The sequence below is a fragment of the Metopolophium dirhodum genome, chromosome 1 (genome assembly GCF_019925205.1).
Source record: "Metopolophium dirhodum isolate CAU chromosome 1, ASM1992520v1, whole genome shotgun sequence".
Taxonomy (NCBI): domain Eukaryota; kingdom Metazoa; phylum Arthropoda; class Insecta; order Hemiptera; family Aphididae; genus Metopolophium; species Metopolophium dirhodum.
This window is the reverse complement of record NC_083560.1, coordinates 15,642,432-15,703,379: the sequence shown is the minus strand read 5'-3', so window position 1 is coordinate 15,703,379 and position 60,948 is coordinate 15,642,432. Positions and strand designations below refer to the sequence as shown.

The window sequence follows — 60,948 nt, the reverse complement described above, 5'->3', positions numbered from 1 at the left end:
CGCAGCCGATGGCTGGTCGTTATTAAGATGTAGCAAGGAGTGATGACTCTTACTACTGCAGTAACGACAGCCCCCTGTTGATGAACACGCGTTGAGTATGTGAGATGGACATAATCTTCGTGCCACTACGATTTCTAGGCACTTATCGACGGACACCTCGTTGAACTTTGGACAATGATAAATATTGTGGTCAGCCTTATCACATGACAAACAACCTCTCGACTTCGACTTCACCGGTGTAGACGTGGTGACGGCAAACACAGATTTATTACGTTTATTCATGCGTTTTTCCCTACTGTTTGGTTTACTGGAGTTTTTTATATTTTCCAGAATTAGCACTGGATTTGAACAAATTCCAAAAGTTGGAATGTCTGATTGAGAAATGCTGGACTCAAATAGTTGTAACGTCGTCGGGTCAAAAACACGAGAGCACAATATATGGAAAAACAAACATCTCGACAGGACGTTGACGCCGAGAAATTTAATTACAGCTACATTTGTTTTGAATGTGTTGACAAACGTTACTAACGCGGGTAACAGTTCTTGTGTCAACGGTTTGAATGCGAACAGTTTGTCTAGGGGGGTGGATGCAAACAGTCGTTTATTATCAAATCGCTCAGACAGTGAGTCCCAAGCAAGTGTATAATTATCTGCGGACAACGGTATAGGTGCAACGATAGCCAACGCATCGCCCGATAAACTAGATATCAAATGGTGAAACCGTCCCACGTCGCTTATAAAATGATTTTTGTGCACAAGAAATAGGTAAATGTCGTGGTATGATCGCCACTCTAATATACTACCGTCGAAACTGGACAGCTGAATATTATCGACAGTTGTCTGCATTTTTCATAAATTTATACACATTTAGAATCGTTGATACATTGGGTCATATTCATATAAAAATACCAATTATTAGGTGGTATGTAATAACTTGTAAGTGGCAAGTAATACATTTTCCTTGTCTTAAATCATCAGAGTGTACAACTTGATAATCTGAAAAGTTAGTGGTATTGGAAAAGCAAAGTAATTTAATTATATATTTTAAACGAAACACACAACAAATTAGTTCTGGCTTAAAAATGTCAATAAATTCCATTCATATATAGTAACCAGCACATTATTTTATAAAAAATAAATGTTATTTTGAATGCAGATAAAATAACATAATAATATAGAATAGTCTAACCCGCGTTCAACGATTTTGGTATTTAGTGGAAAAACCAGTACTTCTCTAACCAAAAAAATAGGAGTGCTGAGGATTGCATGATATTCAATAAAATGAACAATATCGCCGATGGCCGGTGGACAAATACAAGTACCTACATATCGACATATAATACAACAAGTCCTTCACCAATAGTGAAAATTGTATAGTGCACAGAGGGATGAACACGGTTGACAGACCGTTCTTGTGTGACGTATGCGACAAGGCTTTCACCACAAATGGAACCCTTACAAGACACCAGCGGACACACATGGGTGAGAGACCGTACCTGTGTAACGTATGTGAAATGTCCTTCGCTAATAAAGGATCTCTGAAAACACACTATCGGACGCATACTGGGGAGAGACCGTATCCGTGTGACATATGTGACAAGACTTTTGCCACAAACGGAACTCTGACAATTCACCAACGGACGCATACTGGGGAGAGACCGTATCCGTGTGACATATGTGACAAGGCTTTCGCCACAAACGGAACTCTGACAATTCACCAGCGGACGCACACGGGTGAGAGACCATACCTGTGTGACATATGTGACATGTCCTTCGCCACAAAAGGAACTCTCATAATTCACCAGCGGATACACTCGGGTGAGAGACCGTACCTGTGTGATATATGTGACATGTCGTTTGCGAATAGATCCAATCTGAAGTCACACCAGAGGACGCACATGGGTGACAGGCCATACTTATGTGACGTATGCAACAAGTCGTTCGTTCAAAGTGATGATCCGATTTATCACCATCGGACACACCCACACCAGGAGCCACTATTTTCCACGGACGCACCAATAAAGGACATAATGCTGTCCATTTGTATTGTCTTATGAGTAATAAATTGAAAATATCGTCAGTCATATCAACTATACATGTACCACTGTAGTTAGAGATGATATTATTATCCGAATGTAATACTCAAATATAATCCGTTCATGTTGGAATAAACCGCTTTCGCACACGGAGACTGAGCAACCGATAACTGCCTGACCACCCAGACGACCACTTTACGTTCTGTAATTAGCTGACAGTTATTAGCAACCAACGTTAATTAACGGCTCCGGTTTCGCCACAGTACATACAGAGAATCATAAAAATATCACGGTTTTGTGCAGTTATTAAACAATAACAAAATGTACAAACAAAGGTAATATATCTGATAATTTATTCGCAAAGAATTATTATTATTTGTAGATGAAAATTATATTTAATATAATATGTGGAATAAACGCAAGAGTAAACATATATGCGTGAGTGGAATCAAACAAGTGATAGTGTGATAGTAAAACTCACTACATATACAGCTGCAGTTTCCGTAAGACGAGTCTTATTGGCCGAATGATATATTTTTAACGTGAACAGAGTATAGTCAAATTTATGACATCTGTATATGCTATATACTGCAAACTTATGAACATTTTTATAAGTTAGTAGTTTTTAAATAATTAATGGCCACAACTTTGCAATTTAATAAGTTTGAAATTGAAAATTATGGGCAATTTCCCTGCAGATAATCGGAGGTGTCGAGACTTCCATAATCCTCAACGATTTCTTTCATTCACAATGCTGTTTCCCGATACCGTCATTCTTGTGCTGGTGTAATCCAGCAGTGTACTGGTTTATTTGGAATTCATTTAGGCTCTGCTGATTTTGTAGACCTCAATGGATTTCCAAATAGAAGGATGGTTTGCTCCCAAAAGAGAACTGAATCCTCGAATCCAGCCTTCAACGGCGTTACTCGTTTTTGGCAGGCCATTCAGTGATGCTTCATAGCAGTTCCAGAGACTCAGTTTGTATTTTGGAAGCATTCGTTCAAGGCTGGTTTGTCGGGGCTTACCTATCCACGTAGACTCAAAATAGTCCACTAAATCAGACAACAGATCTTCGTTATCTGTGTAAAATGTAAGACTATTTGGGAATTTAAAATGTTGACCTCCCGAAGGCACCAACTAGATTTACTTACACATGGAACAGGATACTGTTGAAGAAAATCGAAGCAGTTTTACCGCCCCAAACGGTGGTGACAGACACAAAAATAAGAAACACCCATCATTGTAAAATCAATACATTTATCGCTCCGCTCAGAATCTAAAAATAATTTAAATTAGTTACCGACCTATTAGTCTGATATTTTCAAAGTTGAAAAACCTTTTGACAATCTGACAGAAGGTATGTGTTTATAAATATCAGCTTATCATTTAATTGCCTACGGAATTTCTACTTATTTGTACACAAATAGTAACGATGGTAGTATATAATGATGTGTACAATTTTTAATATTATACTAAAACTAATTTATAGAATTTAGTATAGGTACTATCAATCTAGAATTAATCAATATAATATGCATTTGAATTCTCAAAAATGTCAAATATATTGTAAAAATATGCAAAATTAGTTTACATATTTGTAATATATATTTACTTCGTGAATCGAATTTATAACACCGTTATACAGTTATACTTCTCGTTGTGCGAAAAAAATATCCACTCATAAACATTTGAACCCTAGTGGTTAATGATTACACACTTGTGTTAAACACTTGTTTTGGTTTCGTCCACGTCACACGTTGGTGATACCTACTTAGCGTTAGCTCATCGGTCATAACCTTTTGTTTTACTGACCAACGACATTGCATCGATTATGTCCAGACGTTTGCTTGTGTCCTATTTTACATTACAACAACTTTAATCTATTGCAGCTGATAGAAGTTATTGTCAGCAACTCATTCCACTCAAATTTATCTTATGTTGTCTATATGATTGGGCGGTTAACCTTATGAGTTATGACCAGGGCTCGTAAGTTCATGCCCTAAAAATGCCTAAATAAGCATGCATTTATGCACTTAAAATTGGCAAAATATGCTTTGAAATATGCCTTAAAAGGTTAAAAAATATGCACTTATATGCACTAAATATCTCAAATTATGCACTTAAAAATGCTTACTTAAAATTTTTTTATTTATATTTAATAACTATTTATTTTTGAAATAACATGAATTATTCATTCATTTTTTTTATAGCTATATTTTATTATTTTTATGTTACAATTCAAAAAAAATAGATTTTAAATACTATTTAATACTATTCCTGAGCCTTCATGAACTGTGTATAATGTACGTCTTTGTCAGTTATTCATTTTAAATCTGAAACTTTTAATACAAATTTATTCATTAATACTGAAATAACATTAATAACTTAATTACAAAATTTATATTTACCTTAGAAATTACATTGTACTATCAGTGATTTTATAATGTTGTCAAGCTTTAATGAACGACGGTTATCTGTGACTAAATTTTTGTATTTTGAAAATGACCTTTCAACGTCAGTATAGGTGATTGGTGCATATTTAAAATACGAAAAATCATCAAGGGTCATGTCTTCGGGTAGTCCTAGATTTGTCATACTTTCCTCTTCACCAGATAATATTTTGGAAATTTTTCAAATCATTTTGTAGCCGGCATTACTATTTAGAACTGAATCTAATTTAGTTTTAATACTGTCATTATGTTGCCCTTGAAGTTTCTTAACTATGCCACTATGCATCAATATATCCAATCCGGAATGTAGATTCGACAGGAATATTTTGTCCAGTATACTTTGCGAGAAAACTTTTAAACTGTGGATTGGCCAGCTTGTTTAACGGGATATTTGCTGCCAACATAGCTCTGCATAAATCTAGATTAAAGTCTGACTTTTTTGAAGTTGTAGGCATAAGTTGTTGCAAATTTTTCCGCTCATTATTTTTTTGAAATCGAATAAGTGATGCTTTGTGTTTTTCAGTATTAATATGCTCCACAATACTAAAGCGTTTTTCACTCCCTACTTTTATTTCACAAACCTTACAAAAGAATATTTTACTGTCGGTTGAGAATATATTTTCACCAAAATCAGTAACTAATTGCTTTAGTTTAAAGGCCGAAGACGGTTTTTCTTTCGGCATGTTGGATAATATAAAATATTATTGTTGGATTTAACGAAACGAACATACACGCACACACGTCAAAATAACGACTGAAACAGTCTCCAGTTAGAATAAAAGGACGGTTCGAAGAATCGGTCTAGTCTGGCCCTGATAACGTGGTTTAATGTTAATTATGGATGTCGTGGTCGTTTACCGATGGGTTGCGTATTATCGGCAATCGACAAAACGCATAGTGTAATCCGGATTAATTCACTCTCCAAATTCCAAGAAACTATTGTTAAATGTACGAGTATCAAGAAGATAAGAAAAGAAAAGATAGTACAATTTCTATTTTTAATTTTATACATATTTTTCATTTGCATTTTTGATAGATGCTAATAGAATATTGTATAATATGCCCGATAAAGTAGAAGTATGCATAAATATGCCAAATAGGCAAAAAACCTCTAAATCTGCAAAAACATGCAAAATAAGATTTCACATATTATTTAGCATTAAATACAACTTAGCAAGATTGATATGCAAATGCATGAACTTACGAGCCCTGGTTATGACATATGATGTTGTGTATGTACATGGTTTTGTTACGTGGTATGGTAACTATAAAAACGTTGTCTACGATGTACCTTTCAGTGACAGATTAATGGCAAACGGAGATATACAAGGGGATTTTGATGTTCATAATTGTTGGTGTCATAATTATCAACGGGAAACAACTTTACGATAATAATATGCTAATTAAGACGACCACGACAGCTTGCGTTCTTATCAGTCCTTCCACTCCTCTCCGATCACCAACCATATTATGGTTGCAGTATTATCTGTTTGTATTGAATTCTATTGTCTTTGGTTTACGGTTGTAAATTATTATTTTGTATATTTGCTCTCATTGTTTTTTATTTGTGCGGCCAACGCCTATATTATTGTTATTATAATTTTTAGTATTCGTGGTCGTCTTCACTGAGCACTTGAGTGAAAAATCTCTTTTAAATAGTACATTTTTTCATGTATGGTACACACACCAAAAAAATACGTTTATTATTATTAATATCGAATTGTATCGTATGGTAATTGTGACCACATGTTAAATTGAATTAGAACAATTGTATAGGAAAGCTGTCATTGCGACAAGAATTGACACTGCGACAAGAAATCGTAATTGTAACGGGAGTATCATTATTGTCATACCAATAAAATACTAATCTTTATCCAGAAGTACACGTGAGTTTTTTTTATATTATGCCATTCCGTGGGGATTATCTTTGGCGTGTGTGCGTGTACTGTGCAAACGAACCTCACCGAGTAAGACTACCCTCGGTCGAAAGTTCCTCCGTACTCCTCGCGTAAGACCACCAGCCCCCGAAGTGATGTGTGAGAGGCCTCCCAGGCCGTCCAGTTCAGCTGTCCTGTCTATTTCTGCCTGCTGCCCGTCAGACTTCAGTAATCTAAGTTACCTTTCGGTTTGGTCTACTTCATGTGAGCTCTGTGGTCATTATACTATACCAATTCGACCACAGAAACCCACTACTCCGTAACTAAACTGCTTCCCGTCGTCGTAGCAATCGTTGTGCACATAAATTTGCCTACCCACTTAGTATAAGGCGTAGAAAGTTTGGGTTACCAAGTCAGTCCACAAGGCGTCAACAAATTATTATTATTGTTCAGAGACATACTCAAGTGGTCCTTCAGGATATAGTGGCCCAGTTATACCTGGTCACTGTAACAATAATATTAGACTACACACTTATAGTTATAGATAATTTAACGTAAATTTAGACATAATATATTTTATTTTATCGATCACCTGGTAGTAATACACGGATCAAGCTATGAAACGACACTAGTTTAGAACGTCATGAATATGGAACAGACTAAAAAACTATTTATTTATTAGATATTTATTTTGTATACATTTTGTCGAGGTAATAAACTAGACGACCTCCGATCAAGGATAATTAATGACAACAATTAAAAAGGTAAGTATTTTTTATTCTTGTATTACCTACATAATTTTTATTTAAATATGATATTAAAAATTTTCTAAAAATGCATAAATCAAAGTAAATATTAAACATTTTGGTTTGGCTGAAAAGAAAAGGGTACAATTTTGGTCAAAAAGGGTAAGACCCGTTTCTCAGAAGGTCTGACTTTCATAAGTGCTCTAGAAATTTCAGAGAATTTGACACAAATTTCGACCACAAATACTAACCTAACCTTGGTATTCACGAATCACGAAAAGTGTAGCTAAAACTTTATTCTTCGTTTAAACAATATATTTATTTTTGCCCAATTTTAACTTAAAATGTCTATTAAATAAACTGGTTATATATGTTTGAAATTGTTTGGCGACAGTATGAATTATTTATGGAAAACCATTGTTTTAAATTTTCAATGATAAGCTGTTATGTTTTTATGAATTTCTAACTCAAAAAAATTTACAAATGTTCGTGATTTTTACTTAATTTGTCGAAATTTGATCTTTAAATGAAAAAAAAAAAATTGTAATGTTTATAGAAAAAAAACTAATAAAATTGAAAACTGAAAATGTCCATAACCAGCTCAAAACAAGAAAAAATCAATTGAAAATTTTATCAAACATAGGAACTGACAAAATAAAGATACCATGTACCTTTCAAGTTATAGTACAATATTTTAGCTAAGTACAATATTTTTCATTCTTCTTGTTTTAGCGAGGTTGTATTCTGGTTAAGGAAAATTCACTGAACTCTGGAAATTTAATTACTGTGCAGTGGCGTTGGTGTACGAGGGCATGGGGTATGCCCTCCATGTAATTTTCTACTGGTGATGTTTTAATCATGGTTATAGCCTAAACACTATACAGATAATAAAATATTACAGTAATTGTACCAGTGATATTTATTTGGTACTATTTTGGTATTATATATTTTCATCAGCGTTACCAAAAAGCATTGGCCGATATAATTGTCTAAAATCATGGACCTTAGTTGTAGTAATACACACTGATATCTCACTATCACGGAACACTATCTACGTCTGTCATTTTATTAATATTATCTATGTATTATTATCACGGACTAAGTCACTAAAATTATTGATTTTCAAGAGAAAAAAAGGTAGGCAAGTGGGTGTCACTCTGCTGTACAGCAGGATACAAGTAGGTCACTGTAATGGATGGTATTACATTTAAATTCAATGATATAATATCATTGTATAAGAAAAACGATTTTGAGCGAAGACGGTATAATTAAGTATATTTGTCGTTTGGTGATATTATTGTGAATAAAGTAATTTATATTTAACCTATTTACGCGAAACCTTGTTTTCAAATTACAATCCTTAGGTATAAAATTTGAATATTTCATAAATTTTGAACTACAAAATAAATATTTAACTTTAAATTTGATACATTTTGTCAAAATTCGAACTTTAAAAGCTTATAAAAAATTGTTCTTAAATAATATATCAGGAGTTTCGCATTAAATTTTATATATAATAGATATTTATAGAAAAAAAAACTAATAAAATTTAAATCTGACAATGCCCATAAACAGGTTGTAAGAATTTGGTAGTTTTAAGGCTACCAAAAACTACCCACGACAAAAGGGGAGCACCTTTGTCGTGACCTATGAGCCACACCGCGTGATGACCCGAGGGCCAAGTCGGTGGAGCTCATAGGCTTTGTACACGCATCCGCAAGTGAATGCGGAAGATTTATTAGTTAAAGAAAAAAATATTGATAACAGTAAAATAAGGTTTTTTAGGTGATCAGGTGACTGTATTTTTTCAAGTGTGGAAAAAATAATAATAAATTTGCACATGCAAATGTGTCACAAATAATAATGGCTTGGTCCGTAATCAAATCACCCCAAAACGCTCGGCCCACGGGGATCGACACACCACATTACTCGGGATAGTCTCCATAGGGTTACCGGGTGTTTTTTGTGTGATTTGAATAGGAGAAAAGCCCCGCGTCTTGTGACGCCTATCATAAGTTTAGCGGATTTGAACAGGGGGGACAGGGGGAGAAATATATTTACGACAACAAAAAAAAATGAAGCTGACGACGATGCTGAGTTTGAGTAGTGGCCACGTGGTTGCAGCCTTGCCCGACCTCGGGCCCGTCGTCGATGTTTAGCCCATCGTGGCGTGTTGATGATGCGCCGCAAAACCGTGTAGATTACCAACAAGTTGTGTGAGCACGAGGTATGATACTGTTCACGGCGGGTATAAGTTGATGTGAGTGTGGGCAAGTGAGTACACAAGAGTTTTGGTCTTCAACCGCGTTCAACGACGGGAAGAAAAAAAGTGGACTGCGTCGGCGGAGTTTGCTTGATGGTGAAAAAAAACCAAAGTGCGAGAATTGTCACGGCAGCTGATTGGCGGTGGTGCTGGAGCAGTGTCGTTGCGTTGCGGAATTGTTTTACAATTGTCTTGGGGGTCAGAAAGCACTGTGTGCGATACCGGTTTCGACAACGACGACGGTGACAGCAACTACAGCCGCCAGCGGTTGCGGGTCGAGTGTGCAAACATTGCTGAGTGCGGGGTCGGGGGGGGAGAACATATTATATAATATTGCTGTTGTTATTGATAATTCTTTTTGCGCGGTAACTGGTAATAATTGTATACTTATAATTTATAAATGATTTATAAGGGGCCCAAAATTCCATGACGTTACAAGCTCAAAAAGAGTCAAAATATTTTCAGAATATTATGGTGTATATAAATTGAAAATATAAATATCCAGTGGAATTTTCATGTATCTACAGTAATTCGTTTTTGAATTACAACTAAATAACAAAATCACTACATGAGAAATTGAGTGAATATCCAATATTGTAAAAATATGAAGTTCAAACGCTCATAAAAATGTAATTTGACATGCTTGGAGACATTTCTTTTTGATAAATGTAAACAAACTTATGATAAATTTTGTATAACTTTTTTAAATCTTAGATTTAAATAGAAAACATTTTTATGAATTTCTAACTCAAAATAATTTGCAAATTTCGTGATTTTTATGTATTTTCTCTAGATATGAACTTTAAATGCTTATAAAAAAATAATTTTGACTATGGATGTTTAATATATTTCATTTGTCTTTGAAAAAATGAATTATAAACCTCCTATTTATTTTTCAAGCTTTTTTACCCATCATCTAAAATTGTATTGATAATTATAGTATAAAAAATTAAAAATAATATTGTAAACTGAAAATTTTCGTAAATATCTCAAAATGTTATGGTGTATAGAAAATTCAAAGGCTGGGCAAGTTAATGATATTTCTTAACTCAGTTTAGTTGAGCTATTAACTATTTTTTTTCAATTAAATTAAAAGTTATAAGATAATACACATTTTTAATACATACATTAAGTTAACAAATACTATTAACTTAACTCATCTTCAACTAATAAGTTAAGTTAATAATGAAAAAAAAATGCATTTATGAGGTATTATTTAATAAAATAAGTGCTAATCACTTGAATAGTTATCATCATTCATAGTCATATAAATATTACTATTCAAACAATGTATGATAATCCTCATTGAACTAATAAAAAGTAATCAATTACTAATGAATAATGAATAGGTATTATGATTTATGATTTTAATTCGTGGCATCGATGTTTTCACACGGTTGACTAATGTTACCCCTATATTAATATTTATAAGTAACTTATTAATACAATATATGAGTTTTTATAATCAAACATAAATTACGAAGTATTATTAAAAGTTATTTCTTTGTAAATATATCTTGTTTTTTTCTGATAATATTTTCTATATTCTGCGAACTTATAATAAATTATTATAAACCGAAAATCCGTAATAAACAAAATTTTTTCTGGATAATAGGAATACTCAACATTAACTTAATCAAAGAAACAGCTTGTTATCTTTCAGTTAGTGTGGTAGATATTTAACATAATATAATCACGAATAGTTTAAATATTATCTAAATGTTTACATCAAGTGTTTCGTTATTAAGGTGATTGGAGCATAGTATATTATAAGGAGTAATATTTAGGCAGCATATATTACATGTATATTTGAACGTTGTCATTGTGTGAGTAGTGAATGAACATTAGTGTGTGTAATGCTTTATCTGGGCCATTATCTCGTTGTCGTACCACCGCGCGCCGCCTACCTATCAGCTGTAATATGCGAGTATTCTCTGAACTTATTTATTGGTACGATGATAATAACCAAAATAAACTATGTTTAATATTTCTTCATATTTTATCTCCGTGTATGTAAATGGTTATAATGATGTTTCAATATAATACTAATTGCATATTAAACAATTAAAACACAACAGAAAAAAATTTGAAACAATAGATCTATGTCATATTAGTACGCACAAAGCGGAAGCGTTATTTTATATTATAATACTCACCATTATCGGCTCTCTCAAATCGCAAAAATGCACAGTACTAAATAGTACAGTAACTTTATTGTTTCATAATCAATAATTATTATTATATTACATTATATTTTTACACAAATAGTTTAAAAATTAATATTACAAACCATTTCTGATGGACAACCCACGGTCAAATCTCGAAGCAATCAATTCAAAAATCGTGCTATTCATATAGAATGATGACAATTGGGGCTCCATAGATTTGAACCAAAAATGATTGTCTCTCAATATTTTTTCCATAACCATAGAAACACAGCATAGCACGCATTTCTGAACAACTATATAAAAAAGCCGACAGTAGAAATATGAAAAATATCAGTCATGTGAATATAATATATAATTATTATTTATAATATATATATATATCAATAACGCATAGTATCTGAATATTAACGGATGGCATATAACATAATATATAGTAAAGATAATAATGGGACATGATTCTTGGAATAGCCAGGCATAGGAATGAATAGATAATATTTTGAATCATGTCCTGTGAGGTCCACAGATATATCAATAGACTAGGGGGAAGTAGGAGGGCAGGAGGCCCTATAAAACCAGACCCGAAACGGCCTGTAAATTAGACGTGATTTACCATCGTACATGCGAGCACCTTCGCGAGAGACAGTTTAACGATTTTGTCAATTTGGACTAAGAGTGTTTTATGAAGAACAATTTTAAACATACAACTTAAACTTTTCAACAAAGTCTAATTATTTATCAACCTACCTCAGAAATCCTCTACCAACATTCTTGCTACCTGCAACTTATTCGCTCAGAATCGTTTTTCTTATACATAGATATTATATCATTGAATTCAAATTTAACACCATATATTACAGTGAACCTTTTGTAACCTACTGTACAGCAGAGCGACATCCACTTACCCACATTTTGTATGTTATACGTGTAGCGCAACTGACTATACACATATTATAAAATGAGTTTAAAAACATTGATTAGAACAAAAGTAGTTTAATCTGTCAGGTATTCCTGTTACATTCCGTACACTATGAGCTATACATTATGTAAGATAAACTGCTGACTGATACAATATCTAATATTAACACATACATATAACAGTAAGGTCTATGACCAACACATTACACACACCATGTGTAAGTACCTAATTATAAGTTCGCTGTGCGCCTTAGAGCTCAACACGCTACAAATAACACTTATACGCAAAATCGGTTTTCGACAAAATTTTGTTTCAACTCTAAAACAAAATATAACTATAGATACATGCTATTTTGACTGAATGTTTTTTCTTTTTAGATTCTGAGCGGAACGAGGAAGCTAGTGGTTTTACAATAGTGTTTTTTTTTTCTTATCCTGTATACAAAATTGCTACCAGAAGGCGTGCTTCGATTTCAACGTATACTACCTTATCTTTTAGCAAATTGGAACAATATGATACTTTTAACGGGTAATTTTTGACTTTCTTAATAGTTATTTAATGCCACTGGAAAAACCACTGACAAATTACGAAAAACAGTTAAAAATGGGATTTTAATATTTCTAACGCTTTATTTATCACCATAGAAATGGCGAACAAAAAAAAATAATATTATAATATTAATTCAACTTACAGACTATAATGAATAATAATAATAGTAAATATCCAGACTGACAATAACCGTCTCAGCCCAAAATCGTTTTTCTTATACATGATATTATTTCATTGAAGTCAATTTTAATACAATCTATTATACATTGATCTACTTGTAACCTACTATACAGCAGAGCGACATCCACTTACCCGCTTTTTTTTGTGCTATTAATGATCGTTTGTATTTTATAATTTTACAAAATTGGATATTCACTCGATTTCTCGATTACGTACTGATTTTATTATTTTTTTTAATTAAAAAACGAATAACTGTTGGCACTTGAAATGTTCACGATATGTTTATGGTATAAACCCCTATACTAGACACAATTTTTACGCAAACTTGGTTTCTGACAAAGTAGATTTTGGTTTTGGGTTAGAAAAAATAAGCGAAGATACACGAATTGTTGACGTGGGCCATAAGCACTTACAAGGAGATAGTGGACGAGGACCGTATACGCGAGAGTATTGATACGGTATCTATAAGCAAGGGAAGAGTGGTCAGGACTATAAAGTAGCCTTCGAAACTGCCTGTACTTGAGCTGGGACACGCACCTCCGCGACAATCTGGTCAATAACGTAATAAGTTTTGTACTTAGAATATTTTCACTAAGAAAACAGCAATTAAAAATACGATTTCAAACTTTAAGTAAGTAGTTGACGCTCTTCTGTATAGTAGGATATAAGTGGCCAGTAAGTCACTGTAATGGATAGTTCTTAAATTTGAATTTAATGATATAATAATATTATATACGAACAACGGTTCTGAGTGAAGACTGGTTTTCAGCCTAGGATATTTGACATTATATAATATAATATATTGTTATTATTAATGCGGAAGTAGGTAGGTTAAATTAATATTCAAATTTGTATATAATAATATACTTTAGAAGTTTCAAGTTTCACGCACAACATTTTTAAATTAGCACACGAAACTAAAATCCTAAAACAGATATAATATAGATTTTGTTCTTATCTGATTTTTTTATCAAACAAACGTTTTGACATCTTGCAGTAGAAATATAAAATATATTCACGAACAGTTTAAATACTATCTTTAATTAATGTTCATATCAAGTGCTTCGTTATTAAGTTGGCGCTGTTATACGGCCGTCACATCCTGAAGCGTTAGATATACATGCCAATCTGGTTGCCTATCCTAACGCCATCAATCTTTACGCTAGCTAAACTTATTACAAGTTCACTGTATCGTCTGTATCGAATGTTCCTTCGAAATTATCATTTATTGTACAATGAACAACGCTTTGTTATTCAGGATGCCACAGGTGGATACTAGATACTAGATAGGTGCTTCGATTTCGAGTATCACAATACTAGATGAGTACTCGTTACTGGTACTCGAATTTGTACTTCGAACAATATCAAAATAACAATATGTAAAATAATATCAATCTATTATAAAAGGTATGTTTTCCATTTGATTTTCGAATAATAACTTATTTAATTTTTCCTTAAAAACTGGGCCAGGGAATACAATGCATATACCTTGCGTCTCCTATTGTTGCGGCACTGTAGATTCGTTTATTCGTGTTTTTCCGACCGTTTTCTGTATATAAGGTAATCATTATATAAGGTGGACTTTTTTTTTATTTTTTTATTTTTTTTTTTTTTGTGTCTGTCATCACCTTTTAGGACAGTAAAAGTGCTTGGATTTTCTTCAATAGTAACTTTTCTGATAGGAAAGTGAATCTAGTTGGTACTTTGGGGGGTCAAAAGTAAAAATTTCCCTGTAGTTTTCAAAAGCGACATGAAAAACAAAAGAAAAATTAAGGAAAAACGGGAATTTTTACGCAAAATCTGTTTTCGAGAAAATCGATTTTGGTTTTTGGTGTAACTCTAAAACAAATGACCGTAGGGACATGAAATTTTGACTGAATGTTTATATTAGCATTTTCTATACACCATAAAATTTACAAAATATTTTGACACTTTTTGAGCTGTTTACGGCCATTGTCAGTTTTCAAGTTTTTTAGTTTTTTTTTCTATAAATATCAATAAAATTTTATCTGTTGAGTAAAAAAGCTTGAAAATTTAATAGAAGGCTCCTAGGTTATTGTTTCAAAGGCAGATGAAAAAAATTAAAAATCCATAGTCACAGTTTTTATTTATAAGCATTCGAAGTTCAAATTTTGACAAAATACAGAAAAATCACGAAAATTAGCAAACTATTTTGAGTTGAGAATTCATAAAAATTTTTCTTTTTAAATCTAAGATTTGAAAATTTAATATAAGATTACTCATAAGTTTGTCTACCTTTATCAAAAAAAAAATGTCTACAAGAAACTTAAATTAAATTTTTATGAGTGTCTGAAATTTATATTTTTACAACATTTGATATTCACTCGATTTCTCATGTAACAAATTTCTTATTTTATTGTAATTAAAAAACGAATGACTGTAGATACTTGAAAATCACTGAATGCTTATATTAGCATTTTCTATACACGATACAATTTTGAAAATATTTTGACTCTTTTTGAGCTATTTACGGACGTTGTCAGTTTTCAATTTTTTTAGTTTTTTTTTTCTATAAATATCAATAAAAAAATTTTTGTTGGGTAAAAAAGCGTGAATACAAGCGTTATAAAACAACTAGATAGCCATCTCTTTACCATACTACAACTGTGACCAATGTTGAAGTCGTCCACCGTTTATAAAGCAGGCAATATTTACATTAATTTAAATTTATCCATATACATATTATGCAATTATATAATATGTATACATATACATATAATGTGATAATAATATTTTCTAAACATTTCCTTCTTTTTAAATCACGGCCGACTTCGATGATATCAAGTTGTATATTAAATCTATGGCGGCGACTTACCAAAGAATGGTAGGTACGGATACGGGCATGGGCATATGGTAATTGGGCCACTACAAATTCACACTTATAACAGGTAGATTGGTAGATCAGTGATTGGACCACTATTAAATTTTAAATTTTAATAAAACAATATGCAATATTATAATACTAAATTACAATACCTAACACTGCTGCGCGCATGACACTTTACCCAAAGCGACCACGTGCCTTATCAAAAGGTAATGAATTATCCAATATTCAATAATATTGTAATAGGAGGGATTGCTATAAAAAAAAAATAGATAAAATAGCTAATAGCGTAATTTCCAAAGAATATAAACATCGCTATAAATGCCGTTGATAATTTTCATTCGCATTTAAAAGAAAATGTCTTTATGTCACTTCCTAATATTCATAATAATTGTATTAATATTTTATTGGAAGTTCAATCAGGGCTTATATTAAAATTAGAAGTGCAAGAACATTAAAATACTGGAAACGAATTGTAATTAAAAAAAAAAAAAAATATTGTCCTAATGAAATTAACAAAAAAACTAAAAAGTGAAAAAACAGATTTGAATTTGTAAAATCTTTCTTGTATTATTTTAAATAATGATTGTATTTTAACGGATTAGAAAATAAAAATTATTATTTGACTAATTTTATATACCTTGTTTTTATTACATTATTATATCCGTATGGCATTATGTAAAAAAAAATAATTGTATTTTTAAGTATTCGAAAACAAAAATAGTTTTTAACTTAAAATTAAAATTTTTTTTTATTAGTTAACCTGCTTTTTATTAGTTTAATCTGTGGGGGAGGGAACAGTAGGTGTAAACACGTGTGTGTAGTTTAGGCAGATTTTCAAGTAGGCACCCGCGGGTATCTTCCATTTTAAAATAAAACAAAATAATTTTTGGATTATAATGAAATTATCTTTATCGTGGACATTCAGGATAATGCTTAATGGTTCTCAAAATTATTAAATACTAACTGATCCCGTGCACTTCGTTGCCCGTTAAATATACCAACTCTATATGACTCTAACTTGGTTCAATTTGTTATTTAATATTCGGTGTATGGTGTTCAAAATATATCTTATATTTTCTGTTGCCTGGAATAAAAATTCTGATTCGCAGCAGTATATTATCAGGTAGGCACTCTACCTGCGGTAGATCGCGGAGCCCGTGCTTTTTGTACGTAAGTGTTTATAAGAGTTATACCAAGTTTGTCGTATTCCATCTATTGTGAATTACTATAATCAATTAGTATAAAATCCTAACATTTTTAAATTAGTCTATCTTCAATTTGTAGAGAATATTCTATTCAAACTTCTAATTTCGGTTATGGAATTAAACACTTGAAAATGAAAAATTAAGTTAGAAAAACATTTTTTAGAAATATTGGTACCTATTTCAATAATAAATAATTCAAATATTGATTAGTAGTTTTCAAAAGTAACTTGTTCTGGTAAAGTAACTACGAACCTGATTCGAATGAATGTGCAAGTCACATGAACACAGTGGCGTAATTTGGAATTGGTTCTTGGGTGGTATATAAATTTATATTATAGTCCTAGTGGGGGCTATGCCCCCCACCCCCTCTCGACCACTTAATCTCATATATCATAATATTATATTAATTTATTATTATAAATTAAATGAGGTAAATGGTATAATAATGGTTTCCAAAGACAATAAAGTAAACAATTTAATAAGATTGAATATATTTTTCAAAAACTATAATATTAAGTCAATTTTGCTTTTTGTTTTTTTTCGCCAAAATAACGGCATCGCGGTTAAACTCAATGTCCCGATGCACTGATGATTGCAACTTTAATTTGCACTGAAAAGTCCATTCAAGCAGCATATAACGGCTACGAATTTATGTACAAAAGGCAAAGCACACGTTTTCGTGGCCGACCTCCGACCAAGTCGTTTCCAGTCCATTATATCTTAGTCCGTGAGCTGTAGGTACAATATTCTTGTCATATATTGTAATTGTTGAGCTATCGTAGTTTTATTGTTCTAGTAAAATAAAAAAAATCTCAACTATGATAATATCCATGAATTCTTATTTCTTATTTAAAAATATTTCTTATCTTAAAAATCTTTTAAAGCCAAGTGCTTATGGGAATTCAATTTTGGTTAATCTAAAAAAAAGCCTCTGGGGGGGGGATATCCCCATATCACCCCTCATAATGACAAAAAAAAATTAGAAATACTGAAAAAAAAATACGAAACCTGTTGTAGGTACGTACAGTACCTACACAGCATGAAAATAAAACAATGAATTGAAATAATTTTCCATACGATTTACTTTTAAATATAAATATGACTTACAACTATTACTGACAGTGAACGTTTCAAAAATGAACTAATATTAAATTTCTAGTATTTACGTAACACCAATGACCACAATGATTCAATGATTGTATACGAATCACAATTTAATGTTGTCTTTCAATGCAAAATAATTGTAAAACTACTTACCTAATTAACTTGGATGTTGTTTCTGACACCAAACACCGTCAAACACCCAATAACACCACTCTCATAGTAAAATCAGAATGAAATGAAAAAAAATAATTTATTTCTTGGGCCGTAGACCGTAGTATATTATAATAATCTATTTCTATAAGTTAGTATACCAGCTATTATAGGCTCCACTCTGAGTTACCGCGTATCGCCGCCGCATGCCCGCATATCGCGATAAGACATGGCAATATTATTATACTCGTATAATATTATTATTCACATTAATTATTAATAGTACCTACCTACTAAATACTGAGTATGGTGTATGGTTATCCGCTATCAGTATACTTAGTATTATTTCAGTATTCAATGATTTTATTTACTTGAACCAAAATTTTTTTTAAAAAGTACATTTTGCTGCGAGGCGCCGAGGCCCCTTTCACGATGAGGCCTGCGGAAAATCCCGCCTTCAATCATATGTAGTTCCGCCACTGTCTGCTTATAACTACTTGTCAAAAATTGCATTTGTATTATACATCAAAATACTTAAAAATAATATATTCTCCTTCAGAATATCAAATTTTTTACTGTCGTTTAAGATCGTAAAAACTGAATAAATCGTAAAAAATAATATGTGTTGCAACATTTTACGGTTCATTATACTCGGCTCATCTAATTTTCAAATACTATATTATTATGTTTAACTAGAGTGGATGGTTCTTAAAAGGTTAAGAAATCATATAGACAAATAGATTATAGGTAGATACATTATAATATGCTCTAAAAATCTAAAATATGCTTTTTATTTTACTTTAAATAATTTCCAATTTAAATACAATCAAACTATTCACCGATTACTATAATTTTTCATTTTCAAATGAACAATTTTTTTAATTAAGTAGAACTTGAAATAGAAACAAATATGATTTTTTTTATCAACAATAAATGTATGTAATTGATAAGTAGTCTACATTTTTTACCTCCGTTTAGCTGCATAAATTCCACTAATACAATATTATGTAAAAACATAAAAATCCGCTCTCTACACTTATAATTAATTAACTATACTTGTCCACAATTTCATTTTTATTGATCAAAACACTCCCAATAATACTATTATTATAATATGATATAATAATATATTTTATTCTGCTTAGAAATATGAAATGAAAAAAGTATGTTGGCATCCAGAAAAGTGAAAAACTAGAAAACGGTATAAAATAAAATGTTTATCTATAAATGTTGTTTTGTAACCACGACTTAAGGGGATTCGATACCGTGATTTTCCGTTTTTGTCCAACACACGCGCGACATAGTATTTTAGACGTGTTTTTTTGCCAAACATTCCAATTGATATATTGAAGCTATAAGATTTCTGAAAACAGATTTGAATTTGTCATCAAGTCTACTTGAAATCAATTTTCCCACATTTTTGATTTTTTTGATTTTAACTTCTCCAAAAATTGTTTTCAGAATTCTTATCGCTTCATTAGATCAAAAAAAGTCATTTTTTGTTAGTTTATTGATATTTATAGAAAAAAAACTAAAAAAAGGTGGATAAGTGGATGTCACTCTGCTGTACAGTAGGTTACAAGTGGGTCACTGTAATGGATGGTGTTAAATTCGAATTCAATGATATAATATCATTGTATAAGAAAAACGATTCTGAGCGAAAACGGTCAGTCAGCCTATGATGTTACCAAGTATATTTGATGATATTATTGTGAATAAAATAATTTATAAATAACCTATTTACGTGGAGCCTTGTTTTAAATTTTCAATCCTTAGCCATAAAAGTTAAATATTTTATACATTTTTAACTATAAAATAATAAATAAATTATAAATTTGATAAATGTTCTCAAAATTTGAACTTTAAATAATTATAAAAAAAATTGTGTCTATGTATTTTTAATATTTTTCAACTGCTATAAGAACGATATATCAGGAGCCTTATATTAAATTTTCACGCTTTTTTACCCAACAAAAAAATATAAATATAAATTTCAGACGCTCATAAAAATTTAATTTAAGTTTCTTGTAGACATTTTTTTATTGATAAAGGTAGACAAACTTATGAGTAAGCTTATATTACATTTCAAAATCTTAGATTTAAAAAGAAAAATTTTTATGAATTCTCAACTAAAAATAATTTGCTAGTTTTCGTGATTTTTCCGTATTTTGTCAAAATTTGAACTTTAAATGCTTATAAATAAAAACTGTCACTGGGATTTTTAATTTTCTTCATCTTTGAAACAATAACCTAGGAGCCTTCTATTAAATTTTCAAGGTTTTTTACTCAACAGATAAAATTTTATTGATATTTATAGAAAAAAAAATTAAAAAAAATTGAAAACTGTCATGTTACAACATGTCCGTAAACAACTCAAAAAGAGTCAAAATATTTTCAAAATTTTATGTTGTATAGAAAATGCTAATATAAACATTCAGTCAAAATTTCATGTCCCTACGGTCATTTGTTTTAGAGTTACACCAAAAACCAAAATCGATTTTCTCGAAAACAGATTTTGCGTAAAAATTCCCGTTTTTCCTTAATTTTTCTTTTGTTTTTCATGTCGCTTTTGAAAACTACAGGGAAATTTTTACTTTTGACCCCCCAAAGTACCAAATAGGTTCACTTTCCTATACTAAACACAGTTTTTTTTTTTATAATATAGGCTGACAGTCGACAACTAGACCTGCTCGTAATCATTTTTCGTTTGCAATACGAAACACTAATAATTTTTAGATAATTTTACATTTTAATTTCATTATTAATTGTTCAAGCAAAGTATGTTTGTTATTAACATTAGTAGTGCAACACACCTCCTCGCTGCCTCCTCCTGTGCTTTTTTTGAGATATATTGGGACATACATTATTTTTTTATCATCAGACCACTCATTAGCCACAGATATCAAATTATAATTTTCAATAAATTCGTCGACACATTCGTCTGGTTCGCCACTATAAAATTCGGGTTTAAAAAAAATTGGTTTGGACATGTTGAAAATTTCTAGTCTATCGTTAATATTAATTGGGTCAACTAAATCAGTATCCCTCTTTTTTGAACGCGTTATAACAGGTGATCTCCACTCAATATTAAAAGGTTTAGGTATAAAATCTGGATCACTATCGTTATCGTCCTCACTTTGATTTTTGTTTAAAATAGATCTTACTAAAAGTCGTAATTCTACGGTTTTGCTATTTTTTGAAAATTCCTTATTTAAAAATCGTAAAATTTGTATTAGATTGTCTTAAGATAAAAAATAATAAAGGTACAAGGATTTAGGTACAGAAAGTAATTCAATCTTTTCCTCTAACGACTTCTGTGTAAATTCTTCTTTTTTGAGTTTACTTGGAAGTTCTAACGAAAAAAGAATTCCAAAGTCAAGTTTAGCGATTTCTATAACGTCACTGGGTAATTTTATATTCCTACTCTGAGAAAAAGCTTCAGCGATCTCTGAACACTTAACTGTTTTAATATAAGATATACATACGTTTGGCGTTAAACTACAGACATCTATAGACTTATCCAAGCTTAAAATTGACCAAGTACGTTGAGAAATATGAATGGTTTGATTATTACCCGCTCTTTTAAAATAATACTTAAACATTTGCTAAAAAAAAATAGATTTTTATAATTATACTATATTGTTTAAATTAAAATTTTTGAAAATAATAAATAATGTGGCTTCCAAATTAAATATTGTCATTAAACAAACAAAGACGCAAACTCGGCTGTCAAACCCAGTGGCTGTCGATATTTATACCTAACTCTATCCAGTTAAGGAGTAGTTGGTTGGCTATTCCCACTACACGAACCGGTCCTTAGATCCGGGTTGTTGAATTGATATAAATAAAGTTTTCTGAGTTATATTTTACAGGTCCTAGAAACTTATGACCTGCGTTCATAAACTAACACAATTAACACGATATAGCAACGAATACAATGTTTTATTCAAGACTAAAATAATTATAATATTATAACCAATAAAATACACTATCACCTGAGTAACCCTGTTCTTAAGGGTAGTATATTGAAGATAACAGGAGTAGCGGAGTACGAGTTGAACAATACTGAATTATTATAATTTAACTATTAGGTACGTTATTATATACTTAAAGTTAATCAATTAATTACGTTTAATAATATTATAAATATGACTATAGTAGACTGATGTATAGTCTCTATTTCACGGTTCAAAACTCGACTGGCTGCTATGCCAATAATATATATGCTCGTACTCTACGTTCCTGTTTTCTGTTTACCTAAGCAAATTCGCCGAGTGCGACATAAATGACGAGTCAGTAAACTGCGAATCGTTACAGTAGGTACCTAATAAATAATTATAAATTAAACATTATTATTTTTTTTACGTTAGTCGATCCCCGAAGGAAAATATATTCTCAGCAGATCATAATTAAACAAAGTTGGTCACCCCTGACTTATAGTCTGTAGGCTGTTTTATTTATGTATTTTACCACTGTACCCATTACGATCTACAACGATTTCTTAGATAAAACATAAATTATTTTTTTTTAAGCGGTTCTGTCATTATATAATTTATTTCAATTATATTTTCGAGACTCAAGATGCACCCTCGTTTTGGTATATACCTTCGTGCGTTTTTGTTAAAAAAAAACCTTTTGAAACTTAAGTTATTTCTATATTATACATAATGTAAATATTATCATATAAACACTATTATAGAGTATATTCTGTCATTATTATTGTGAGAACACAACATATAGTATTATACTTGTCAAAACGGCTTAATTTACATACTGTACCTATTCAATCCCCGTAACCAACTACTCGACCTCATACATTGTACATACTTTAAATGCGCACGATAATGCAGTAAGTATACATCTTATATACAACAACAGTAAAGTGATACGAATCGGAGTTAAAAAAATTCCCTAAAGTAATATTATATAAATACTACAACGACTATTGTGACGTACCAAATCTCGATAAAAAACTGAAGAGGTTTTTGGTCACGTGAATGTATATATTTTCCAGTGTGATGAAGCTTATGACACAGGAATGAAAGGTACAACTAATATATTATGAAATTAATTAAAATATGTAAAATTATGTTTAAATAAATGTTAATAGAAAACGAGTAACGTTATACATTAAAAAGAATGGTTCAGCCGACTCACGTAACCAAGTATGTAGGATGATCTGGTGGAGATGATAATTTTTAAATTAACAGTATTTTTTTAATAACAACTTGAAATAGAAACAAATATGACTTTTTTATCAACAATACATTTATGTAAAGGATAAGTCGTCTACATTTTTTACCTTCGTTGAGCTGCATAAATTCCATTAATATAATGGAATATAATATAATATAATTAATATAATATTATTTAAAAATAGAAAAATCCTCTCTATTTACTTATAATTAATAAACTACTTGTCCACAATTTAATTCTTATAGATCAAAACACTCCGAATATTAAAATTATTATATAATATAATATATCATAATATTCTGCTTAGGATTATGAAATTAAAAAGTATGTTGTACGAAATAACGTATGATACCAATGGGCAATGACCAGGGCTCGGGACTTAAAGTATTTGCTTCTTTTTATGGATTGACTTAAAATGTAGCAGGAGTACTATGGAAGTGTATGTCATGTTACAACACGTTCAATTATGAAATTGTTGAAGTACTTTTTTTGCATTTTTCATTGGTTCATAAAAAAAAATGCTTATTTTCAGTTTCCTTGTTATTTTTCCTTTCGATGATTTTCTCTTACAAAGTTGATTTTGATAGAATTAAAATTAAATACAAAATCAAACCATTCAATACAATAAGGACGGTAAGATTTAATTTTTTTTTTTCAATTATTTGTGAATATTGTTTACATTTTAATTTTCAGAAAATCCGTCAGAAAATCCATAAATAATAATGCAAAATGTCTCGAAAGTGAAGTTTGAATTTTTTAGAATATAAATATTTATTTGATTTTTTTGATTTATTAGTTAAAACTTTTCCTAATCATTATTTTTAGCACAGTTATACAAATTATGTCTAGTACCTACTTTATCATGTTAAAAGAAAGTTTTTTTAGATTCTAAGCGAAGCGTTGAATGTATTGATTTTACAATGATGTGTGTTTTTTTTTTATTTTTTTTATTTTTTTTTTTGTCTATCATCACCTTTTAGGACAGTAAAAGTACTTGGGTTTTCTTCAACAGTAACTTTTCTGATAGGAAAGTGAATCTAGTTGGTACTTTGGGGTCAAAAGTATCAATTTCCCAGTAGTTTTCAAAATCGACGTGAAAAACAAAAGAAAAATTAAGGAAAAACGGGAATTTTTACGCAAAATCAGTTTTTGGTTTTTGGTGCAACTTTAAAACAAATGGCCGTAGGTACAAGAGATTTCGACTGAATGTTTATATTAGCATTTTCTATACACCATAACATTTTCCAAAATTTTGATATATTTTGACTTGTTTACGGACATTTTCAGTTTCCATTTTTTTTAGTTTTTTTTTCTATATATTTAAGCGTTTAAGCGTGAAAATTTAATATAAGGCTTCTGATATATCGTTCTAATAGCAGTTGAAAAATATTAAAAATACATAGGCACAATTTTTTTTATAATTATTTAAAGTTCAAATTTTGAGAACATTTATCAAATTTATAATTTATTTATTATTTTATAGTTAAAAATGTATAAAATATTTAACTTTTATGGCTAAGGATTGAAAATTTAAAACAAGGCTCCACGTAAATAGGTTATATATAAATTACTTTATTCACAATAATATCATCAAATATACTTGGTAATATCATAGGCTGACTGACCGTTTTCGCCCAGAATCGTTTTTCTTATACAATGATATTATATCATTGAATTCAAATTTAACACCATCCATTACAATGACTCACTTGTAACCTACTGTACAGCAGAGCGACATCCACTTATCCACCTTTTTTTTTTTTTTTGATTAAATATTTTTGCTTAAATTTAAGTTTTTTAAATGCTTATTTGAGTGCTTATAATGATGTTTTTAAGCGCTTATTTTGATGATTTTAAGTGCTATAAGTCCCAAGCCTTGGCAATGACAATACAGCCACTAGTAGGTATATCTTGTCACTAGTACGGAACGTCGACCCCGCTCCGTGAAGAACACTGGGGACGTTATTATCACGGCATTCACGATAAGTCGTGTATGATATCACGTTTGCATACTATGCATACGGACAAATATAGTACTTAACAACTATATAGATGATTTATAGATATTTTATACCAGATAATACACTCGGAGTACCGTTATTTTCCGCATACGAAACGTTAGCTCCTGACTTAAGCCCATATAGGTTAGGTTATCCTAATCTAACCCGTAGGTAGGTACCTATATTATATAGTTAAAACTTGGAAATTACTTTAAATCTGTATATATTTGATAGGTTAGCTGCCATAGTGTTTCATACATATTTTTCAATCGTATTAATTTTTTTTCATGTATAATTTAATATAATATTTATTTATTTATATTTCATGACCAGCCATAATGCTCTTTTGAGTTTTAATAAACAATAATAATCTAAAACATAATCATAAGTAAATAATTATCTAGTATTATAACAACAACGACACTAGTTATAATATTATAATATTATTGTCAATATTATATGAACGGTAACAGTTGCAGTCCGTATTTAACCTTAAAACTATACATTGTATTTATATATTTTGTACTTAAATACTTTTCCAAGTATTAAAATACGTATTTTAAATATTTTTTAAAATATGTATCTGTATCTGAATCTATATCTAGTCTACTTGAATACTTTTTAAAAGTATCTTTTACAAGACTGACGAAGAGTATACATATTTTATTCGAACACGGAAACATATAATTGCAGCCTACTAATAATATTATTACTATCATTTATCGTATTACAATATATTTCATTTTTAATTAAGCGGTGCATTATTATTATTATCGCAGAATATTGTAGCTTTTCGTGTTGCCTTACACAGCCGTTGACCAGAGTACAATCATAGAATACATTAAATTAAATGTATTCTATTCGATTCTGTATTCGATTATACAACATCATTATATAGATAATAGGTATAAATTAAAACAATATTACTGTGGTGATAATCATAGTGACTACAATATATTATAATAAATAAATATGTTTATGAATTAGATAAAATGTATTCGTTTTACAATATTTTGCTCATCAGGAACTCAGAAGGAGAGCTTCACACACACACACACACACACACACACAGAAGACCGCACTTCATAAAATATTATCTTATAATTATTATTATTATGATTATTGTTGTTACTGTGGTGAAAAAAGCGACTCGACGGCACCGTTTTCCTCCTGAGTTCCTAGTACCGAATATTATTTTTTTATCGCCGTCGGGACATTTTGAACTATTAATTACGCGTGTCGAGTCCGTTAATATATTACGTATATAATATATTAATTAGTATATTACGTAAAACCTCAAATATGCACTAAAAGCATGATTTTTAAGCTTTTTAACCCAACAATTAAAGTTTTATTGACATTCATAGATAAAAATCTAAAAAAAATTGAAAATTGAAAATGTCCTTCAACAGCTCAAAACAAGTCAAACAATTCAACTTAAAATTATACTTTAATATTTCTGACCCACTTTAAATATTTCGCTAAACAAAATTATTATCAACATTATCTATCACTATATTAGACAGGTAGTTTCCTAATCATAGTTCTAAATGTGTTAGCAAAATATTTGAATTTTACAACCTCGCCTATGTTGTTTGTTAATGCCTATTCCTCGACTACTATACTAATATTAGGAATTTATAATATTGACTAGGCATTTTATAATTTAATTTTCATCGTTTCCGGTAACATATTATATATATTTGGGTAATTTAACTAATTTTGTTGTCAAGTAAACTTCGTGACGAATTAAAAAATGTTTTCATAAGTTTTGTTCGATGGCTGGTATGGTTGGAACAACTAGAATGAGATGTGTATATTTTGGTGAAAACGGGCAGCCCGCGGGGTCGGATCCTTTTAAAACGATTAGCGCAACAAGTGTATGATAAATTATTATTTGTGTCCACTCAATATGGTTGGAGGGCCCATTCGGAGGGTCATTCGAGGTAAATAACTATACGACGTTTACGACACAAAAAACTGTACCCGAGTACCCGAAAACAAATAATTATATATTTTGTTACATTGTAATGAGAAGCTAGCGTCGTGAAAAATAATACAAATACAATATTATAATGTACTTACTATATTTTATATGCAATAATAACCTACCATATACCAAATTATATTCGAGTCATCTATGCCACGAAGTTATGTCAACTTTGTTTGCTTGTTCTAAATTGAAAATGTAATACTGTTATAATATAATAGTATGATTAACTTAGAAAACTATAAACACAATAATGATATGTAGATTTAAATTTTTTAGAATAATCTTCTGTCTGTAGCAATAATTACCACTCCAAGAAGATTAAAAATATTATTTTGCTTGACTGCTTGTTACATTTTTGATTGTTATAATAAAACAATTTTATGACAGGTACCTATTGGTAAAAATATAAAAGATATAGAGGATATATAAGGAGTTAACTGTTTTATAAATTCAAATCTGATAATTTGTTATCATTGTTACTGGCTGTTATAAAAATTGTTCTCTATTCAATAGAGTTGTTGTACGGTTGTTTAAATGAGTGTTTCGTTGTTTAATTGTTAGTATAAATATAAGTTTATAACCACCAGGTGGTTTGGGAAGCTTACCCTTTTGGTACATTTATATTTTATATCCTTTTTGGCGACTCGTTTGTGGCATTTGTGCTAACTTGATTGCGCTTACGACCTACACTAAAATGACTCAAAGACAGAACTCGTTTGTGTACATTAATGTTATAAGCTATAATGAGACTATAAAGAAAACTAAAATAAAAATTATATGAGTTCAAATGCTTTGTAAAGTTCTTGTCAGACATTTTCCTTCTCACTTCTCACACAATGTTTTAGTTTTGTTATTTTAATAACAATTTTAATTAAAATTGACATATAATGTTATGAATTTTAATATCATATTGCCTCATTTCCTTACCTATACTAATTTTTAGCACTGATATTTTGGGCCTATTTGATTTAAACATTCCAAACGATTTACATATTTGTTATTCAATTGTTTCCATCATTTTTCAAAGAAAACTTTCAACACTATTTGTTATCTTTTGATTGTTACTTAGTGCACTTGTCCACATAACTGGAGGAATATCAGAACCAGAAATAACATAATTTTCCAGATTATAATCAGTGATTTTATAGACATTTTACTCAAATGTGTCGTCAAATACAAAGACCAAGACAAAATTATTATTAACCGGTTTTAACGTTTTTTTATCGTACGCATATTGTTTTCAGTTTTCAGGTAAAAAAGTTTATAATCTGTTTTAACGAATATCAGCCCGAAATTAGGACCATCGGTTGTCGTTTGCGCATCACTAATGGTAATTTTGACCATTTTTGTATGACAGTTGTGTATCGTTCAATTTTAGATTTTGAGAGGAGCGATAAATGTATTGATTTTACAATGATATGTGTTTTTTTTGTGTGTCTGTCACCACTGTTTGGGGAAGTAAAACTGATTAGATTTTTTTACAACAGTGTCTTGTTCAATGGGAAAGTGAATCTAGTTGGTGCATTTGGGAGGACAAAATTTTAATTTCCAATAGTTTTCAAAAACGCTGTGAAAAACAAAAAACAAATTAAGGAAAAACGGGAATTTTTACTCAAAATCGATTTTAGTTTTTGGTGTAACTTTAAAACAAATGACCGTAGATTCATGAAATTTCGACTGAATGTTTAAAGTAACATTTTTTATACACCATTACATTTTCAAAATATTTTGATTTATTTTCAGCAGTTAATGGAGACTTTCAGTTTCAAATTTTTTTTAGTTTTTCATTCTATAAAAATGTTATTAATTGAGAAAAAAAATTTAAAATTTAGTTGAAAGCTCTTAATATATTAGTGTTTTAAAGACAGATAAAAATATTAAAAATCCATAGTCACAATTTTTTATTTTAAAAGCATTTTAAGTTAAAATATTGACAAAATATGTAAAATTCACGAAAATGTGCAAATTATTTTGAGTTAGAAATTCATAAAATTTTTTTTATTTCAATCAAAGATTTGAAAATATAATACAAAATTCGTTCAATTCAAAATTTAAAACAAGGTTCATGTAAATAGGTTACAATATATAAATTACTTTATTCACAATTATATCATCAAATATACTTGTAATATCATAGGCTACCGTCGTCGGTTAATTTGGATGGTTTTAAAATAGAAGCATTCGGGTTGTATGGGTTTCGGAGGTTTAATTTTTTAAGGGTTTTTAAGGGTATCACAGGTTCTGGTTAATTCGGCTGTAAGGCCCTGATTAATTCAAAAATGTCAAGTGAAATATTTAAAATTAGAACCATGATTGTTGTACTGCACAGTCTTTGTATTACAATATATTATATCTATTCGACATCTAAATAGGTAGGTATTATTTAAGTTTCAATAGTTTATTGTTAGTTATTTTTATTCCCAGCAGTGAAAGTTATTATGTTTTATTATTAAATTATAATTTACATTTCTAATGAGTAACGGGGGTTTTTTAACGTTAACCAAGCTCCAAATACATACGGTTGTTTTTTTTTTTACAAGCATTTAAAGTTTAAATTTAGACAAAATTACTTATTAAATAACTAAGATTTAAGATATTTTGTTGTAATTAAAAAATATTATTCATAGGAACATGAAAATTCTCAAGTACCTAATTTTTATCCCAACAAAAAAGCCGAGTAAAAAAACCTTAAGTATAAAAAAAACGACGCTCTTAAAGTTGTGATTTAATTTTATAGCTATGACTTTGAACTATACATATAATTTATATTAAAATTGTAAATATTATAACAGCAACAACCGATGGTCGTTATCGCCGATGTTTTATATTACTTTCAATACCCAATGATAACTATAGCTACTCAAAATTAAATAAAAATTGAATAAATAAAAAAAAACAGTTTATTTGAAGCTATATTAAAAACAGTTGTAATCTGTGGATTTTTCCGTAGGTGGGGTCAACGTGTTTCTCATGTCAAAAAAACGTACCGGTGGAGTCTTACGTATTTTTTCAGATAAAAAAAAGTATCGGTGAAATGTACATAATATATTATTGTTCTAAATCCCACCAGGTGGATTTGACAGTCACCCACATGCGTAGTACGTGTCAACAATGTGTGCGGGTAGGGGCAATGGAACACCAGCTGCCTCGTACTTTCGGGTGACAAAAACAATTTAATAGTCTATTATATAGTCTATATACATATTAAAGAATGAGAGCAGGGTGTTAATTAAAATATCCTGCAGCGTAATTACCTACCTAGGAGGATAACTTGAAAATCAATCGATTTTCATTTGAGGTGACTGTCTTGCTAGAAACTCCAACACGGTTTTCGACTTTACACAGTTTACACACGAAAAATCACCAGACAAGTACATATAACACTCCACCCACTTTTTATTTTATTTTTACTTTTTATCTTATTTAAGATGGTTTCGTGTTAGACGGGTGATAACTGATTTGCTAGACACTTAAATTCGACTGTAAAACATTCCCTCCTTCGAAACGAAATCGCAAAACGAGATTTGTAACTGGTCAGTGATTAGTGGTCAAAAAATGGTAATAATAATTTATTAGTCAAATGCTTTCATACATTTATTGACAAATATTACTGGCGGTGCTAGTGATTAGTGGTGCTTTATTTTAGCAAAATCTCAGCACACTTATCATTAAAACCTAAGATTTACTGTCTACGTCATATTAGTTTAAAAATTTTGTCATTGTAAAATAATTTTTATGTCTAGTCAATCGTATAAACCAATCATCATAGTTATCAATGTTATCGTTATTCAGTTTGTGCATACATATCTATAGGTACCTTAAAAACAGTATTTTAAAGAATAGTAACTTTTATTTTGTATTCAGAATACATATTCCAACACATTTACAAAAGGCAAGTAAGTGGATGTCGCGGTCGCTCTATTGCACAATAGGTTACGAGTGGAACACTGTAATGGATGGTGTTAAATTTGAATTCAATGATATAATATCATAATTTTCAATGCTCATAAAAATTTAATTTGACTTGATTGTAGACATTTTTTTTTTTGATAAAGGTAGGCAAACTTATGAGGAATCATGTATTACATTTTTTAACCTTAGATTTAAAAAGTAAAATTGTTAGTAATTATTCTAACTCAAAATAGTTAGCACATTTTTTTAGCCAACAAATAAAATTTTATCGATAAATTTTATAGGTTAGATTAACCAACTAGATTCACTTTCCTATCAGAAAAGATACTGTTGAAGAAAATCCAAGCACTTTTACTGCCTTAAAAGGTGATGACAGACACAACAAATGAACACAAAACGCACATCATTGTAAAACGAATACATTAATCGCTCTGCTCTGAATCTAAAAAAAAACCTCGTAAAATAAAATCCGAGGCCACAGTCAATAATATTTGAAGCTGTTCGTGGTACTGGAAAATGCGTAAGGGCCATAATAATATTGCGATTAACATACCTTTTTGAATTTTTCGTTGATACATCTGTTGGTAGGTATAAGTTTGACGCTTAATCGACACGCAATAAATACATTTTTCTTAATTGTTGTGGAATGTTGGTACTAATCTTATGCGGCCAAATTGTGTACGTTTAAAAGCGTGTAATGCCAATATGAATGTACTATGAATAATCGTTCGCAAAAATAATGACAAACTTAATTATTTAAGTTTATATATATTATTTATTTATGCATAGAATTAAAATGTATTACCCTGTTAGATATGTGTAAGTCATCAACGCACCTCTTCAACAGAATCTTCTTTTTACTTACAGAAATATTTTAAAGTTTGTAATGTAATTCATTATAATTATTAATTACACAATCTATTTCGGAAACCATTGGGAATGTTATCGGAATGAAAACATTTACAATAATTGTATATTATATTATATTATATTTGTATTATTGTATTTATGGCTTGGTATTTTTTTTTTAGGAGCCCCCCCCCCACCCCCAAAAAAATGAAACCCTGGATCCACTACTGCCTAGGTCGGTATTTATAATACTTAATTTTCTAATACTTAATCATTTTTTCTGTATAAAATCATAAATATTGTATTTTAATAATTCATGTAATATATTATTATGTCCTGTACAAGATGAAATGATAGTATAATAATTACAAAAATAATTAATTGCAATATTATTGGAGATAATATTATATTATAGATTATGATAAATTATGATAAATTATTATAAGAACGTTGAAACGTTGCGTTTCTGTATACTTCATTAATATCTTTATACCATGGACTGGAACCTTTATGATTTTATTAGTTTCGGTTTTGGTTTCAATTCTCAAAAACTCAAAATTTCAGATTCGGTCAATACCGGTTTTAACCATTATTATTCTTTGACTTTTTTTTTTATTTTTATTTTATCAATAAAGTAAGTACTATATAAAAAAATTAACATTTTAATAACCTCTATTTAGTGACAGGTATTTGTAATTAAGTGTAACTATTTCAGAATTTAGGTAATATTATAAATAACGAATTACAAAAATAATTAATTAAAATAAATAAATACATTTTAATATTTAAAATAAATAAAAATTAAAAAATAATTATTAAAAAAAAAATAAGAATGCATTTTTGAGACACTTGGGTGACCCATGTTTCGGTTTGATATAAAAATGTATAACTTATAATATATGTTTATATATAAGTGTGAAAATGAATTATATATATCTTTATATATTAATGTGAAAATGAATTATATATATCTTTATATATTAATGTGAAAATGAATTATATATATCTTTATATATTAATGTGAAAATGAATTATATATATCTTTATATATTAATGTGAAAATGAATTATATATATCTTTATTTATAAATGTGAAAATGAAAACCTTTGAGGCCTATGTTCTCGGAAACTACTGAACCGATCGTTACGATTTTTTTAAACTGTAGAGCTCATAGCGGAGAAAGTTTATGGCATTTGATCGATTCTCTAACTTAATAAACAAAGGAGTTATTAATTTTTATAAATAATGGCCTCTTACGTAATAATAAATAATAATAATAAATCAGTATTATTCTCAACTCCCATAACCCATAGCAACCATTAATAAACAACATTTTCTATCGTAAATCTCAAAATTCCTGTTTGAGAACCTACCAGGGGTGATCAATTCCCTTTTTAAATAAGTCTATGATACTCACAACGAATCTGGCTTACTATTGGTGAAAGAATTTTCGAAATCGGTTCAGTAGCTCCAGAGATGACCCTCAACAATGGTAACTAACAACTCCTCTTTATATAATGGTATAGATTAGCTGATCCCGTGCACTTAGTTGCCCGTTAAATGTATCAACTCTATATGACTCAAACTTTGTTCAATTCGTTATTTAATATTCGGTGTAGATTTGACCTCTGGGAAGAAGATAGGTTAATTTACAAAGGGTTAAATTTGTTTTTTTTATTCATCGGATTTTAGTACGGTTAGGTTAGAATAGGATTCTGTATAAATTGATTATATTAATCCACTGTAGGTGGAATTAAGTAAAAACGACAAACTTGGTATAACTTTAATACTTTAGAGTTATACACTATAATCATACACTTACGCACAAACAGCACGGGGTCCGCGATCTACCCTGATAATGTACTGCTGTGAAGCAGAGTTTTTATTCCGGGCAACGGAAAAGTTAAGATACATTTTGAACACTATACACCGAATATTAAATAACGAATTGAACAAAATTTATGTCATATAGAGTTTATACATTTAACGGACAACGAAGTGCTCGGGATCAGCTAGTAAAAATATAAATTTAAACAATATATAACGCGATAACGAAGACGGAAGAACAGTCGGTAGTAGTTACAGTCGAAGTGTCGTACAGGGCATAGTATAGAGTAAAGAGTTAACAATAGTTTAGAGTAAAGAGTTAACAATACCTGCATTAGGTTTAGATATTTAATATTATCAATGCAGGTAAGGTAACAGTTATAATTTGTATCATATAATTTTAACAATTTTTGTCATACGTTTAAGTAGCATATTTTTTTTTTTCATTAGGTCTTTTTGTTATACCTTATGACGTATTACAATAACAATGTTGGTTCTCATTTGAAAAATTTAGTTTTAATCACAACAGTACTTTCCTTAAATTGTATAAATAAAATCTATATTATTGAAAATATGGCTTTTCAGTGTGTACACTTAAAAATTACAAAATTAGAATTTGAATAAATTTTAAATTAAAAAAAAAGGCATTGAGCATGTTTGAAGAATCCCCTGTATAAAATTTATATAAGTATCATCGCGATTTGCTGGTTACTGCAGCTGCTTTACTGTTTAACTATCACGGAGAAAAAAAAATGTTTTCTGATGAACTATGTTCAGACAGTAAACACATCATTGGAAAAGCCAATAAATTCACCTTCACTCCACTCAGAATCCAAAAGAGAGGAAAAGTTTTAAAAGTCATACTCGCTTAAAAACTTGAGTTAGTTTCCCGTCAGCACAACGACGACTATGTGTACAATATATATTATTATATATATATATTATTATTTATTATCAGGGTTTGCAAACGTTATAATAATGTTATGATTATAACGTTATATTTGACAAAAAAAAAACATTGAAATTTGCAAACGTAATTATAACGGGAAGTTATAATCAAAAATACAAAAGAAATGCAACACGATTAACAAAATATACTATAAATTATTAAACGAAAAATGACGCAAAATGAAATATTTTTAAATCTTTTTATTTAAAAGGTCTATTGGTTTCGTAGAAACATTTATTTCATGCAAACAATCTAAGAATTGATTATATTATGTTCTGTATCCGGGCCATTAACCTAACCCGCATTAGTTATTATTTTTAAATTGAATAGGTAGGTATCAACACTATTTTAAATAACGATAAACGAAAAACTTGTATAACGTTTTAGTTCTGAAAAACAATAAACGTAAAACTTGGATAACGTATTAATTCTGAACAACAATAAATGCAAAAGTTGAATAACGTTTTAATTTTAAATAACGATAAACGCAAAAACTATGTAACGTTATAAATTGTAAATAACATAAAATGGATTTTTTTTTTCAAATGCAAGCCATGTTTATTATATATAATATTATTTCTTAAAACAAAACGATAAAGGTACATAATATTATTACGTAACTTCTTACTACCAACGTTTTCATACGGTGCCTAGGCTTTGTGTTAGTAAGACGTACTTAATGATTAGGTATGTTCAACAGTACTAATAATAAATAATATATATATATACTAGTTTAAAGTAGTGCGAGTTAGAAACTTTTTGTTTCTAAAAAAATATATAACAAATTATACATATAAAAAAAAAAAACGTTTTCATCGTTTTAAATTAAACGAATCGTTCAGCTGCTGTAGTTGGTATAGGAAAAACGCATATCGATTAAAAAGAAATTGACCCGATTAAATATAAAACGTCTTGTTTGCGTCGATCTAAAACCACATGAGTTCATGATATTTGGAAATTTTCCGCCCCGTGGCAACATATTTTTTCGCCCCTAAAAAGTTATTTCTTAAAATGTAAGGTACCTATTATTTTGGGTCATAATTTTTAACTCATAAATTTGTTTAAATTTTGACAATTTTTCTTTCGGAAACTGTTTTACAATGAGCTTAGAATAATAAGTGAAGCAAACAGAATTTGTCAGTTGGACTTGGTTTCAAAGTTATAAAGGAGTTTGCGAATTCCTATCCGTCGTGGGTTTTTTTTATTAAATTTCTTTATTAACAATATAATATACGGTAAGTACATTAGGTAATTTCTGATTCCACCAAAATTATAAGGAAAAAAAAACGTTATTTTTGGTATTTTAATAATACAATTTGAAGGTTTTGAAGTTGTTTTAATCTTATAACTTCTACAGACAATTTGACCGATTTTTTTTATAGAAACACCGTTAAGCGTGGAAAATACAATTTTGAAGAAAAAAATTCACGAAAATCGATTTGCATTTAAAATTTGTATTCCTTCTAATATTTCATATTTTAATTTATTAGTTACCTATATCTAAAATTTCTAGGAAAACCAATGTTAAATAAACATAATATTGTAGTTTTTATAAAAAAAAGTATGAGTAAAATAAAAATGAATACAATATTACAATGATTTCTTTATAAACATTTAATTTTTTTTAGTACCTTTGGTACCCAAGTAGTTATGGTTTATACTCATATTATAAAAATAAATTATAAACTGAAAAAATGTATTATTTATTTTAATTTCATTTTTTCTGATCTTAATTTTATTAATAATCAAGACGCAGGTATTACGTTAAAGTAAAATAAACATTTTTATTATTATTATGTCAAGTTTTACTTATTTACAACAACGCTAGCTGCGGGCTGCAATCATGCCGTTATCAGTTATCCAAAGAATTATTGTTGTTATTATAAAAATAGATTTAAGAGAATATCATCCTAAAATAAACTTTGGAGAAATCTCCACCAAATCACAATACATAAGGAAAAAAACATTTTACATCATTTCAAAGTTATTACTATGTTGGCTTAATAATAAAAAAAAGTTCATGACATTTTACCGCCCCCCAAGCTCCACCAGAAGGAGCTAAATACGGGCCTGGTTCACGTTCATGTGACGTGTTGAGAAGAATATTATATTGATTACCGTTTTAAACATCCTTAATACGCCAACTAACCTATATAGCACCCAAACATAATATTATAATAAATTGGCCGAACCAGCGTAAATGTATCTTAATATGTATTATACTCATTAAAAACGTACCGACAACGTGTATTATACGCGTATAGCGAGTTAAGATCGATAATAATGTTATGTTTATGGGATATTAAAATACCAGGACACTGGTTGTCAACTTGACGTGATTTTTATTATGTATCTATGGTTTTTTTTATTTATAATCCGACACAAAGCAATATACATTTACATTACAGTAAAATATTATTATCATCTTTCGCGCCGCGTTCTGACTTTGGTCTGAAACATAAAGACTTATGCTCGAAACTATGACGAACTAAGTACCTATAGTAGGTACCGCCCACATTTTTTAAACATATATAATATACAAAGCTGGGCATTAACGAGTTAAAAAGTAAAAGTTAAGTTAAAAAGTTAATTGCGTTTAAACTTTTCAACTTAACTAGTTACTTTTGGCTTTTCATTAACTTAATTTAGTTAACTTACTAAATTTCTTTTTAAATTAACGTGAAATTATCGAATTCATTTATCATTTTAAGAAGTAAGTTAAGTTATATATTTTGTTTTTAATTTAATTTAATTTCACTTTTTCAGTTTATTTTGTTTTCATGTCAAAAAATATTTACTGTGAATTGTTTAAATTTAAAAATGTATATCATTCGAATCTAACTTATATGGAAATATTGAATAAAGTATTAACACTATAGTCTATCTTTTAGTTTTGGTTTGGAAAAAAATGAAGTACGCTAGCGTTGTATAAACGAATTAACTTTTTTTTTAACTTACTACAAAATTTAACAAAAAGTGTGTATTAAATTTTGACTTAACTGAGTTAACCTAAAGTTAAATTAACTTTTAACTTTTGTTATTGGTGTATATTAACTGAAAAAAAATTAACTTGCTCAGCCTTATATATATGTTTTGTGCTGGACACGAAGAACTTTTTGTATCTGATTTTTTTGTGAGATTTTTGTTGTCATGGTTACTTCTTAACCAAAACATATTAACGATTCAAAAATTTTCCTTTTAGAGGAAAACACCAAAGAGTGCTTTTAGTGCTTATGTTCAAGATTGGGACTCGTGACTCTGAAACTACATCATACACAAAAACGAAATAGACAGAAAAAATCGTACACTAAGCTAGTTGCAGTCATAACTGCATAGTAATTTTAGTTATATACGACATAAGTCAGAATTTAGGTAAGGAAAAGTGAACATTTATTTTGTCAAAGCGTGCATTATAATATTATATAGACTGACATATTATTTTGAATATCGTACTTTGAACTAAAATATTATATTTAAATAATTTTTATCAGCGTCTTTCGATTCTCGACTTGACTATTTTTACTACAATACATACACATAATTCAAAATTAAAATAACGTTTGAGTCCACGAGGAGGAATAATAAATGTTTAAATTATTTTTTTCCCCCAAAGTTATAGTATAGGTTGTGGGATACCATTATCATTATTACTTTTACACAAAAACAGATTCATCGTTTATTTATAGATGATATTTCAGTCGATAAAATAATAACAAAGCTCCAATGAAGTATAAAAGCTGTAAAATTAAAAAGTTGATTTTGTGAAGGTGACATAAATTACAATATCATAAAACTAAAAAGTAATAAATTAACTGTCAGTTATCACGTTTTGGTTGACATAGTTGATACAACGTGTGTCAGTTCCTCAGACTTGTTCATCTTGGGCTTTCTTAACTTCGGCGATTTTAGCCTAAAATCATAATAATAAAATGGTATTATTACTTAGTGATCAAATAAAAACAATATTTTATTTGTATGTATAATATGTGTACTGTATATATATATATATTTTATTTACTTGGAGGGATTTGATTTGTTCCATGAGCTTTTCAATGTTTTTCTTTGTGAACTCCTTAAATTGCTTCTCAATCTTGGTGTTTCCTTGGACAGTGCCATGTTCTACCATATACCTAAGTGAATTGCTTTTTTCGTTTAAGTCATTCAAGGGGAGTTCCATAGGACAGGTCTTGGCGTACGTATCGATGGCAGTTTGGAATTGCTCGGAGGCTTCCTTAATCACATCGGATTACATAGATTTTCCTTCAAACTGCGCGTAAAAAAAAAAATAATTACTAAGAACATAAGTTACAAAAATGTTAGTGACGATGACGTAAACAACATAATTAAACGTTTAGTTAAAATATTTCGAGATTTGTCATACTGATTTACGAAGAGCTTCGAATTCGGATTTGAGACCATCGGCGAAAGCTATCAGACTGTTCTGGACAGAGGTGGTGTCATCGGCGCCGACCAATCGGGTTATGTTACTTTTCGTGGACTTTAATTCATTGAAGATCGGTGTAGTATATTAGATATATATAATATTATATTATGAATAATCATCTCTGACGTCGTATACAACGAAACTTATATAATTGACGCAAAATTGCATAAAAGGAAAAAACGAAACAACAACAATGCACCTATCGCACGTTATAGCTGCCCTGTTGTAGGTATAGTACTTTATATTACAATGGTATTATTACAATATTTTTTATACCAACATTTTGTGGAAAACCAATTTCGCGTAAAAATTCCAGTTTTTCCTTAATTTTTATGTTTTTTTTCCGGCGTTTTTTGGGTATTTTAAGATTTGACCGCCCGAAAACACCAAATAGATTCGCTTTCCGAACGAACAAGATACTGTTGTATGAGTTGCCCTTATAAATATAGGTCTTTACCCAATACACTTTTTAAAAATACAGTTGAAGTGGTAAACTCAAAGTTGAAGTTAAAAGTTCGAGTTAACCAAGTTCGACTGTATTATACTACATATTTTAACAATTTTAATTTTCAATTTTACAGGCTTAGGACTTACAACAAAATTAAATTGTTGGCTTGGTTAAACATTGTTTCTTATACATTTTTTTTACAATATCTCCAAAATAACTCAATACAATTACGAAAACTACGAATTACATTTTTTTTTTAATAATAATATATGTTCATAATAGTATACACTATTAATATATTTTTTTTTAATTATAATATGTTCAAATATGTATAACAAAAACTCAATAAAATTACAAAAACTATAAATTACAGTTTTTTTTTTTTTTTAATGGGTAATAATATTATAAGTCTACATTAGTATACACTTTTAATATTATTATTTTTTTTAAAATTATAATATGTTCAAATATGTATAAAAAAAACACAATAGAATTACGAATTACAATTTTATGGTACAAAATTGTGGTGCCATTACTTTCAAATATTCTAGTATATTTAATTTTTTTCTAATTTTTTCCAAGCTTGCAGTATAAATTTCAATTTATTTTCTTGTTCTTTTCGAGGTTTGTTCATTCGATTTTCTTTATACTTTTAATTTTTAAATAGGTTTTACTTTAGATGTCTAACATTATATTAATAACTTCATGAATAGAAAGATGTGAAGTGTAAAACTGTGAGTTATAATGTCGGTGGAATGATTCTGGCCCATTGGTCGTTCTAGGTTCCTCTGAAGGTTTACCAGCGCATAAAATTGATGGAAAAACCCCATCAGGGCTTACATAATTATCAGAATCGATCTTGAATTATATGTGTTTATTCTTTATCTTATACTTGCATAGACATTGGGAAAATACGTTTATGAAAAAAAACAATGTCATAATAATGTTTATAATGTCATGTATTAATACAGTCGAACTTGGTTAACTAGAACTTTTAACTTCAACTTTGAGTTTACCACTTCAACTGTATTTTTAAAAAGTATATTGGGCAAAGACCTATATTTATAAGGGCAAGACATATATTTCATGGAGCGCAATCGTTATTTGCATGTAAAAAGATAGAACGGGCGCAATCGTGTTACAGCTGGTGAAAATAATGTCCGAAAAATTCTGTAAGTTGCGAAACGTTGACCCCCCCCCCCCCCCGACTTAAGCGCTTATAGGTTAGATTAACCTAAGCTAACCCGTAGGTAGGTACGTATATTATATAAGTAAGAGATTGAAAATTACTTTTATTTTTTTTAACGTTTTCTTGACTATATAGTCATCACCCAAACTTCGTGTAACAATATTTTGTTTTTATTCTTGGCATTTTTACAATAGATTATAAACCTATTTACAAAAATGTACAGAGATTAATGATACAATAGACCAAGGTTATATTATACAATTTATTATTTATTTATTTAAAAATTAATAATAGCAATAATACTTAGTATTATATGCAGTCCAAATAAAAAAAAAACACGAGAGGTCATATTAAATTAGATAACAACCTAGGTATTATTATTGAGTTAGAACATCTTGAGGACATCTACGTTTAGGCAGACGGACAGTAGGCTCGTCACTTAGATGGAATATTGCACACTGTTTGCATGCGTCTTAGTTGATCTAAAAAATAGTTTGATATAATAATTAGGTAAGAACCCATTCAGTTGTTACAAAAAAAAAAAAACATACAAACACAATATACATAATACAAATTTCTCAGTCAACATTTATATGCAGGCCATGTTCTAATTACATAACCAGATTCTTTTAAAAAAAAAAGCACTTCTGCTGGTATAATATTATCTTACTTACAGCTTTCGCAAGTATCTGACTGGGTTTGACACAACTCACAAGTTCTTCGGAATCGTGATTTTATTATAATTTGTATTTGATTGCCCTTCTCCCCCCCCCCCCTTATGGTCGTGTACAATTTAAACTACATGTTTTGTTAGCTCCAAACGATGAACACCGTATTCCTGGGCCATTATACTCGGTTATTATACTACACTTCCAACGTATTTTTTTGAACAAACAATAGATGCCTAGCGTAGTTTTTTGACAAACTAATCAAGTAACGAAATTTTGAACTATGTTGAGACAAATGACAACGATTCAATAACACTGAGACAGTGACTGGTGAGCGGGTGAGTGACATTGAACATACTATTATTCAAGGCTGGACATTAACGAGTTAAAAAGTTAAAGTTAAGTTAAAAAGTTAATTTTATTTTAACTTTTTAACTGAACTAGTTGCATTTGGCTTTTCATTAACTCAACTGTTAACTTACTAGACTAAAAATTAAAAATGTAAAACAAATTTTAATAATTGATTAGAACAAAAGTTATTTCATCTGTCAGGTCTTCTTGTCACACTCTGTATATATTAGATTAGCTGCCAAAGTGTTTCATACGTATTTTTCAATCGTATTAATTTTTTTTTTATGTATAATTTAATATAATATTTATTGATTTATATTTCATGACTGGGCATAATGCCCTTTTGAGTTTTGATAAACATTAATAATCTAAAACATAATCATAAGTTAATAATCATCTAGTATTATGATAACAACGACACTAGATATAATATTATAATTATAGTGAATATTATATGAACGGTAACAGTTGTAGTCAGTTTTTAACCTTAAAACTGCACATTGTATTTGTATTTGTACATATACGTATTTTAAATATTTTTGAAAATATGTGTCTCTATCTGTACTTGAATACTTTTTAAACGTATCTTTTACAAGACTGACGAAGAGTAAAAATATTTAATTTGAACACGGAAACATATTATTGCAGCCTACTATAATAATATTATTACTATCGTTTATCGTATTACAATATATTTCGTTTTTAATTAAGCGGCGCATTATTATTAGTATCGCAGAATAATGTAGCTTTTTGTGTTGCCTTACACACAGCTGTTGACCAGAGTACAATCATAGAATACATTAAATTAAATGTATTCGATTATACAACATCATTATATAGATAATAGGTATAAATTATAATAATATTACTGTGGTGATAATCATAGTGACTACAATGTATTATAATAAATAATAAATCGTAAATATATTAAATAAAATGTGTTCGTTTTACAATATTTTGCTAATCAGGAACTCAGAACGAGAGCTTTACCGCTACTCGGCTTGTAATAATGTAACACATAATATAAAATATTATAAAACATAATAGTGCCACACACACACACGCACACACACACACACACACACACACACACACACACAGAGAAGACCGCACATCATAAAATATTATTTTATAATTATAATTATTATGATTATTGTTGTTGCTGTGGCGAAAAAAGCGATTCGACGGCACCGTTTTCATCCTGAGTTCCTAGTACCGAATATAACCATTTTGAGGAATAGTGGGCGGTCCGATTCACGATAACTTTTATGAAGTGTAGCCAAAATGCCAAGTTGCGGTCAGTTGTTTTTTTCGACCAATTTCAATCGATAGAATGCCGAAATTCATCAAACGGTTTCTACTGCGCGTGTGCGTATCCTTATTACCCGAATAACATCAAAGAAAACGTAGTATAATATTATCAAATAAATAACAAAATGATAAAGTAAAATATATACAAACTGAGCGCACAAATATATTATTATATTATTTTTATTACATTAGTTAATAGAAAATAATAATAATAAGAATAATAATAATAATAATTATAATAAATACATAATCAAAAAAATCATCAACTATATTAGGTTTCATTAATAGAACTTGTCAAGATTTTACAAATTCCGATGCCTTAAAAATTCTGTATTTTTCACTAGTGCGTTTTTCTCTGGAATACAACTCGGTCGTATGGTCACCCTCTAGTGTTGCATGACACTCGGGCCACGTCAGACACGACAGTGCTGGGGAGAGGACCGGCGGGCGACACCCGTAAACCTCCGCGGCTCTTGACTAGCACTCAGTGCTAATATAAGTTCTAAGGTTGTAGCTGTAAAGTATCAAAACCCGGGAGCTACGTGTCTGTCCAATTGTATACCTATTTGTATATAACAATATTATGTAGGCTAGAAAAATATCTAGTTTCAATCGTAACTTTAATTGTTGTACAAATTTTAAGTATTCAAGCTAACAATATTTTACGTACAATAACTTACGATTTAGATTAAGTTTGTAAAAATATCAATATAGACATACCTGTTATGTATTTATTTTTATACTTACCAATAATTTCGAATGTATTACCATATTACAGGTGATAAATATTTTTATTTATATTATTCAATGATAATAATATAACATTAACATATCAATAAACATTTTAAATACTTACGTGGAATCTTGTTTTAATTTTTTAATTCTAAGCTATAAAAATTGAAAATTTTACACATTTTTAACTGTAAAATAATTTGTAAAGTTTCAATTTGATAAATTTTATCAAAATTTATACTTTAATTGCTTATAAAAATAAATATTGCCTGTGTATTTTCGTATTTTTAACTGATATTGTAACAACTTACAAGGATCTTTGTATTAAATGTTCAAGCTTTTTAACCCCACATTTTTTATAAGCATTTAAAGTTCGAATTTTGAAAAAATGAATCAAATTTTAAATTTAATATTTATTTTGTAGTTAAAAATTTATAAAATTATCAATTTTTATAGCTAAGGATTGAAAATTAAAACAAGGTTCCTCGTTAATAGTTTATATATAAATTACTTTACTCACAATAATATCATCAAATATACGTAGTTATATTATAGGTTGACAGACCGATTTCGCTCAGAATCGTTTTTATCATACAATGATATTATCATGACAAATTAGTTAGATGTCATCACAGTATTTTGATAAGCATTTCCCGCTCTTTACTTCACCTTTATCGTAGTTCATCACTTCGTATTGGCTATCAGTCATACATACATACATACATACATATATAACATTGAACAAAATGAGAAGTGGAGAACTACGACATGGGACGGAGGTGAAGGAGATGCGCATACAGCATACTTACCTTATGAAATAAAAAAAGAGAAAAAGAATTAACTACCACAGAATCAAAGAATAAAATACCATAGAAGAACAACGAACATTTATTGGTATTTGTCGAAATAAAAATAGTGACTTTGTAAAATCAATACATTTTACCTATCCACTCAGAATCTAAAATATTTATTAGTTAATGGTTGGAAATAACGTGGGTCAATCAAATTTCATTCAAAGGACAAAATTATTGTTTATAGCTAAGGCGATAAAGGGGTCACATGCGTGCTGATAATGATAACAATGAGTACCTGATACTCTGAGTGCCTCGGTAAAGGTATGGTGTGGGGAGACCTTATTTAGTTATACCTAAACCACGGGTACAAGGAGGGGAAAAGTGTGTGCGACTGCTTCACAGGTGGTGCGGTCATCGGGTGGTGGAGACCTGAGGTCCGTAGGATAAATTGCCATATCGCACGTCGCACTTATAATACACCTGTAATATGTATAATATTATAATAATTTATGCACTTTCGTGTGCGTAATTAGCGCTAGACGTCACAATTGTTTATATTTTTATTTTATTTTGAATAATGAACGCCAATTGACAGTTAAAAAATGGTGTGCATAAATTTAATTACACCATTCATTATAAGAGTGGCAAGATACAGACAACATTTGAATTGATTAATATTAAAATTAAATGTCAATAAAATTGTTAAACAAATATTTGAATATACTTTAAATTTACACGATATGTTATGTAATTTTCACTAATTTTGAGCTGGTCACGGACATTTTCAAAAATGAGAGAAACTTTTATGAATTTCTTTCTCAAAAATAATTTACAAATTTATAAAAAAAATGTCAAGGGTATATTTTAATATATTATGTATAGTAAAAAAGAATCAAAATGATTTGCATGGAAAATGCTAATACCTATGAATATTCAGTAAAAATTTCAAGTGTCTACGATCGTTAATGTTCGAATTAAAAACAATTATATCGAATATCCATTAATCGGAATTCGTTAATTTGACACTGAATATCAAATGAGTATCGTAAGAATTTTAAAATTAGACGCTCGTAAAAATGTATGTTACGTATCGAAAATCTTTTTTTTTTGTTTATTGAAAGTAGGCAATTTTTTTGGAGTATAAAATGTTTGGTATGAAAATAAAAACTTTTACAAATTTCTACATGGAAAATATTTTCCAAATGTTCGGGATTTTGATGAGTTTTGTCAACATGTGAACACACAGTTTTTGAAGATTATTGTTTTTAATTGTGAAGTTTTTACTATCAAAACATTTTTTATCAACAATAATCTTAAAAAAATGTATTATATATTATAATAGGCCGTTTGTGTATTCAGCTACAGCCAGTATAATATACTATAATGTTATCTTATATATAAATGTGAAAATGAAAACCTTTGAGGCCTATGTTCTCGGAAACTACTGAACTGATCGTTATGATTTTTTTGTTTTTTAATTGAAGAGCTCATTACGGAGAAAGTTTATAGCATTTGATCGATTCTGTAACTTAATAAACAAAGGAGTTATCAATTATTATAAATAATGGCCTGCGTAATAATAAATAATAATGATAAATCGGTATTATTCTCAACTCCTATAACATAGAACCTGGAGTTGGTTGAAAGTCGTACCTCTCGGCTGTAATTATACTGCAAAAATATAATATGCTATATAATCTATATGACTCAGATTTCTACAAAATATGTTGTTGTATAAGTACCTACTTACTCTTAATATGGTACTAATCTATATTTTGTATTTGCTATTATTAAAAGCAGAGTGTCATTACTCATTATAGTATTTCTAAGCCAATAATATAAAATTATTTTAAATAAACAACAGTTGAAATTTAGTCGTCACAGTCGACGCGGTCCCGCATCGCCGCACCGGTCCCGGGAAAACGCGATTTGAATTAAAATATCGTTTGCCCGCCATGTCTTTTACAGTCGTCCACTCGTCCACTCGTGCATCCTTGCCCCATGGCATTATAGCGAGAGAGGACCACCGGCCAACCGGTTGGCAGATCGGTTGGCTCATCGATCTCTTTTGTTCATAGATAATAATATAATATTTTAAAGTAACACGTGGTCAATATAAAATATATTAAAATAACAAATACGCAATATATGTTTTGTAAATATTTTGATTTACACAGTTGATGGAGGTACATTGTACTGGAGGTAAGACGCCGTTGTTTCCGCCGTGGCTTATGTTGGAAAATATACCATATACTTCAGGACGCGCCGCGATTCAGCGACCGTTCGCACATATTCTGACCTTTTCGTTCTACCTACGAGTAATTAAATCAAAAATTAAATAAACTTATTTAAAAAAAACACTCACGTATATCAGAATATCATTGCGCTTGACTTGAAATATTTTGATCCTACCGTTTCCACATATAATAAGTACTATGGTACACTATACGAGTGATTTCGATGTTTCTGTCGGGGGACAACGCAATAATATCAATATTGTTATTCTATGTGCACATGTACAATTTATACATAGAAGACTGGCCGACGGCAGAAATGTCCATCGATTGAACAATGCCCATAATGCTGTTCACGAATATTAAAATGATATTAATGTGTGTGTGTGTTTGTGAATGTGATTATTTACTATGTTAGATGAATGTATTGATTTTTAAAACAATGTGTGTTTTTTCCTCCGACTATTGTGAAAAGTACTGAGAAACCAAGACTCAAACTAGATCAAATTTGTTGCCACAAAGTTAATAACCAGTGCATTTTGATATATATTATTCATATATACACCTACCTAATATTTTGATATTATTACTAAGAGGACGCAACACCCGTGTGTGTCTCTGTCTTACAAACGCGTAACATACCAAAACTAATTTTTTTATTCCATTTTTTAATTTACATTTATTGTACACACTATAACTCACTTAAAAAAAAAATTATCGTAAAAAAAAATTCCAACAAAATACAGATAATGTTCTTACCATCACGTTACATAATAATATGTCGATTCACTATAATTATTATAAATTTTAATATAATTTTTTGGTTTTTTTTTTTAAATCTTTATGGTGGGCTAGCTGTATAACCCGACTTCACTGAGGGATAAATGAACAAATCTATAATACAGCACTATAAATGAGTATACCGATTTTGTATATCTCAGTTCAAAAGAAAATTGACGTCAGTGTACCTCACTTTGTGTGATATCTCTACATAATAAATGTAAATGCATGGGCATTCCACTGATCGAGAGTTGAGTTTAAACATTTCTTCATGTTAATTTCAACAATATAGGTTACCTATGTTTTACTGCCTAAAAAACTTAAAATTGAACAGTTTTTTTGTATGCAATAAAATATTAACATAATGTAGGTAATAGGTACACTATTTGTATATTTATTTGTTATATACATATTATATTTAGTCATATATATTTTTTACACGTATTTAAAAACAGCGGTAAGTGGATGTGGCTCTGCTGTACAGTATCTTACAAGTGGATCGTTCTATAATGGATTGTATTAAACTTGAATTCAATGATTTAATATCATTATATAAGAAAAACGATTCTGAGCGGAGACGGTTTATCAGTCTGGATTTTTAGATTTTTACTATTTATTATAGCCTTTAAGTTGAATTAATATTATAATATTGTAATTTTGTATTCGTTGCTACGGTAATCGTTAGAAATTAAAATACCATTTTAAGTGGTTTTTCGTTATTTGTCAGTAGTTTTTTCCGTGACATTAAATAACCATTGAAAAAAACGAAAAATGACCTCTTTAAAGTACCATCTTGATCCAATTTGTTAAAAGATAAGGTACTATATATTGAAATTGAAGCATTCCTTATGGTAGAAATTTTATATAAAGGAAATTAAAAAAAATAATAATAAACACCACTGTAAAACCACTAGCTTTCTCGCTCCGCTCAGAATCTAAAATATATAATTATTAATAATCACAAATTATAACTTTAATATTGTATAGTTAATTAAAATTAAATGTATAACAAAATAATATATAATTTTCAATACCCAATAATAACTAACTTCTCAAAATTAAATAAAAATTGAATAAATAAAAAAAATCAGTTTATTTGTAGCTATATTACAAATAGTAGTAATCTGTGGCTTTTGCCGTAGGTGGAGTCAACGTGCTTCTCATGTCAAAAAAACGTTCCAGCGGAGTCTTACATATTTTTTAATAAAAAAAAGTATCGGTCAAATGTACGTCATAATATATTATTATAAATCCCACCAGGTGGAATTGACAGTCACCCACATCCGTAGTACGTGTCAACAATGTGTGCGGGTAGGGGCAGTGGAACACCAGCTGCCTCGTACTTTCGGGTGACAAAAACAATTAAACAGTCTATTATATAGTGTTTTATACACCGGTACTGTGCGGGCAGACGACGCGGCAGGGCACAGGTCATGCGTGAGCACGGTGCTGAGCGGACGGGCAAAGACGTCAGCGAAGTACGACACAGGGAAGTATATATTAGAGAATATACGGTCGACGAACGATGATGGCCGCCGGGCGTCTTGTAAAAGATACTTTTAAACAGTATTCAAGTACAGATACAGATACTTATTTTCAAAAGTATTTAAAATACGTATCTGAATACATCGAAAAAAGTACAAATCAGGGCTTGCAAACGTTATTATAACATGATATTTGATGACAAAAAACGATTGAAATTTGTAAACGTTATTATAAAGGAAATATATTTTATATTATTATAAAAAATAATTAAATACCGAAAAACAAAACTACGATCAACAAAATATAAATTATATATATTATTATCATTAAACAAAACATTATGCAAAACGTAATTTATAGAATATCATTTACGATAAATAACGAAAAATAACGGAAAACGTAATTTATAGAATATGATTGGACAAAAAATAACGGAAAACGAAATATTTTAAAATTTATTTATTTAAAAGGTCTATTGGTTTCGTAAAAGCATTTATTTCATGAAAACAATCTATGAATCTAAGAATTGATTATATTATATTCCGTCTTCGGGCCATTACCTACCCACATTAGTTATTATTTTTAAATTTAATAGGTATTAACACTATTTTAAATACGATAAACGCAAAACTTGTGTAACGTTTTAATTGTAAATAACATAAAACGGAATTTATTTTCAAATACAATTCATGGAATAAACAAAAATACTTTTAAAAAGTATTTACAGACACTTTCAAATACTTCTTTTTTTATGTATTTTACCTATTTTTACTTTGGCTTAATGACTTTATAGATAAGTTGAATCATTGAAACTGAATTAATTTTTTATTAATTTTTTATAACTATTGACTAATGAGTAATGAGTATACAAACTTGTACAGGATAGGTACTGAATAAATAGTTGTATAATAGGTTGTATAATAACAGGCGTATAATATATTTTGTGAATATGCAATATTACGTAATATTATTATAAATTATTATATTATAATATATCGATTAATATATTCAATTTCTCGTATCATAATTATTTTTTTTTATGTCCAATAACCGTTTTCCTACATTTGTAAGATTATGAAAATTACTGAAAATCTAGGCTTGTGACTGTAATTTTACCCAAACACTATTTAAATCAATAACATGGTCGGCGTATTTTAGGACGCACTTACACACGTATTGCATCGCATGAACGATCAACCCTCGTCAGAGGATCCAAATGCGAGGGGTGAGGGTGTCTACATATTCACAAAGGGGATAGAAAGTCTGGAACAACACCCATATATTATATATATATATATATATATATATATCGTGTACATGAAAACGACGTCTGAGCAAAATGTTTTATTCAGGAGGGTTGACGCTCGACGATGTTTAATAATATCGGGTGGTTACTGATGATTCACCACGAGGGTCTTTAAAGAGGTACAGATCGCACAGCTGCCATAATATATTATACATAATAAATAAAAACATATACATGTGAAAACGAGATCCACCGATAAACCACCATATTTTTATTTTTTGTTAATTGTTTACTAATACATGAATACATAATATGCACATGGTGAAACATTTAACGTAAGATACTCAATTTTAAGAAAAAAATTTTGAACATATTTCATTTAGATGATTTTAAGTCGTTACCAAAACAATATTTTTAGAGAAAAATTATATATTAATTATCGTTGTCGTTTTTAGGTACTTTTTTACTTTTTTTTTATTTGTATATTTTAACGGGCGTACCCATCGGCACAGACCTTGTTGGCTGGATAGGAAGTCGTAATGTGACATAATGTAACAAATAAAATATACTAGGTTTAAATAGAATACATTTATAACTTACTGTTAATATACAAATGTGTGAATGTATCATATAATTAACCTAACCTGTATCATATTAATAATTATATGGGTGATTAATCATCATAAGTATTTATTATATTATTATATTTATTTTTTTGTGCGGAATTTACAAATCCATTTTTGTACCTGTATATTTTTCAGACGTAATTTCCACGTATTTCTTTTACCTGGATATTTTCCCGGCGGAATGGACATTATTTATACCCGTTCATTTCGGGTGGAATTTACGATCCCCCGTTTAAACGTCCCCGCACGCACTTGTTATCTGAACGATATAATCATTCAATGTTTGCACATGACAAAATGTAAATGTTAATTATACCTAAATACTGTTTCAAAAATATATATTTTCTTTAACTTTTTTAGGTGGTGCGATCAAACCACACACACACACACACACACACACACACACCCGTATTTTCCCATGGTTATCGTATCGTAAAAGCATACTATATATCGTAATGGGTTTTTTTTTACTCAGTATAGGTTTGTATTCCACCGAGATCCGAGAGACCAGATTTTTGGTATATAATAATATTAGGTACGTGAACAAGCAGTAGTTTTCGTAATTACGTGACGATGGCAATGGACGAGAAAGTGTCAAATCCTATAGACGCAGTGACGCACATAGGTCATAACTGGTGGAAATATTATAAATAGCTCATATACGAGTGTTATACTAACTTGTACTGCTGTGAGTAAAAAAAAGCGTATACCCGAGGATACCGACATTTGAGTAAATACTTTGACGTGTCTCAGTGACCATATTATAATCAGGGCTTGAAACCGATTGAAAAAATTTCGATTTCGGTTTCGATTTTGGATACCGGTTTCTAATTTTTTCGGTTTCGGTTTCAACTTTCCAATATCGATATTAGGAAATTTTGGTTTTGATTGCTGGTTTCTACATTTTTAAAAACGGATTTAAAGCAGACTTTAAGTTATAATTATAAATAGTTTTATTATACTTAAATAGTTAAATACTTTGTGACGTCCAACGCAAACCAATATTATTATAATTTATAATTGTACTAGCAGGTACCGTAGGAGCGCGAAATGCGACGAGATAGATAAGAAATACTATCCCGCGCGCCTCAGTCTCCGCCGATCCAATACTGCACCACCGTTCCGGCAGTCGCACACACGCTCCCCTCCTAGTACCCACGGCCCAGAGTACCGGCCACTCATGTTATCTGTACGTATGTGACCCCCTCCCTCACCTGTCGTGTTCCGTGCCACCAAAGATCGCAAAGTACTGACCAACACCAGCAAAAGCCACCACTACCTTTTTTCCCGTCTGAGCTCCCGGTACCATGAGCGAGTAGCAAGCGTTTCGCTGATGCGCCGAAGGGCGGCACAGGACACACACTATTTTACTGGTAACGTTTTGGTACATCTTTATTATTATTCTCACCGTGGCCGGTACTTTTAGGGTATTATTACGATATTATTATTATTATATTATTATTATTATACTTATTATTATTATGGTACATTATTGTTGTCCTTCCGCCGGTAAACCGCTCCGTCGGAGCCGTGTGGTGAGTAATGTTTATATTTTATATTATTATTATTAAAATGTATTATTATTATCTTTATAACTTTACTTTGACCGAGTTTTATGCCTTCGGCTTTCTCGGCACCAACTTCAATCCAAAATTTATTCAAATAAACTTATATATATATATTTTTCCCCAAATTGAGGTGTTATTATTTCACCGTCGGTCACCTTTCCTATTATTGGGTCAAATGTATTCCCGTTCTTAGATATTAAAAAAAAAATCCACGGCACTCCGGCTTTCGGGTCTCGGTTCGTGGTTGGCGACCGTGAAATGTTCGAGGCGGCCACATGACTTTCGAGAACATGACAAATATGATCAAGCAGTCACAGATGGCGACCGTGACAGGACCGAAAAAAAAAAAAAAAATTGTTCATATTTATATTGGGTACATTTTGGACAGTAATGTGACCGGCATTTGATTAATATATTTGACTGTATTGTGGGTATCCGAATAATTATTTTATTTTGGTATGCTATGTTTAATAACGGAAACGGCGATGACCAGTAAAAGTGAATAGTTACGTAAGGTCGCGACGACGTTGACCGGTCAAAGGCCGGAGTCACACGCCAAGTACGTGCGCTGTAAGGCATTGCCGCGACGTCGTTGTGCGATAACGCCGAAACAGGTATCCGTGGAAACAATTACATACAATAGGGTTGATTTAATAGAATATAAATTATAATAATCCGTGTGTAAAAAGATATATAAAAAAAAAAAAAAGGTTTAAATCGATCGTGGTTTCAGTATCGACGATTGTCGCGTTTTCGTATTATTCCGTACTAACGACTCTAATTGTTGTCGTTCAACACGAATAATTATTTTTGAATTCTCCTAGTACTGTATGAGTACAACTATTATTCGTTAATCATTCTTTGTGTAGTATTGAGTTATTTTAGTTATTATTTTTTTTATTATACTATTCATGTGAATTATGCACATATATTCTAATATATCCCGCGCCACGGTGATTTTCAAAATTTTATTACCAAACAAACTAGTTTGTTGTTCATGTGTCGCCCGGCGTTACCGGTGATCATTTTCATTGATAGATTAATTTCATAACTTATTTCGCTATCGACATATTTGTCCTAGGATACTCATTCTCGTTTTACATATTGTTTTTCTTAATTAATCTTTTGTCGTAAGACAATTAGATACTTATTTATTTATTTTTCTCGCTGTTTGGCAGTCGTATTAATATTGTTTTTGTCCTCAATATAATTTGTTGACCGTTTTCTGTTACTTTCGAACGTCTCGTTGTGGGTTGTCTGTTTTTTTTTTTGAATCTCATCAGTCGTAGCATCTATATTGTTTGACCTGTTCGTGGATGGACAGTGCCGGGAAAAGAAACACCAAGCCACCAGTCCGATTAATCGATCAAATTCTCCAACCAGAAATTTTAACCCCGTCCGGATCCAACATGCCTCCTGTTGTCACAACGTCTATTGACACTGGAACCACTGAGACTGTAAAGATGATCTATAGTCAATCCACATACAAGCCGAGCACCCCCGATCAAACGATTCAGAATATGTTTAAGCAGTTACTGGCAAGTCAACGGTCCAATGAAGCCGGAATCCAGGTCATGAGGGGGGATATGACTGCGCGGTGGGATGAATGTTTGGAGAGGTGGCAGTCAATTGATACACGAACCACAAAATTAGAAGATGACATGGCTCGTTCTGAACATCAAACGGTTAAACTGAACGAAACTATCGGACGCAACACCAACCGTATAATCTCGCTGGAGGACGATGTTCGTACAATCCAGAGTGAGTTGAACCGTTTTGTCGAACAACCACATCCAACACCACCCGCCAATGAGGCAGCTGGGTTACCAACGCACACCCCAGCACCGCCAGATATGTCCCGAGGTTTTCAATCATTTAAGGGAAACACCATACCTACATCATCAACAATGAATCCCGTGGGTAATTATACAATGTTGAATACCACAGGTGAGGGTCATTCGTCATTTTTTGGAAACGAGGAAGCTTCTCGCCAGTGATTGCAGCACGTGACGAGAGCCAAAACCCATCTGCCTGCAACCAACCATTTTCGTCTCCCATTGATTTTCCTGAACGCACTGTGAAACGTCCTGAGCTTCACGTCGAAATTTTCGGAATAAGTACGTCCGCACTGTTGGATTCTGGTGCGTCCATATCTGCGGTCTCCGAACAATTTTTCGTGACCATGAAGAGTCAAACTAACACCGCATCGAAACTGTCTACGCTTCCCGTAACGGGGGTCACTATTTCCACCGCCATCCAAGGTCGAAGTAAGAAGATCACCCGGCAAGTGTATGTACCACTAAGTGTGTTTGGACATGAAGCTCCATGGATTTTTCTGGTTATTCCCCATCTGTCCACTGAAATGATTCTCGGCGATGACTGGCTTACCCAATACGGTGTCGTTTTGAATTATGTAACCCACCAGGTCGAGTTCCCGAAATGGAACACCGTTTCGCCATTCCGGCCAGAGATCGGAGATATCACATCTACCCAGATAACCCAGATCATCGTACATCATGAACTAGACCGACTCATGCCTACTGCAATGGAACACTGCATATCTGACATTTCTTTCGTAAAGCAAGTCTCTACGCTGACATCCGTTCCGTGTGACCCATTGGTCTGTGTCGATCATACACAATCAGTTACCGATCCACTTGCAAAACCATGGCCCGAGTGTATAGTAAATTTCCAAGAGGTACCGGATAAGGAACGATCAAAGCTCATAAGTCTACTGGTCCAATATCATAGCATTTTTGATGATCGACCTGGGCTAAACAAATTATACAGTTGCTGTTTTGTAGTATCAGAAGATGTACCTTTCAAAGTGAAACCATACCCAATACCATTCTCCCGTAGACCTGCTGTTGAAAAGGAACTCCAACGAATGCTCTCCTGGGGGGTTGTCGAACGATGTTCCTCCCCTTACTGCAACCCGATTGTATGTGTAGCGAAAACGGATGGGTCAGTTCGTTTATGTCTCGATGCCCGACGCGTGAATCGGTTAATTTTACCGATGCGCGATACGTCCCCTCCACTTGACCAACTTTTAGCTCGGTTCGGGGGGAAAACAATTTTCTCCAGTCTGGATTTTAGTGCCGGATATTGGCAAGTGCCGTTACATCCCACAGTACGTAAATTCACAGCGTTTGTTTTTGAAGGGCGGACCTATCAGTTCTGCGTCGTACCTTTCGGTCTAAACATTTCGAATACAGCATTCGGCAAAGCACTAGAGGCTGTGCTAAACATTAAAATCAATGGGACAGACAACAACCTAGACGATCTGCACATATATGTCGACGACGTTTTAATTTCATCCACCTCGTTTGACGATCATCTTGTACGCCTCGCCGCTTTGTTTAAGAGAATATCCATGTCAGGAATGACATTGAAATTGTCCAAGTGTGAGTTTCTCCGACAAAAGATCAAGTTCCTCGGACACATTGTGACTCCACTTGGGATGTCTATGGATCCGTCAAAGCTTCAAGCCATTCGTGAGTTTCCCCAACCTCGGAATAAAAAAGAGCTACAATCATTTATTGGTTTTTGTAATTTCTATCGGAAATTTTCGTGTCACTATGCCTCAATTATAAGCCCGCTTATTGAACTCATCAAAAAAGATTGCACTTGGCGTTTTGGGTATGAAAAGCTGAAGCTATTTAATGCGGTCCGTGAATCATTCACAGAACAATATCTGTCACATCCACATTTCGACCAGAGGTTTTACCTTCAGACTGATGCGAGTAAAGTTGGACTCGGTGCTGAGCTGTTTCAAATCTCTCCAAGCGGAGACCGACGTACCATATCTTTTGCTAGCCGCACGTTAAACACCGCTGAGCGTAATTACTCCATAACAGAATTGGAATTGTTATCTATAGTCTTTGCTTGTGAGAAGTTTTGGGTATTCATCCTAGGATACCCAGTCACTGTCCTGACTGATCATCAAGCCTTAACTTTTTTATTCCAATGTCGCCTGCGAAACGTTCGATTAACTCGACGGACGTTACACCTTCAAGAGTTCAATCTACAAGTAAAACACATCCCCGGCTCAGATAATGTTATTGATGCTCTATTTAGAAGTCCTGCCGGACGAGAGGAGGCGGAGAAGGTGATATCCAGTTGTCCGTGTGTTTTAACAATCACGTCAAAAAAGGTTCAAGCTGAGTTTGAGCGTCAAATTTCGTCTTTCAAATCTATTTGCTTGTCCCAGAGGGAGGACCCTAACCTCGATAGACTTCAACAGTTGCTGAAAGACCCCCAGAGTCAGCAGACCCCGTATCTCGAACACTATAGCTTAGTAGAGGGGGTACTGTTTTATCGACGACACAAGTCTACTGATCAATGGCTGGTTTACATCCCCATCAACAGGGTAGAAGAACTGATCACTCAGGTGCATCGTCATTTTGGCCATGTCGGACCAAAGAAGTGTATATTCGCCATACGGGATTTCTGTTTTTTCAAAAGCTTCCAGTCACGTATCCGGGAAGTAGTCCGAAGTTGTGTGTTGTGTCAGAAGACTAAAGCGTCCACAGTCCGTATAGAAGGGGAAATGCGATCTGTTCTGGCCGATGTCCCACTCGGGCGTGTAATAGTCGATCTATATGGCCCTCTCCCTCCGGGTTGGAACCAAGTCCGATATATTTTTGTCGTACTAGATAACTTCTCCCGATTTGTCCGTCTATACCCAGTGAAGAAGGCCACCACTGTCGTGGTAACCAATCGCATGATTGATGATTATATATCCACATACGGTAAACCCCGATGCATCGTATCCGATCACGGTGTACAGTTCCGGAGCAACGTGTGGCAGAATCGGTTGTTAGCCCTCGGTGTACCGCCAACAATGACGTCTGTGTACCATCCCCAGTCCAATCCAGCTGAGAGAGTAATGAGAGAACTCGGACGCATGTTCCGGGCGTACTGCCACGAAAACCATACCGAGTGGCCACGGTACGTATCGTACATTGAATGGGTGTTAAACAACACAGTCCATGAGTCAATAGGCCACACCCCACAAGAGCTTTTTCTTTCCGTTGAACAATATAACCCATTCGGAAATGTCGTTTCGTTCCCTCTTCGTCATCCTCTAGCACAGAGAACTAAACTGACCATGGCCCGAGAGATCCAGCTCACCCATTCCGAAAGAAGAAAACACCGCCATGACAAGCAGGGCGTACCCCTATCATTTGTCATCGGTACCCGCGTGTTGGTGAAAACGCATCGCCTAAGTTCATCCGTCGACAAATGTATACAGAAATTTTTCTTGCTATACGAAGGGCCCTACGTGATCACCAGCCGTCGTCAAGACAATGCATATACTCTGGCAGATCCAAACACCAACAGAACTATTGGGACTTACAATATTATCCACCTCCGTCCGTTTTACGAACCGATCAGTTCACCATTGCAGCAGGCTGAAGTCATTGTTAGCACTCAGGTATCATAAGAACGGATCGAACACATCTCTCGTATGAAATTCCCGTCAATTATTATTACCGATTATTATTTAAGTTTGCGTTCAAGCATCGTCATCCATGAAAGCTCTCTCCGATGTATCGAACTTTCATGGGGGGGTTTCTGTGACATCCAACGCAAACCAATATTATTATAATTTATAATTGTACTAGCAGGTACCGTAGGAGCGCGAAATGCGACGAGATAGATAAGAAATACTATCCCGCGCGCCTCAGTCTCCGCCGATCCAATACTGCACCACCGTTCCGGCAGTCGCACACACGCTCCCCTCCTAGTACCCACGGCCCAGAGTACCGGCCACTCATGTTATCTGTACGTATGTGACCCCCTCCCTCACCTGTCGTGTTCCGTGCCACCAAAGATCGCAAAGTACTGACCAACACCAGCAAAAGCCACCACTACCTTTTTTCCCGTCTGAGCTCCCGGTACCATGAGCGAGTAGCAAGCGTTTCGCTGATGCGCCGAAGGGCGGCACAGGACACACACTATTTTACTGGTAACGTTTTGGTACATCTTTATTATTATTCTCACCGTGGCCGGTACTTTTAGGGTATTATTACGATATTATTATTATTATATTATTATTATTATACTTATTATTATTATGGTACATTATTGTTGTCCTTCCGCCGGTAAACCGCTCCGTCGGAGCCGTGTGGTGAGTAATGTTTATATTTTATATTATTATTATTAAAATGTATTATTATTATCTTTATAACTTTACTTTGACCGAGTTTTATGCCTTCGGCTTTCTCGGCACCAACTTCAATCCAAAATTTATTCAAATAAACTTATATATATATATTTTTCCCCAAATTGAGGTGTTATTATTTCACCGTCGGTCACCTTTCCTATTATTGGGTCAAATGTATTCCCGTTCTTAGATATTAAAAAAAAAATCCACGGCACTCCGGCTTTCGGGTCTCGGTTCGTGGTTGGCGACCGTGAAATGTTCGAGGCGGCCACATGACTTTCGAGAACATGACAAATATGATCAAGCAGTCACAGATGGCGACCGTGACAGGACCGAAAAAAAAAAAAAAAATTGTTCATATTTATATTGGGTACATTTTGGACAGTAATGTGACCGGCATTTGATTAATATATTTGACTGTATTGTGGGTATCCGAATAATTATTTTATTTTGGTATGCTATGTTTAATAACGGAAACGGCGATGACCAGTAAAAGTGAATAGTTACGTAAGGTCGCGACGACGTTGACCGGTCAAAGGCCGGAGTCACACGCCAAGTACGTGCGCTGTAAGGCATTGCCGCGACGTCGTTGTGCGATAACGCCGAAACAGGTATCCGTGGAAACAATTACATACAATAGGGTTGATTTAATAGAATATAAATTATAATAATCCGTGTGTAAAAAGATATATAAAAAAAAAAAAAAGGTTTAAATCGATCGTGGTTTCAGTATCGACGATTGTCGCGTTTTCGTATTATTCCGTACTAACGACTCTAATTGTTGTCGTTCAACACGAATAATTATTTTTGAATTCTCCTAGTACTGTATGAGTACAACTATTATTCGTTAATCATTCTTTGTGTAGTATTGAGTTATTTTAGTTATTATTTTTTTTATTATACTATTCATGTGAATTATGCACATATATTCTAATATATCCCGCGCCACGGTGATTTTCAAAATTTTATTACCAAACAAACTAGTTTGTTGTTCATGTGTCGCCCGGCGTTACCGGTGATCATTTTCATTGATAGATTAATTTCATAACTTATTTCGCTATCGACATATTTGTCCTAGGATACTCATTCTCGTTTTACATATTGTTTTTCTTAATTAATCTTTTGTCGTAAGACAATTAGATACTTATTTATTTATTTTTCTCGCTGTTTGGCAGTCGTATTAATATTGTTTTTGTCCTCAATATAATTTGTTGACCGTTTTCTGTTACTTTCGAACGTCTCGTTGTGGGTTGTCTGTTTTTTTTTTTGAATCTCATCAGTCGTAGCATCTATATTGTTTGACCTGTTCGTGGATGGACAGTGCCGGGAAAAGAAACACCAAGCCACCAGTCCGATTAATCGATCAAATTCTCCAACCAGAAATTTTAACCCCGTCCGGATCCAACATGCCTCCTGTTGTCACAACGTCTATTGACACTGGAACCACTGAGACTGTAAAGATGATCTATAGTCAATCCACATACAAGCCGAGCACCCCCGATCAAACGATTCAGAATATGTTTAAGCAGTTACTGGCAAGTCAACGGTCCAATGAAGCCGGAATCCAGGTCATGAGGGGGGATATGACTGCGCGGTGGGATGAATGTTTGGAGAGGTGGCAGTCAATTGATACACGAACCACAAAATTAGAAGATGACATGGCTCGTTCTGAACATCAAACGGTT

The 60,948-nt window shown here is 31.3% G+C and overlaps 1 protein-coding gene and 1 pseudogene across 1 annotated transcript; one reads left to right on the top strand and one right to left on the bottom strand.

Moving 5' to 3' along the window:
* The first annotated feature begins 1,388 nt into the window (after positions 1-1,388).
* LOC132932659 (gastrula zinc finger protein XlCGF49.1-like) lies at positions 1,389-2,057 on the top strand. Its single transcript, XM_060999033.1, has one exon. It carries the CDS (start codon positions 1,389-1,391, stop codon positions 2,055-2,057), a length of 669 nt encoding a protein of 222 aa, XP_060855016.1.
* A 37,026-nt stretch (positions 2,058-39,083) lies between these two features.
* LOC132933341 (uncharacterized) lies at positions 39,084-52,835 on the bottom strand (annotated as a pseudogene).
* Positions 52,836-60,948: the final 8,113 nt, after the last annotated feature.

Bases quoted from the DNA above. Each gene is read 5' to 3' on its own strand.
- LOC132932659 (XM_060999033.1), top strand. From the start codon at position 1,389: ATGAACACGGTTGACAGACCGTTCTTGTGTGACGTATGCGACAAGGCT.